The sequence below is a fragment of the Juglans regia genome, chromosome 16, assembly GCF_001411555.2.
Source record: "Juglans regia cultivar Chandler chromosome 16, Walnut 2.0, whole genome shotgun sequence".
NCBI lineage: Eukaryota > Viridiplantae > Streptophyta > Magnoliopsida > Fagales > Juglandaceae > Juglans > Juglans regia.
The window spans coordinates 10,808,702-10,880,790 of NC_049916.1; the positions used below are offsets into that span (position 1 = coordinate 10,808,702).

Sequence of the window (72,089 nt, forward strand, 5' to 3'; positions counted from 1 at the left end):
AGTTCCAAACCTGGTTTGTAGTGCTTGAACAAATCCTTCCCAGCTAGTTAATCCTCCAGAAGCTTCAAGATCTTGGAACTAGATGAGAGCCTTCCCTTCCATGTGGAAGGAAGCTAATAAAACTCTGTGATGAGGATTTGTTTGGTGATATGTGAAGAACTGATTGGCACGATAAACCCAGCCTTGCGGGTCTTCTCCATCAAACCTTGGAAAGTCAAGGCGTATGGCCCTAGTTTGAATACCTTCATGCTCTTCAAATAAGGGATTTTTCACCTGTGAGCCTGATTCATTCCCAGAATCCTCTTGCTTCTTCCCGTTACTTCTCATCAAGGCATCTACATTAGCTGCAATAGCTTGCAATTGTTGAACTAAGCCTTCAACAACATGTTGTAATGAATCTTGTTTCTTTTGATAAACCTCCTGAGACTCTTTGACTGAAGCCAATGACTCAGATAATTGAGAATAACGAGTGCCAGTGCCCTCTGCCATGGGCCCTTAAACTGGCTCGTGTACTAATGTCAAGTGTAAAACTTAGGCACAGGAAATATATAACCACTTCGAAGGGGTTTAGCCTCCAATACTAAGCAAATTGACTGTAGAAAAATGAATGCATTTTCATTACTGGAAGTTCTTTAAATACAACAGAAATAAAAACAACGGAAATACAATGTGACCAACAATTAACGGGCTAAACGACCCACAAACAATGTGGGAAATAACTACCCAAGGCCCTTTCCACCATGAATCTCGGCACATCCCTTTAAGAGCCAGACTTGACTCAATAGAATTATAAATGACTCAATAAACATAAACTTAGACTCACAACCCAATACAAATACTAACCCACAACAACAGCTAAGCCACTAAGCAAATGGCACGTGACACACACCCTCTCTCTCTCTCTGTGTGTGAAAGCTACAAATCTTTGAAGATTGATTTCTAGAGCTACTAGACTTAAAGGAAAAAGACCTCCCCTGTCTCTAATTTTCCTGGTAATATTATTGAATTACTTTCATGGTATGCTTTGTTATTTTTTTTCCCCCTTATTTCACACTAATTTGCGAAATTTGGAAGTTATTTCGATCCATTCTTAATCTATTTTATTGTTGTTCTCTTCTTGTATCTTTTGGGTATGCTTCTTTTAGACTGTTTGGGATAGCATGCATTTATTAAGGAAAAAAAAGGTTTTGAGTAACATGGGTTTTTCTTAGATCTCTATTGCTAGAGGCTAGTCCTTTCTTTTAAAAAATATTATTTTCTCTTTTTTGTTTTGATTCATTTCTCTCTAGAAAATTTAAACTTTTATCACCAATTGCCTGAAAAAATGTTGGGATTCTTTTTTCTCAGTAACCTAGTTTGTCTGTGTAGCACTTTACTGCAGTCATATGTTGAAATCTGACTTTCCACTGGACGGTGGGCCTGAATATAAATTGTTGGGATTTATTTTGGTGTTTTCTTTAGGGAGAGGATGATGATGTTCGAGGATATGGGGCTTTGTTCTAATATGGATTTCATATCTACCACGGTTTAGGTTGCCCTGCCACCTAAACCGGAAGCAATGATGGAGGATGATTATACTGATGAAAAGGAAGATGTAGATGAGCTTGAGAGGAGGATGTGGAGGGACAAAATGCGCCTCAAACGGCTCAAAGAACAAGATAAATGTAAGGAATGAATTGATATGGCAAAGGAGCGGCAGTCCCTAAAATAGGGAAGGAGGAAGAAGATGTCGATGGCACAAAGATAGAATCTTGAAATACATGATGAAGATGATGGAAGTTTGTAAAGTTCAAGGCTTTGTAAAACGACTGTGTTTCATTCTCCTTTTTTTTCTTACATAAGCAATGCCACGTCTGCCGGTTACACCCCGTTTACGCAGTGGCGGTTGTCCGTAGCACAACTCAAATAATATTATAAAAGACATGGGTTTAAGAATTTTAAAGAGAATGAGAAACAAGAGTTGTAATTCTAATCCATTTGAAATTGATAACAAACATTTTAAAAGCAAAAACACGGGTCGGATCCTCGTAAATAAATTGGGCTCGTAGTCGAAATCCAAATTTACTCAACAAAACCCAATTGAACTTTTCATCCATATACAAAAAATATATATATATATTCAAATGCGAGTTTCGTTTTGGGCCCAAGTGTTACAGGTGCTAACTTTCCGGACCTCCTGGATCGGGGTGTTACATTTTACATGATGAATATTGGATCCCTTATTTTTGTTTCACATGCATTTAGTTAAAAAGGTAATTAATTGTAACTTTAGTTATTTTTGACATAAAATTTAGTTTTCCATTTTGATATATTTTTATTATTATGGACAATGTTAAATGCATTAGTATTATGCTTTTCAACATCGATTTTTTTCTTGAAAAATCTTTAATAAAATATAGGATTTTGTATAAAAAAGTTATGCTTTTCAACATTATTTTTTAAAAAAACTTTAATAAAATATAGGATTTTATATATTAAAAGAACTTGGATAGAACCCGGTACCCAAATGTTCGGGTTTAAAAAATTCGGTTTCATCCGGGTACCAATCCAAGATCATAACCCTTAGCCAGAATCTAGTCTGGATTTAAAATCCGATTTTGGATCCAGATATACCTGAATACTCGGACCGGAACCCTAAGTGACCACTCTTGGCAGACAGGTTAAAAACGTATGTCGAGGTCTCATCTTTACCACATGATCGATCGACTCGCTTAAGAAAATGCATATGAAGATGCTCGCACAAGAAAGTGCTCGTTTTAGAATGTCGATCCTCGCTTGAGAAGATGCTCGCCCCAGAGAATGTTCACTTAAGAAAGTCCTCGCCCTAGCCTTATGAACGGGGATCTCAAATCATCAACGGCCCAAGAAGAGCAGCATGTTACCCCCATGATCATCCTTGTAATAGGACTTTTTAAACATAGTTTTAGAAAAATAAACAAAAATTACTCATTTCTTAGAATTTTTCTTTTCCTTACCTGGTTAAAAGATTCCGTAATTGCACATCAAGCATTCTTTGAAAATTAAAAAAAACTTTATTGTATTAATCATTAAAATGATATCACGAAGTCCGTTTAGAGAACATAAGTTCATAAATTTCATAAAACAAGGATCCGTTCGGCAGCACAACTATTTTAAAGTATTATTAGATATTTTCAAATATTTCATTCCTAAATATCATTCAAAAAAATACTTTTAATTTTAAATTTTTAAATTTTTCATCTAATCACTACTTAATCATTACGATTTTTCCAAACTCTAAAATAAAATACAAAAGACTATTACTTTTTCAAATTTCTTAAAAAAATATATTCAAATAGTTTTTTAATTTTATACTATTTTTATTCAATTTTTTCTCTCTTATCTCTCAAAACACAATAAAATATCTTAACTCAAATAATTTAACTATTATTCACAGATATATTAAGATATTCTAAATATCCAAACAATCCTTAGTCTTTTATAACCTTTCCTTGAGTCACGTCCATTCTAACGCTTCGTTCTTCTTTGTTCTTAGGATGGGCATACACTAAAAACAAAACGAGCCGAGTACTCTGTAAGCATTCTTTTGTTTATCCAGCTTCATATCAAGGTCACGGTCAATATCATCACTATCCCCAATATCGTCACTATCATTAATAAAAAAAACCCTTAAGCTTGTTATCCAAAAACTTATTCAGAAATATTGTAATGAAAGGAACATAGGAGTTTTCACTAAAATAGGTTTTAGTCAAGGAAAATGATACTATGCTGTTTAAGTTTGGCCACTCAATTTTACCATTCAAGTATTTTATTTTATTTTATTTTATTTTTAATTTTTTTTACTTAATTGTTAAATAAATGATTATTGTATATTGATATTTTTTTAATTTTTTTTAAAGATGTTTGAAAGAAAAAGAAATAAAAGAAAAAGAAGAAATAAAATTTGCCCTAGGGGCACGCCCAATAGTCAAAGCTAAGCGACATAGTAGAAACATCCTTTAGTCAAACATTCTTCATTCCTCTATATATCTTAAATAAAACATTTTCGTTTTTAGAAAAACATTACAAGGTGACTTTTCTTTCTAACAAACATTTCTTTTGCTTTTAAAAAACTCTCTCCTTGTAGTTTCTTTGAAAACAACTAAACGATTCTATAACGTACAATTAATTGTTATCACATTTTTTTTTACTGTTACACATTGTTATGCCCCGCATATTAGAGTTAGAAGTTCTTGTAATTTAGACTCCGCCTATAGTCACAAGTTGAAAATCCCTTTTAGTCTGTAGGTGGCAAGTTTGTAACCCCAAGTTTGTAACCCTTTTAGTCTGTAGACTCCGCCTAGAATTTCTTAATACTAAGTCAAATTTCCAGTCAATCAACCATACCTTTATCACCCTTATCCCCAAGAAGAAAATCCCTTTGTTTGTTTCAGACTATAGACCCATAAGCCTTTGCAATGTATTCTACAAAATCATTGCAAAGGTTATGGCAAATAGACTCAAATCCATTCTGCCTCTTCTAATTTCAGACACCCAAAGTGCCTTTGTTCCAGGAAGGATGATCTCTGATAACACAATTGTGGCTTATGAACTAATGCATTCAATGCAGAACAGAAGAAAGAAACACAAAGAAGCTTTCATGGCACTCAAGCTAGACATGAGCAAGGCATATGATAGGCTAGAGTGGTCATTTATACAGCAGGTTCTTCAAAGGATGGGGTTTGCCAAGGAGTGGATTGAGCTGGTCATGCAATGCATCAGTACTGTCTCTTATTCTATTCTTCTCAATGGCTCACCTCAGGCATCATTCAATCCTTCGAGGGGTATTCGATAAGGAGATCCACTCTCACCATACCTGTTCATTCTATGCTCAGAAGTTCTCACTTATGCACTGAATCAATCTGAACAAAAGGGACTAATATCTAGCTTCCCAATTACTAGAGGCTCTTTGTCTGTTAACCACCTCTTTTTTGCAGATGACAGTCTGGTTTTTTGTAAAGCTCAGATGCAGGAATGGATTAGACTTCATAACATCATCTCCTTGTATGAATCAGCCTCAGGGCAAAGGCTAAACCTTGAGAAGTCTTCAATCTTTTTCAGTAAAAACACAAGGCATGAGATCCAAAGCTCTATACTATCTATTGCTGGTATTAAAGCCTCGGGGCCTTTTGAAAGATACTTGGGATTGCCTTCTTACATAGGAAGGAGTAAATCAAGGGCCTTCTTTCCAATTCTTGACAGAATCAAAGCTCAAATGAGCCGCTGGAAAACTAACCTGCTTTCCCCAGCAGGTAAAGAAGTCTTGCTGAAGTCTGTTATTCAAGCCATACCTACTTACTGCATGGGCATCTTTCTAATTCCAAAAGGCATCCTGAAGAATATTAACAAACTAATGCAATCCTTTTGGTGGGGTATCAAAAATCAAAACTCAAAGATGCATTGGCTAAATTGGAAAGGTCTTGGAAAAGGAAAATAGGTTGGGGGTTTGGGCTTTCGAGATTTTGAAGATTTCAATAAGGCTCTTCTAGCTAAGCAAGGGTGGAGGATCATTACTAAGGATCAATCATTGGCCTCTTAAGTTCTAAAAGCAAAATACTTTCCAGCAACGGATTTCTCCACAGCTAGAGTCAAAAGGGGCGACTCCTTTGTGTGGAAGAGTATCACAGCAGGCAGACAGTTACTCTATGAAGGCCTGATCTGGAAAATTGGTAATGGGAACATAGTGAAAATATGGTCAAATAAATGGCTGCCTACCCCAACATCTTACAAGTCTCAGTCCCAACCCAAAGTTCTATGCCTCGAAGCTACTGTTAACTCTCTCATTGATCAAGAAACCCACTCATGGAACATACCTCTGGTTCAAAATATTTTCACTCCTGAAGAGGCTGCCATTATTTCCAGAATTCATGTTAGTGCTTGTAACAGCAATGATAAGCAGGTTTGGAGGTGTACTAAGAACGGGCTCTTCACAGTCAAATCAGCTTACCATCTTCAAGTGTCATTGAATGATAACAAAATGGGACAAGCTTCAGACACTTCAAATCATGAGGCCCTTTGGAATCGACTATGGAAGCTTAAAGTGCCAAACAAAATTAAAATATTTATCTGGAGATCAGCTAGAGAAATCCTTCCCACCAGAGTTAACTTGCACAAAAGGAAGATCATTGACTCACCAATGTGCCCCATATGCTTAATTCACCCAGAAACCGTATCTCATGTTCTATGGACGTGTAAAGCTGCTCAAGATGTTTGGAGTATTAGCTCAAGGAGAATACAGAAAAGTAAAACTGAGGTAGCATCCTTTAATGATTTACTCTCAAACCTCCTTTCCACACTCCCACCAGAGGATCATACCAGGTTAGCTTTCACAGCTAAGGAAATCTGGTTCAGAAGGAACAAGTTCGTCTTTGAATCCAAATTCACCCCCCCACAACAGATTTTAAAACTGGTCTCCTCTAGCATGACTGACTTGGAACAAATTGAAAGGAACCAGCATAGGACCTCTACTCAAATCCAAGGGACAGCTAGGTGGTGCAAGCCTCCAATCAATGTCTACAAATTGAATTGGGACACAGCCATTGACAAAATTAATTGCAGGGTGGGTATAGGGGTGTCAATTAGAGATTGGTTGGGTCTTGTGACAGCAACTCTAAGAAGCCCTTGTAACTCCTTTCCTGATCCACTCTTGGGAGAAGCCTTAGCAGCCTTGCGATCAGTACAATTTGGTATTAATCTTGGTCTGAAAAATGTCATCTTTGAAGGGGACTCAAAGCTAGTGGTGCATGGTATAACTAGTGGAGCTGAAGACTAGAGCACAGTGGACCTCATTTATCAAGATATTAAGAAACTCTTAGGCAACTACAATTCGTGGTCAATTAGACATGTTCCTAGACAAGCCAACTCAGTGGCACATTGTTTGGCAAAAAGTTCTCTAGATTTATATGAGGACTCAATTCATGTAGAGGATTATCCTCATTGTATTCATGGTTATCTCTCTTGAGATTTTAATATGAAGTATCTTTTCTCTCAAAAAAAAAAAAAAATATTTATTTATTATATTGTATTATTAATTATTGTAGTTGTTGTACGTTGATGCCATTATTTTATGCTAGCTAATTTATTAGCTAGGTAATTTTGATTATTTTATTTCAAGTATTTTTATTTTTAGAACCTAGTTAGGATTTGGACATTTTTATTAGGCTTTAATTATTTTATTGAAATTAATTAGAAAAGGGTTAAAGTAGACCCTTGGGGGATTTTAGGGTACAACTCTTGGGCTTAAAGTTGGTTTGGAGATGATATTCGGTTAAGATGTAGCTTAGGACACAAGACCAAGACCCAAGGCCATTAGAATAGGGTGATAAGGAACCATAAACCATGACCCAAAAGCCCGTGACTCGCATCAAGCAACTTGACCCAGTTGCTATATATAGACGTACATAACGGACGCCTGGTCGCATGCATCCTGCTGTAGCCCTAGGTTTCTTTCCCTTGGTCAGTTCCAGCAGCCTCCAGCCCTCACCACCACGCCATCAATTCACCACTCTATCTTCCCCGTTCGCCGCCCAAGGCACCAGGTAAGCCCCTGTCGTCTTACGTTGCACCCCATAGACGAATCTAAGGGGGTGAGACATGAGACATGCGGCTAATGGCGAGTCCAGACTTCATATTTTAAAAATCTCAACTTTTTTTTTTAATAATAAAATTTTAAACTAATTTTCTCCAAAACAATTTGCAGATTCTTAACCTATCCAAAGAAGAATGAAGAGATTTTTGTAAAAAAAATGTTATTTTGTCCACTCCATTTGTCCCTTATTTTTTTTTTCTTTTCTTTACTTAATAGTTAAGGAAATGATTATTAGTGTATTAATTTTTTTTATATTTTTTAAAATGTTTAAAATGATAAAAAAAAATGAATAAAAAAATTAAAGAAAAAAAAATGAAAATCTTGAACTAGTGATAAGGTTGAGAGATGCACTCTGAGCAGCAGCTTAGCACCGCTCTTTTTGTAATTAAAGAGTATTAGACGTTAATTTTTTTAATCTCAAATCTTTTTATCCTCCATAAATCATATACATGTTCATTAACAATGAATGTAATGATTAATGACTTTTATTTGTTGAAAGAATATTGAGATCAAGTTGCATATTAAATATTTTTATTATTTACTTTACATTCAAACTTGAAACTTACTACATACTTATGCACGCTTTTATGTAATTTTTGAATGTGCATTACATACAAATATTTATGAGAAGTTTTTTAGACACAGAATGATTATACAAAATTAAATATACAAAGTGACATAGTTTGATGTATTATGTTAGATTGTAAAGTTATATTTATTGTAAAATAGATCTAATGAATTACATGAAATCATCACTTTGTGAGTTTACTTTTGTATCTTTTTGTGTATACTCACTCTCAATATTTATATATCCTTCGGTCCCCTCTCCATGATTCTCGGCTTCGTCCTTCTTTCACCCACGGTTCACGTTGCACATGTCGCACATTTGCATTTCGGTCTGTTTCGCATTAATGGATTGCACCACCATGCAATCCAGACCTAGCTTTTGTTCAATAGCCAACTTGGAGCATCCACATGCCACCCAATGCGAGATATGCATGGAAAAATCGAGAAGCCTTCAAGTCGCGGCACAGTGCACTCACAAGATATGCACGAAAAACACGAGAAGCCTTTGGTTTTGTTGGTAACCACCATGAAGGTGGGACTAACCACCATTTAACCTACTCAGCGTTGCCGAGCAGTCCCTTAAACCACCACCCACTGAGCCAGGCCACGAAGCAAGTGTTGGAAGCCACCCAACGCATGCATGACCAATTGCCAATGCTCAAGGGTTTTTGCACGATAGCTAGCACCACCAACCACCGCGTGAACACCACAGTCGCCAGGTGAGCCTAGTACCCTCCTATTAAAGCAAGTAAACTAGAGGTGCAGAGAAAGTGTTTGGCAGAAGGCCTTTAAGAGTATTTGTTATTCACGTGATTCTGAGTACATGACTATTGTGCCTTTACAACTTTATATAGACAGATAAAATAACTAACTCATCCAACAAATGAAGGACAGTTATACATGGAATATTATAACAGAATTGTCTAACTTATTCTAGACTATTCTTGAATGGAACGGATCCTCTGTTGGTGTTGTTGGTGCTCTCTTCTATTTCAGCCACTAAAATTGATCCTGATGATGATGCAGAATTCTTTTGCTTGACAGGCCCCCCGATCCAAGCGGCACTTAACATATAGTGAGGCTTAATCGAAGTTGTTCAAACCGAGAAATAGATAGTGGTTGAGTCAAGATATCAACAATTTGATCTTTATTGGAAATAAATGATACTTGAAGTGTCTTTGCAGCCACCCTTTCTCGAACAAAATGATAATTTAACTCAACGTGCTTTGTTCTAGCATGTAGAACAGGATTAACGGAGAGATAAGTGGCCCCCAAATTATCACACCATAAAGTCGGGGCTTTAGTAAAAAAAATGCCAAGTTCTTTTAAAAGTGATTGAATACATAAGAGTTCACATGCAATGTTTGTCATAGCTTTGTATTCAGCTGCAGTGGATGAGCGGGCAATGGTGGGTTGCTTTTTGGAACCTCAGGACAAAAGGTGAGAACCAAGATAGATACAAAAACCTCCAGTGAACTTTCTATCATCAGGGCATCTAGCTCAGTCAGCATCAGAAAAAGCAGAGAGTGTGAATGATGCAGATGGTGAAAAATGAAATCCAAAAGTGGAAGTATTAGATAACGATGGATTCTTTTAATAGCTTGCCAATGTGAAATTTTTGGACAATGCATGAACTGGCAAACTTTATTCACATCAAATGAGATGTTGGGACGAGTGAATCCAAGGTCTTGTAAACTACCTACAACACTGCGATATAAATGAGGATCCTCAAAAGTGACTCCTTCTAGAGATGAAAGTTTTATGGATGTGGACATGGGAGTGGACACTGGTTTTGCATTAGATATGTTAGTCCGGATAAGTAAATCTGATATATACTTGGATTGACACATAAAAAGACCCTTTGAATTTTGGAAACTTCAATACCCAAGAAGTAGTAAAGTGTGACTAAATCCTTGACAGGAAAAGTTTGACCAAGACCTAAAATAAAATTTGATATGAGAATGGAATTTGAACTAGTGACAATGATATCATCAAGATAAACCAAAACAAACACCACATGAGAAGAATTTTGAAAAATGAACAAAGATGAATCTAAGGTAGACTCTTGAAAACCAGGTGAGAACAATTTAGCACTCAGTTTTGAGAACAGGCCCGAGGGGCCTGTTTGAGGTCATAAATGACCTTTTTCAATTTGCCAACATAAGAAGGAAAATCATAATTTATAAAACCTGGAGGTTGGCTCATGTAGACATCTTCTTCCAGTTCTCCATGTAGAAATGTATTTTGTATGTCAAGTTGATGTGATGACCAATTTGATGAAACAACTAAGGAAACCAAAACTCAGATGGTGACAGGTTTAACTATAGGACAGAAAGTTTAAGTGTAATCAATCCCTTCCTGTTGATGATATCCCTTTGCTACAAGACACGCCTTGCGTCTTTCAAGATAGCCATCAGCTCTCCTTTTAGATTTAAGGATCCATTTTGATCCTAAAACATTGAAGGAGGTAGAAGGGGGAACAAGTTCCCACATGTGATTGTTCAGTAAAGCATGAGATTCTTGAGCCATGGCATCAAGCCATTCTTGGTATTTGGAGGCCTCTGTGTAGGAGTGAGGCTCTTCGGGAATTGTGTGAAAGTGAGTTTGGGTTTGACATAGTAAGAGAGCAAGACAGATTGCACGAAGGCCATGGAATAGTACCATCAGTTTGGAGAAAGGGACAGTGGGTGTTTACTTTGGAGCGGGTCACCATGGGATGAGTATTGCACAGAGAAGAGGACGTCTCCTGGGTAGCATGAGAGTATGTCGAAGGAATGGCCAAGTCAATGGAATTTTCTGAAAGGGGAGAGGAAGATTCGCTTCTGGAAGGTAAAAGAATAGATGACACAGAGGAAGGGCCAGACATGGGACTCAAATGTAGTCTTGAAGGACTTGGGCCAGTGTAACGTGGGCTTGAATCTGAAGGAGAGGACATGTGGGACTGAGATGGATACACAATATCGGGCCAAGACACATGCGGCCCAGGTTGATGTGCATTAAGGCTTGAATAGTCTAAAGGGTTACAAGACAGATTAGGATTGGGCTGTTGGGCAAAGGGAAAGTGGGCCTCCTCGAAAGAGACATCCCAAGACACATACACACGGCCCGTGGGTAAATGAAGACAGTTATAGCCCTTATGATCAAGACTATAACCGGTAGACACACAAAGTTTAGACCGAAAATCCATTTTATGACGATTAAAGGGGTGAAGATTGGGCCAAAAAGCGAACCCAAAAATTTGAAAAAATTTGTAGTCCGGGATTTTACCAAAAAGTTTGTGGAATGGGGAATTATTATTCAAAAGTGGAGTTGGCATTCGATTTATGAAAAAAAAAAAAAATCTTTTTGAAAAGCTTCAGCCCAAAATCTTCTAGGTATAGAAGCTTGGGCCAAAAGTGCTAGGTCCGTCTCGAGAATGTGTCAATGACATTGCTCAACATTCCCATTTTGTGCATGAAAATGAGAGCAAATAACGCGATGAACAATACCACTAGAGTGTAGTATTTTTTGAAGGGATCGAAATTCTCCACTCCAATCGGTTTGGACAGCCCATACATTAAGAGAAAAGCAATTGTTCACATATTTTGGAAATGCAAGAAAAAACATGGAAACATCAGACTTGGATTGGAGAGTAAAGAGCCATATATATTTTGTTAAATCATCCACAATTGATAAGTAAAACTGAGACCCATTGGTAGATAATTCAGGAGATGGGTCCCAAACATCTACAAACAACAATTCAAAATGTGAGGTAGACCTAGAAGATGATGGTGGATGTGGTAGAGCATGACTTTTAACTTCATAACAAGTTGTACAATGGTGGACAGGTTTACTAGAACTTATTGGAAGCTGAAAATTGTTGATAGTAGGCGAAGTAAACCTAGGAGAGGGATGACCAAGACGTTTGTGCCATGTTTGTGTATCTATTCTTTCACCGACAAGAGCTTGAGGAGGAGCTGAAATAGATGAACTGGTTGATACATCAAGAGGCATCACATACAACCCATTTCTAACAGTTCCCTGTAGAAGAGCCTCTGAGTGCATAAATCCTTCACAAAGAAACAATCAGAATGAAACTCAAAATACACAAAGTTGTCCAAACATAATTGATGTACTGAAAGTAAATTTTTAGAAATTGAAGAAACATGTAAGAGGCAGGTTAGAAGAAATTTGCCAGTTGGAGAATGAAGATGTGTCGATCCAGTGTTGTGAATGGGTAGAGTTGAAGCATCTCCAATGCTGACTTGATCAGGCCCTTGATATGATAGAGAGTCCAAAGTGAGGCTGTTGAAATCAGATGTAAAGTGATTGGTCGTTGTAGAGTCAAGAAACCAGGCTGTGTTGAGTGGAGAAGGCGAGGTGGCTGTGAGGTTGGTTGAGGAGGATGGGGGTGAAGATTGATAGTTGTGGTTGAACCTATAATAACAAGACAGGGTAGTATGGTGATGTTTGTTACATACTTGGCATTGAGGTCGATTATCAACTCTGTTGGAGAAATATTTGTTGGGTCCAAGTCTTGGTCCAGGTCCTCGTCCATGTCTATTGCTACAGCCTCCTAGACCACGTGGGAAGGATTGGAAAGAAGGGCAGGTTTAGTGGTAGTGAGGTTAGCTTGCATAGAGGTATTGTTTAGCAAGGTGTTGGTTTGGTGGGACAGTTGGGATTTATGTGTTAACAGGTAGCTATAAAATTGAGGAAGGGTGAGAAGATCTAGGCGAGTGGTAAGGGTCGTGACCAAGGAATCATAGTTCCAAGTCCAGCCAAGAGATATACTGAAAATTCAAAAGGGGTGAGGATCATCCCAGCCGCACCAAGTGATGCTGCAAAAGCTTTGGCTCTGTTGTAATACTCGGTGATGGACTCAGGTCCTTTCTTCAACGTCACCAACTGGTACTGGGTGTCCATGACATGTGCACATGATTGAGCAACAAAAATTTCCTGCAACGTCAACCAAATATCTTGTGTCGTTTGACAATCAAGGACCTGCGCCAAAACAGAATCTGAAAGAGAAAAGTTAAGTGCGGAAATTACTAGTTGATCAAGAAGAACCCAGTTAGTAAATTAAGGGTTGGGTTGATCATTAAGAATGACTGAGTTTTGTGGAGGAGCCATCGACATGACTGTAAAGTTGATTCCCTTTGAGGAAAGAGACCATTTGGGCCTTCCACAATAGATAGTTTTCTATTGTTAATTTGACTGTAATGAAATGACTAGCTGAATTGAGAACATTTGTGTTGATTGGGAGGGTGGTGGGAGATGTTTTTGGAGTATTAGATGATGCCATCTTAGTGTGAGATGAGGACGATGGCCACTTTTGGCTTGTGATACCATATTAAAGCAAGTAAACCAAAGGTGCAAAGAAAGTGTTTGGCAGAATGCCTCTAAGAGTATTTGTTATTCACATGATTTTGAGTACATGGCTATTATGCCTTTACAACTTTATATAGACAGATAAAATAACTAACTCATCCAACAAATGAAGGACAACTGTACATGGAATATTATAACAAAATTGCCTAACTTATTATAGACTATTCTTGAATGGAATGGATCCACTGAAATTGATCCTGATGATGATGCATAATTCTTTTCCGTGACACCTCCACACCTATGGCCCAATCGCTAACTCCTACTGTGTGTCAATCCTCTTTACGTAAGGTATATATATACTCTGTTCTTGTAGGCCCAAAACAGAGGAACAAGTTTTCGACTATATCGTATGAGCGTCTGCACCATGTGCCATATTGAGCCTTTCCTCTAGGTATAACCTATCTTCCCCCTTCTTTATACATGTAAACATGGCTAAGTAGGTCTAAGAGTGCAAAATGTGTCTTAAGGGTGATATGCGAGTCATGAACGTGATCATCTTGGAAGTGACCGTGTATGGGTGTTGGTCCGACCGAGTGGGTGACCTAGCTAGGCTGAGTGATAAAAGATGGCTAGAGGTGGTGCATGTGACTAGGTGTTATGTGAGCATGAACGTGGAATGTGGGTATCGTATTTGAAGCCGGGTAATTGTTTTGCGTGGGTAATTTTAATTTTATTGGGCCAAAATTAGGTTTAATGTGCTATTTGAATATGCCCACAAGATATAATTTATAATGTATTGAGGATGGCTAGGAATTTTAATTATGCCCATAGGCTCAAGTTTATTTTAAGGTCTGTTAAGGTTTAATGGATGATTTTTTATGGGGGACAAATATTTTTAAAAGCCCATTTGAGTTTTATTGGACAATTTTGAATTGGCCATGAACCTAGTATTTATTGAGCTTAATAATTGGGATAAAACTCAATTAATACTTATGGACTAAGTGGGCCCCTATTTAGTTGGTAATGTGCTCAATAATTTATTTAAAAATCTAAAACGATTTATTGGACAACTTGGGCTTACTTTGGACTCAAACCTTGCCCATTAGAATTTATTAAACATGTAGCCCATGAGATTATAAGCAAACCCTAGAATTCGGTTAGACCCGTCAAATGGTCCAACCCATTTTCTGAGCCCAAAGGGGACCATAAAGGTCCACAAAATAGTCCCAAAGAGATAAACTTAAGACCTATAGGCCAAGCCCACAAAAATCGACTCAACCCACGTGTAAGGCCCAACTTGTGTGCTATATGTGAGGACAACAGTGAAATGAGGGAAGAGATCCCTTCCCGTGGGCAAAATATTGGCTAGAAGGAGACAACCTAGCAGACAATGTGCAGCTAATCAAGGAATCAGGCGAGTAGCACATTGTAGAGAGCCTGGCAGATGCAGGATAAGGCGACAAAGGATGGTTCGCCCGACACCAGGTGAGCAGACGATCTGCTAACTATACAAGGGTGAGCTGTGAGGATTGCGCCAAAACAAGGGAAGAGGAGAATGAAGTGTGATGGAATGGAGTGTAAATCAAGCCATGGAATGGAGGACTGCTGAATTCACAGCAGGAGTCAGGGAAGATTCAATGAATAAATCTGTTATGCAAGATTCCCGAGACTTAATTTCTAGGCAGAATATTTTGGATGGAAAGTTGACTACTAAGCAAGAGGAGAAGGGGATAACAGAAGAGCAAGTGATATCCAATAATCCTGTGAATGGTGCTAGCCACATTATTACAGTGATTGAAGAAAATGCGACGAGTATGGAAGGTGGAAATACGTTACATGCTGACATATTGAAGAAAGATCAGTTAGAGTGCATGCAGAAAATGGAAATGCATGTAAACTCTAAGGGTGAACATGTAGAGAGGTCTGAGATGGTTGTTGAGGAAGGCCCACTAGCCCAATTCATCAAGCACATGAGAAAACAAAAATGGGAGAAAAATGGCAACATTTGAAGTCAAATACACAAGACACAAATGTTGTGATTCCAGTGCATCAGAATTCGAAGGGGAAGAGAAAATTGTATTGCTCTGAGCCAACAGAGGGATAAAGAGGTAGGAAAATGCAAAAAGGTTGAATTAAAGGAATCAAAAAATTTTACAATCACAAACGGTGGAGGTTGTTGATCAACCCCGCCGTGAGCCATGAAAACCATAAGTTGGAACTCTCATGGACTTGGGAACCCATGGGGAGTTCGAGAACTTCATGACTTAGTTAGGAAGGAAGTTCCCATGGTGCTGTTTATTCAGCAAACAAAATTATCTGTGAAACAAACTGAATCCATAAGATTTAAAGTGGGTCTTGAATGTTGTTTTGCAGTGGCTAGTGAAGGGAAAAGTGGTGGTCTTGCTCTATTGTGGAAGAAAGAAGTTCAACTAAGTATTAAAAGCTTCTATACACACCATATAGATTATATGATTTGTGATATTGATAGTGGCATTTAACTGGTGTTTATGGGAATCCTGAAACTAAGAGAAGACGAAAAACTTGGAACCTTATTAGATCAAAGGGAGAAGGGGATCAAGCATGGTTGGTTTTTGAAGACTTTAATGAGATATTGTGTAGACAAGAGAAGTTGGCAGGAAGAGACAAGCCTGAGAGACAAATGAGGGAATTTAAACAGCTATTAGATGACTGCCTTCTTAGTGACCTTTACTATGTGGGCTCTAACTTCACCTGGTGCAAAAGGAGGGCAGGTAGAATAGTATTAGTGAAAGACTTGACAGATTCTTGACAAATGAGAGATGGTGTAATACATTTCCTTCTGCTCGAGTTTTACATGGAACTGCTGCTCATTTTGACCATTTACCAATTATTTTGTTTGAGAGAAATGAAATATTGAGAAGCAAGAAAAAGCCTTTCAGATTTGAAGCTATGTGGGTGGAAGATGAAGAGTGTGAATGTGTGATTGCTAGATCATGGCAAGGGGCATGAAGGTCTGTCTATGGAAAATGTTGTTACTAGAATTGCAAGTTGTAGCCAGAGATTGGAAGCATGTAATAACCAAAATTTTGGCTTGGTTCACAAAAAAAATGAGCAGGCTCGAGATCAACTTCAACAAATTCAAACTAGCGACCCACTTTGTACTAGAAGGGAGGCTCATCAGGATGTTCATGATAATCTCCAATGTTGGTTAGATCAGGCTGCTCATGATAATCTCCAATGTTGGTTAGAAAGAGAAGAAATCCTTTGGAAACAAAGGTCTAAAGCACTCTGGCTAAAAGAGGGTGATCATAATATTCATTTTTCCCATCATACAGCTTCCCAAAGGAGAAGTAAAAATTGAATTAAATGCTTAAAGGATGAGGATGGAGTTGGGTAGTTTGAAGAAGTAAGGGATCAAGTTATTTTAAATTACTTTCAATCTTTGTTTATTGTTGCTAATCAGACTAGTAACATGGATTTTCTAGAGGGTTTGTCTAGAAGAGTCACTGATGATGTAACAGCCCGCTAGAAATTCATTGGTGGAATTTCTATTGACTTTAGGAATCTCGTGAAAATCCCATAAGTTTTTACGAATCGACCAATCGCTCCGGTTTTAGTTTGTCATCATAATCAGTGTTATCACTCACTATGGTGCTAGATTTATAAATTTAATTATTTGAGGTAATTAGAAGTGTCAGAATGCGTTATGGTTTACACCATTAGACTCAGTGGATTATTTAGGATTTTATGGCGCAATAGGCTATTTTCATAATTCCGGACGAAACATCTGTTAGAAATTGTGAAATTATTTTTAGGGGTACCTCGGATTTGAATTCTGGTAAACGATTTTCACTATAGGTTAATATGAATATTTAGAATTTTTCAGTACTAATTTTATTATGTATTTTTTGGGAGTGAATAGTAACTTCGATAAGCGTACCCAGTTCAGTGTTTTCAAAATCACAGTGTGAAATGTCTAAATTAGGTTGGAGGAGTTTTATTTGGACACTTGGCAAGATCTTAGCCACACATAGTGAATAGTATTAGACATTTGGCACCATGAGGAACTATTAGATGGATTTGTGAAGGAAGATGTGAGATCATGCCACCTAAGCAAAACTTTGTTTCATCCGATCAACTAAATTGTGCCAGACCAAAGAGGGTTTCAACCCTAGCAAAATCCTAAATGATTGGAATCCAATTGAAATCCCAAAAACTTGATTGAAACTGAAATCCTAAACAGTTTCCCCAAACCCTAAAGTTGGCCTCCAAACCCTTTATAACCCGATTTCTAGCATTGTGTTTAATCACTTTATTAAATCACTTATGCATGCTATTAATTAATCAAATCCTTGTTATGACATCATTATCTAACCTTTTAAATCTTGGAAATTTGATTGGGCCACTAAAAAGTGGTTTTGGCCTTGATAGCATCTCAAACCCTAACCAAACCCCCTTTAAACCCCAAATTGAGGCCCATTTGGTTGGGGCCCACCAAGGCCCACGAACTTGGCCACCTTGGCAAAACTTCTTGAAGAAGTTTCCTCTCCCACATGGAAGACCATCTACTGCCATTGGCTGCACCCAATAGTGCTTTGATGTGAAGGAGACATTCACTCCATCAACCTCTATCTCTCACAACCTCTGCAGGCAGTCCATTCCTCTCACTATTCTCCACTTTATGTCACAAAGGCAACTCCAATCAAGGGTCATTAAAGCCCACAACTTCCCCCTCCAGGAGTATAAAGTCATGCAAGGCACATTTCATTCCATTTTATCACTTCTTCACCCCGTTCTTAGAGAGAAAACCCAAAAGAGCTCTCTCAGGTAGATTTCTAGGTCTTTTTCCTTGGCCATTTTCGACCATTTGTAAGTGTTTTCGCACGATAATTCCTTCAAATAAATTGTTCATCCTTGATTAGTTTCCGTTAATATCTTATTAGTCTCATTCCACGCTCATTTGATTGGTAAAAAGTATTTTTAACCATAGAAAGGTCATTCGAGGCGTGAAACTGGAGAGTATGCTATGTTTTCGAATTTTTGACCAACCAAATGGACTTATCTTAGTCCGAAAATTTTATGGAGTGTTGTTAGCATGTATTTATGAATGTTCATTAAGGTTTTGTAGCATGGATAAATCTTTTGATGATAGATTTCCATAGATTTAGAAACTTGAAAACTGGAAGTTGAAAAACCATTTTTGTTTTGTGAAAGTTGGAATATTTCGTGATTTGATCTTATTCCAAAGGTTTTGATATTTTTATATGATAATCCTAAACCTATTATATACATGTTAGGATGTTTTTTTGAAGATACTTAGTATTAGTTTTAAAGGTATGATTTTTTCTATGCAAGAGGATTTCGGTTAGGCCTAAGATTTGATGTTTTTTGGGTTAGATCTATATTTTTATTGAGTTTTAGCAATGTGATTTTAAGTTTGATGGTTGGATCTTCTTTAGGACACATTTGTAAACCATGATATGTTTTAGTTTGAAGATCACATGTGTTTAAGCCATGGATCAAGAGATTGATCAAAGTTAGTAGAGAGAAAAGTTTTTGTTTTGGACTAAGTTCAAAACCAAAAACTCCAAGTGTTGTTTTATGATTTTTGGTGGCTTTTGTTTGATGATTTAAAGCATGGTTGATCTTAGGATGATATTATGAATATGTTATAAGTAAGATTTGATTTTTTTGAAATTCTTGGAGATGTTTTTATTAAGGTCAAAACTTGTGATTTAAGGGTTTACTTTTTGTTAAAAAGTTTGGGTCTTTTTACAAAAATTTTGGTGTTGATGATTAGCTTTTCTTATTGGATATTTTTAGTTTATTTTTAAGCTTAGGATAGGACGATCCTTGCTACAAAATTTTGGTTTAATCATGGGTTTTGAAGATGGAAGAAATTGCAACTAAAATCAAGAGAAATGGTCTATGAATGTTTCGGCCATTGTGAGTTTTTCATAGTTTTTTATTGGTTTTAAATTTTTCTGAGTTATTATGTGAGTCTAGGACAAAATTTACATGAGAAATGTAAATTTTGATAATTTTTGGAGTTAGAATGTGAAATCCTTAAATTTGGGGTAAAATAGTCATTTTTCCACATATAGAGGGCAAAATGGTAATTTTACTCTAAATTGTCTCTTTTCACATTTCTAATTGTTAGTAATTAAAGTTCTAACTTTTAGAATATCCTCTTACAGTTCTTCGTGTTTCACACTTATTCTAGTAGAATGCGACGATCGATGTAAGTTAGCTCTTAACTTACTATCAATTTACTGTGTATGTGTGATGAGTAAGAGAACTACAGTATATGTGTATGCTATTATAGATGCCATGTCATGCCATCACATGTTTATTTATTACACGAATTATTCTGTCACAAAAATCTTATTTGTTACAAAATTTATTCTATCACATGTTACTATCTGTTGCAAGTATGTCACATTACGTATGCCATCTATTACATGTATATCACGTCACAAAATATTCACTGTCACATGTTATGCCATGTTACGAAATATTATTTGTTACATGTTATGCCGTGTCATGAAATATTGTCTGTTACATGTACACCTTGTTATAAAATATTTTCTATTACATTTATGTCTCAAAGTATGTCATGTTTGTCATCTTACGTTCATTTCATGTTATGCTACTTCAGGACTTCTGTTTTTATGTCACGTTCATGTCACGCCATGTCACGTTCATGTCATGTATGCCAGTTAAGTTATACATGTCAATCACGACCCTAAGCGCTAGGATGGGGTAATATCTTAGTAGAATTCTTTTGTTCACGCTGGAGTGTCTAAATTGGTGTGAAATTCCTTGGGTTGATGAAATACAGTCAACAAGTTGTGAATGGGGCCTAACTAGCTGGTCACCGGAGCACGCCAGGCACTAACGCCGATGGAGCCACACATTATGTTACGTGTGTCCACAACAAGTGTGGCACAAACAATTCATGGGGCCACAACAACTGTGGAGCATACACTACGTGAGACACAGCAATCATGACACGTAGAATACGTGGGGCCACAACAATTGTGGAGTACGTATTAACGCACTCGCAGCTGGTATAGACACATGTGTTGTGATGTGGTAATCGGCAATGACACATGGCTCAAAGGGACCCGTGTAGCACCCTTATGGTCGCTTTATGATTAAGTCTATTGAAAAAGATTTCAAGTTTATGTATTTCACGTTCAAGTCATGTTTCACATCATGTTATGTTCAAATTTACGTTCACATCAAGTTTCAAGTTCATGCCAATCATGGTAACTCCATGAGATAAGATTACTCAAGCATGGTGACCCCATGAGCCAAGAATATGTTTCAAGTTCATATTTATATCATGTTATGTTCAAGTTCACGTTCATGTTATGTCATGTTCACGTTCACATTATGTTTCAAGTTCACATTTATGTTATGTCATGCTCAGGTTCATGTTATGTTCAAGTTCATGTTCAAATTATGTATGTTCACGTTCATGATATGTTTCAAGTCTATGTTATGTTTCAAGTTCACGTTCATGCTATGTTGCTATTCCATGCTATGTTTTAAGTTCACGTACATGCCATGTCACGTCAAGCTAAGTTTCAGTTTTAGTTCAAGTTATGTCATTTATGCCATGCTATATGTCAAGTTATGCTATGCTTACTTATGACTTTGATTATGCATTCATGCTTTTACTAACATGCATGCATCAATAATCTGTGTGGAAGTTTTTTATTAACATGCTGAGATTTGTAATCAAATCTTACTGTGGTAGTCCCAACTACCATTCCCCCCGAATGGTATATCTTGTTACAGGATCTGAAGAAGAACCGGGAAACGACCAACTGGAAATGGTCGACTAAGCGACAGTGCGACTTAGATGTAGTTGCCTTAGGTTACTACTTGTATTTTGTGGAGTTCAATCTCCAGCACTCTTTTGTTCACAACCATTTAGGACTAGTGTTGTGATCTCAGTTGTTTAGTATGTCTTTATGTATGAAGTATGTTGTAAGTATTTGGGATATCATAAGTTTGGTGCATAGTATTGCTTAAAAAAAAATTATCCACTGCAAATATTGCATAATACTAGATGCATGTTAGGAACATTGCATCTTATATGTCATGAATGGGGGCAGGTAACCTTGTGTTGCATGTCCCGACGCTTCAGATGTCTGTCCGATCCCAAGCAAAATCTGTGGGTCTCACAGATGATATGAACAAGGAGCTATTGAAGGAGTTCAAGAAAGAAGAAGTGAAAGCTACACTTGACTAGATTCATCCTACTAAGGCCCTAGGTCTTGATAAAATGGCACCTATTTTTTTCTAACAATACTGGCACATTGTTGGTGATGTAGTCACTAATGTTGTTTTTCAGGCCTTACAAAGTGGTATTCATTCCTCTACTCTTAACCACACTTTTATTACTTTGATTCCATAAAGAAGGAAGCCTGAGAAAATTACTAAGTTTAGGCCTATAAGCTTATGTAATGTTATGTATAAATTGATTTCTAAGGTGTTAGCTAATAGGCTCCAGCTTGTCCTTAATGATATTATATCTAGCTCCCAAAGTGCCTTTGTACCAAGGCACCTCATTACTAATAATGTACTAGTAGCATATGAAATGATCCACTTCTTGAGGAATTGGAGATGAGGCAACGATGGATACATGTCCATTAAGTTGGAGATGAGTGATTAAGTGGAAATAATATGAAAATTAAGCATGAAAATTAAGGGTTTTGGTCTGAAAAATAGCACATATGCTTATTTACTCAATAAGTTTACAACAAAGGCACCAAAAGGTCAAAATGAGAAATATATGTGTAAAAATCAATGTCTGACGACTTACCTCACACACTCACCCGACACTTCGAGAAAAAAAAAAGAGAAGAAAGAATCCTCTCTCAGGCTTCACACCTTAGAACCGCATGGAATTGGAGAGAGCAACAACCTGGAGAGAGAAACCAACAAAAGCACTGGAGAGGATGAGGAAGGAGAGCTTAAAAGGGACCAGGGGACGTACGAGAAGGGGATGTTGGGATTTTTGGTAGAGTCCGAAAATCACTTTACAATTTTAGCTTCTAATTCTAGGGTTTTTGTTTTTCCTTTCTCTGGATTATGGATCAACCTTTTTATTTGGTTAATAGCTTGTTTTCATACTTGATGGAAGAGTAATTTCGTGACCTAGGTCAAGGGGAACCTTTGGGCAGTAGGGTTTTAAGTGGGAGTTTCGATTTCTTCCCAGTTTTAATTTGTATTCTTCATGAATGTCTGTCATTCTTATAGACACTAGGATTAGGGTTTCTCTGTGTTTTCTTTGATCCATTGTGATTTATAAGGTTCTTCGGGAAAGACTTAGAACCTTATAATTCTCAAATGGGTCTAGGGCTTATGGTACCTATTCTTAGCCCATCTCATTCTTAGTAAATTAGGGCCCTAAATAAAACATGCTTGGGCTACTTCTAAATCCATCCACACCAAATCTTTTAGCCTAGCCCATCAATATGCCATGTGTCATACCACTATTGGCCTCTTGGTAATTACCCAAAAATATTAAAAAAGCACTAAATTCTTCCAATAATTCTAACTAAACCTAATGCGTGAATCTCACGCCAACTTAAATTCTAAAACAATAATAAAATAATCACATCTTAAACTAGTTAGGATCTTAGGTACTAAACTCAAGTCCTAAAATGATTTTTAAGCGGGGTCTTACAAAAATCAAAGAGAAATGGCCTAAGGGTGTTTCAGTCATAGTATGTTTCTCATAGTTATGATTTGTTTTAAATTTTTCTGATTAGATATTTGGATTTAGGACAAAAGGTACATGAGAAATATAAATTTTGGTATTTTTGGAGTTAGGATGTTAAATCCTTAATTTAGGGGTAAAAATATCATTTTCCTACATGTAGAGGGTAAAATGGTAATTTTACTCTAAGATAGTATTTTCATTTTTCTAAGTTATTAGTAATTAAGTTTTAACGTTTAGAAATTCTTACAGTTTCTTGTGTTTTGTGCTTTCTCCGTAACGCGACAATCATTATAAGTTAGCTTCTAACTTACTATAAGATTACTGTGTATGTATGTTGGTAAGGCAACTAATGTTTATATACTTGTGTTATCCTATATGTGATGCTACATCAAGTATTTCTATTACGCGTGTTATATTCTATCACGACATATTTATCTGTCATACAATATTTATCTGTTACACAATATACTTTGCCACGTAATGTTATTTGTGACACATTATGTCATGTCACGTAATGTTGTCTATTACACGTTATGTCATGTCATGTAATGTTTATCTATTACTTGTTATGCCAGGTTACATACTGTTTGTCTGTTTCATGTTACATCAGGTCATTTATCCTTTCATTTCATGTTAGATTATGTCTCGAGTACGATGTGTTTCTTGAAAATATTATTTTCTTAGTCAGTTATACCTGAGATACTCATGACATAATCACTATGATTTTTTAAGTATCTTCATTGATAATTCACACGAGGTAATTTCAGTGTAATCATTTTGATTGTTAAAATACCTCTACTCAAATGTTCCTAGTAAAATAATTTTGATTGTCAATGTTACTAGGTATTCCTGGCGTAATCATTCTAGTTGTTAGGGAATCTCATTTAAAATACTCATGGTGTAATCATTTTAATTGTCTGACATAATATGTTGAGCGAAATCATTCTGATTGTTCACTTATCCTAACGAAACAACTAGCAAAATTATTTTGATTGTTAATGTTCATGTTCAGTTTCACGTTAAGTTATGTTAAGTTTCAATTCAAGTTAAGTTCATGTTCACATTCATGTTTACGTTCATGCTCAAGTCCAGTTTATTGAACAAGATTTCAAGTCCATTTATTTTACATTCAAGCTCATGTTATTCAAGTTCAAGTTCATGTTATTCAAAGCTTAAGTACACGTTCAGTTCATGTTCAAGTCAATTCACGTTCAAGTTCATGTGATGTCAAGTTTAGTTTCTATTCAGTCTATGTTCAAGTTCAAGTCATATCAGTTCATGCAATATTAAATGTCAAGTCATAGAGTTCAGAATACAGTAACAAATCATTTGAGTTTCAATATGTAGATCTCAAAATGTGTTATCAGAATATCACAACAACATTTCAAACTGTTCATATTAAAAAACTCTTTGGCATAACATTATTAAACATCATCATTTTATCATATCATATCATATCATATCATATCACCATATAATTTTATATACCATATTTAATCCTCATGGTAGGATTGTGCTATCTCTGGTGGCCAAACTAAGCAGTATCAGAATGTGAAAGTTTCCATTATTCACCCTTGGAGCCCCGAGTGTGCACACAGGAAATAACACACAAGAAAATCACTTTGTTTCCAAAGTGGGTGCACTCCTATCAGAGATGTTGGTACCAACCATATAACAAAATCAGAGCTATCATGTCATAACCAGAATCAGAATCAGAACAGAATTAGAAAGTCATGCCAAAGGTTTTTCAAATGCTTCTCATATCAAATCAAGTGCTAAACATATTCATATCATTTTCATATAATTAAAATGGATTCAGAACATCTTCATATAATATGTACAAAATTCCCAGATTTCATATTTGCTCTTTTGCACATTTCAGAAATAACATATCAAAATATTGCTCATGTTTACACTAGTCATGCTAAAAAATATTTTTGCTTTTATATAGATTTTATGAGTAATGCAGAACACATATTTGACATTATTTTCACATTTCTTTTCGAAACACATCATGCACATTTTCATAAATCAATATCAGTTCATTTCTTTTTATACGAAATCTAGCATAAGAACTCCGGTTATCTAGACTTTTTAACTTTTATGAATCTTTCCACAACCATGCCAAATGAATATCAATCGTCATCTATATGAAATACTAAACGTTACTAGATTTCTAAAGGACTTGCTAAAACTCTCAATTTACTTAAATTCATACTACGGAATAGCATTAATAATTATTTAGTTATCATAAATCTTATAAATACTATCATCATTAAATATATTCTTAACTTATTATTATATAATTTTATCAAATATGGCAAAACAACTTAAATTCATTTCAAAAATTAACTTTAAAACTCATATATTTATAAACTATTGCTGAAATCATAATTTAATACTACTAACATATAGTATAGTAGGAAATCGTAAATTTCTTAAACAATAGTAGTTCATAAAATTTCCTTAATAATATTTATACTAAAAAACATTGTAAACTGCTAATCATATCTAATTTAAAACCATCAAAGATTTATTTCATATAATAGGTTTAAAGTGTTTAAAATAAAAGATTAATAAAAGATTAAACACTTACAATTTACTACCAAAATCTAATTGTAAAATTAATACTAAATAATATAATTAAAGCATTTAAATATTTTATGTGAAGTCAAGTTTATGGACTAATATATTTATCTGAGTAAAATTATGCCTAATTTAAAAATACTAAACACAACCCAAATTAAAATAATAGATTAGTTTCTTAATATAATAAAATAAAGACCATTTAAAATCGCTAACACAATTTTTGTAAAGTACAACAAACCCAATTTAAATATCAAGCTCACATGAAGTAAGGCCATTTAAAATGTTCTAACAGTTTTTGAATTATAATAAAGTCAAACCCAACCCGATTTAAAAATAAGCCCATTTTAAAACTAACCCCAGCCCACAAAACTCAGCATATTGTATGTGTGTTTTGGGAAACATCATAAATGGGTATGGGCATCTTGATAATTAGATTTACCCTTGCAGATGTCAGGATTCCGAGAGGAATAAATCTCTTCCCATTTGAGAAAAATAGATGTGAGAGAGAGAGTTTTACCATGGGAACAGTCGAGGGGCAATGGCAATGGTAGTCACTATGGGAGGAGCACTGACCATGTTCTTCCAGTGAGGAAGCTCCGTGAGTGGTGGTTCATAGAGTTGGGTCGTGTGCCTAGGTTTTTAATGGTGGTTCCGGCGTGAGGCAGCATCTTGCGTGGTGGCTTCCATGGTTTGCTCATCCGTGGATGAGGTATGGTGCCTTGCTGGGTAGTGCACGGCTTCATCGTTGGGTTGGCCAATGTGGGAGGAGCATGCAGTTTGCGGCAGCAGTGGAACGAGTTGGCTATGGGCAATGACGAAAGGGAAGAAGCCATGATGGGGTGCTTCATGGTGGAGACTGCAATGTGCTATGGTGCTTTCGACGTGTGCTGCCTAGTAGCTTTAGGTGTTGTGGCCTGAAGGTGCATGGGGTCAGGTAGGGCTTGGGCGTGGAGCAAAAGCCACAGAGAGGAGAGAGAGAGAGAAAGAGAGAGAGAGAGAGAGAGAGAGAGAGAGAGAGAGAGAGAGCGAAAGATATAGAAAGGGAGTATCAGTGGGGGTAAGGGATTGATTAATTGAAAAGACGTGGGGGAGGTGATAACAGGGAGGAGAGAAAATGGAGGGGGTTGTGGAAACCGTCATGGTGGGAAGGAAAGAGAGTGAAGAAGATTTACCAAACGACGTCCGTTTTGCTTCTTAGCTATTGGGTTCTTCCTGGGCTTGGGTCTAAAATAGGTCGGTTGTTATATTTACTGCCATGCATGCATGTTTGACCTGTCTGTTAAGTTATCTGTTAACTTGAGAGATTGACCAACTGGAGACGGTCAATTAGACGACAACAGCACAATGCAGAGCTCATAGCCTCAATGTTTCGATTTATCATTTGTATTATGACATCCTTGACTGAGTTGTGCGAGCTACTCAATGAATTAGTCTATAGTTACTTTAGTTCCTTCTTGTACTTAAGGAGCTCGGTCTCCAGTACTCTTATGATTACAGACCTTTTGGACTTATGCTATAATCAAGAAGGTCTATCACTTTAATGTTTATGTATTACGTTTCAAAGTTTTTAGGATATATCTCATTTGGTGCATAGTATTGCTTAAAGAAAAAACAAAATTATTCGCTATAAATATTGCATATTGCTATATGCATGCTATGTGCATTGCATCTTTATTTATCATGAACAGAGACAAGTAACCTTGTGTTGCATGTCTTAACGTTTCAGAGTCTGTCCAGTCCCATGCGAAAATTTGGGGGCGTCACACCTTCAGCACTGCCATGGGACATAATAGTGGTCTTTGCCCTGGCACGAGACATAATAGTGGTCTTCGGCCCTGCTACAAGACATAATCGTGGCCTCCGGCCCAACCACATAATACAATAGTGGCTCCCGGCCCCACCACGAGATATATAGTAATCTCTGTTTTGAGTGCAACAACTTAGTAATGAAATAGTGATATGTTCTGCTTCGTTAACTGCAGACATGCGCAACCTTGCCACGAGGTAAAACATGGCCTCTACTTCTGTTCTGATAATGTTTCAGTTATGTTTGTGCCTATGGTCATTTGTATATTGTTATTGAAATGAAAATTCTTTGAAAATACCATAGCCATATTTTGAAAACAATTTGTTTATGCATATTGTGACTGGCTCGTGTTTACACACTAGCATAGGCTCTCTACTGATTATCTCCATTATTTTTTAGATGATTTGGATATTTCAGCTTAGAATAAAAAATAGAAAGCATGGACGAGATTAGTTTAGCATAGTGGAATTGCCAAAAGTTATAAGAGTCTATAAGGATATTTTATTCAAGAAACTAGTCATTTGCTTTGAGTGTTATTTCGGGATATTGATATTGTTACTGAGACTTTGTGTGTTCTTAGTTAATTACGTTGGAGTAGTTGATTAATGTTCTTGTAGATGATCATATATGTTGGATTGACTCAATTTAATATGTGTTATTGAGACTTTGGAGTTTATACATGTATTGTGGAATGTGATTTTAAGTGATAGGAAGTAACTCTAAAACCCTCCGAACACATGGCATTATACTTCATCATTCCGAAAACACTTCCTTTCCTTGTAATTTTGTACCTTGATGTCTTCCTCTCCTACCTTTGTGAATTAATCTCTTTTGTAAGTATGATTTCAATCAAATCAAGTATGTTTATTAATTACTTTAAATATTATATTTTATGGTTGGTTCCACATCCTATTATCCTTTGAAAAAATACTTTAACTATAAAATGATTACACAAAAATAAGCTTATAAATTGATGTGACTTGATGTGATACGCCAGATTATAAAGTTACTTTTATTATAAAATAGATCTAACGAATTTTATAAAATCACATCAGTTTATAAATTTACTTTGTATAATTTTTTTTGTATTTATAACAGTTTTCTTACCTTTATAATTCCCTTTTTTTTAATATAAGAGGCATTTATTAGCTATTATACATTTCTTTTATTGCTTTATATGTATATATAAACTTTAACGTACAAATGATGGATGATTAAAAAAAAAAAAAAAACGTACAAATGATGGAACTAGCTAGCGAAGGACGTTTTTCCCATCAACATGATTAAGAACGTTTTTCCCATCAACATGATTAAGATAGTACTGTACGGACGTATTTCCGTATGATCGATCCTAAAGTAGAAATCTTTGGAGGCCCACTTTGTAGCCGGATTTTTTGACATCCTCTTGAACTCTTTTCCTGTATTCTCCAAAAGTGAACTTTCTATAGATTGAAGGTTCTTTAAAACTGGCAATCAATGAATCATAGGAAGGGCAAAGGAAGTACGCTATAGAGTATCTTTCCGTCTTCCTATTAACCATCACCTTGTGCTCCACGCTTTTATACACATCGTTGCTCCATGCCTGCAATTAATAGCTCCAAGGAGCGCAAACAGTACATCTTATTAGCCCATTTTATTCATTGTAACACAATGAAAAGATTTGTTTTTGTTCTAATGTACAGTATATATAGTGTTAATTAGTTAGTTTGGATGTCTGGGTTTGAATTTTTTTGTTAGTTTTGAATGTGTAATCTCAGATGTCAAGATGTAATCACGGTTTTCTTAAGTCATAAGTAAGGGTTATCAATTAAATTGAAATATCGATTTTTAAAAAAAAAATAAAGAATGAGAAATTAAAAGATAAAAATGCCAAAATATATACAGTAGAGTAGCACAAGGGTTAACGATTAATTAGCTAAAGTACAATGTTTCTTGTAATGATTTGTTTTGTAGTGATAGCAGCCGCACCGGCCGCAATCTTGGGTGTCACACTTACGAGGCGACTTTGACTAGTGTTGTTTAATTCATCACCAACAGTAAGCACATCAATTGGACATTCTTTTCAACAAAATTAGTCGTAGCATACGCATAAAACAAAGGGAAATTATTTTACCTGAAAAAGATCTCCAATATTGACGAGTAGAGCATCTTGGATAGGTTTTACAGCCACCCATTTGGAACCTTTCTTGAGCTGAAGTCCACCGACTTGATCTTGGCAAAGTATTGTAAGGAAATCACTGTCAGTGTGGGGCACTAAGCCGAAAACTTCTGGAGATATCTGACAGGCCGGATAACGATTCAAGCGAAGAAAGCATGCGCTTTCATCACAGACATCTTCAATCCCTCCCTTTTGGCTACCCAAATTCTCTGATAGAATCTCTGCTAGTAATCGTGCTAGTTTCGACATGGCTGCTGCGAATTCCTTCATCACCTCCCTGTTGCCAGACGTTGAAAATTACGAAAGTATATATCAGCCTGTACATGTGATTTAACCATCCATTCTGTCTCAAACGACACGATGATCATTTCCATATTATTGCATTGGCAAGATAAGATGGCCTCGCTAGCTAGTTCTGGGATGTATTTCAACAAGTTGGCTGCTTTGTTCTGCCATTAGAAGGGGGACCGTTTCTGGGTTAAGTGGCCGGTCCCGGCACAAGATTCTGAGAATTGGCAATTGCTACGTACAACATAGCTATTTTACTTTTATCTTACTATGTAAATCTAAAACTTTTCAGGACCCTTTAAATTATCTTTTAAAAAAATAAAAGTTGTTGGATAATGCTAGAGATAAAAGTACGATATATCAAACAGTTGACCAGAAGAAAATGACGAGCATTATGGTGAAAAAGTCTGTACCTTAGAGAGCTGAAGTACTCTCCATGGTAAGTAATTTCTTCCCGAATATCTGTGAGAGGAATATGGAATGCTTCCGACCATGAGAACTGATTTGGAGAAGTAGCGGTTGTCGTTCCCCATGTGTATGAATTATTTAGAAGCCCACTAGAAACCTTAATCTCGAAGGGAGCTTGAAACAGCTTCACCTGCTCTCTTTTCATCTTCAGGAGTAATTCAGAGCTAATCCCATGATTTATTACTTGAAAGAATCCCCACTCTGATGACGCTCTACATATTCTTGCAGAGCAAGCTAGTCTCTCCTTATTCGCATCATGATATTTTAGACCGTTCAAGTCTATCAATGGCAGCTGGCCGCATTCCTCCATGAATGCTCCACTAATTTGCCGTTCATCGCATTCGAGTACAGGAACTTCTGCTGGGTGGCGCAAAAGCGCTTCATAATGCCGTAGGAGAGGGGGATTTGATTCTAGCATTGATTTTCTTTTTGTGGTCTACGTAGCTGTTAACTAGATACTATTTACCAAACACTAGAGCAGGGTACCGTGATGGTTAATCGTGTTGATCGTATTTATATGGCTGGGGAGAGAGAGAGCGAGAGAGAGAGTGAGTGAGAGGGAGAGTGTGAGGTTCAATGAACAATGCTAGAGGACAGAGCACGATGTGGAAGTGGTACAAAATGAGAAGAGATCAAAAGTGGAGCTTCCAAATGGCGACAAAAGCAAAGAGAGGATGTTTCTTTGAAATTGTCTTGATAGATCAGACCAAATCTACACAAATATTCTAAACCATTCATGAATCAACAGTACAGAGGACATATCAATACTTAAAGAAGTGTGAAAATGCTAAAAAAAAAGGATGGATCCAAACCTAATTTCATCTTTTGACTTTGACGACATGGAAACGTCGACGCTAACGCGGAGATGGACCCTTTACAGTCACACGGCCGAACTTTTATTCCATGAAAGCAATAGATCAAATTGTTTTGGAATTATTCTTCTTCTTTACCCTTTTTAATCTAAATCGGTTTGAAAGTTGGGACTGTTGGGGAGCTGTTTCACACAAAATTCCGAGAATCTCCAAAGTGGGTCAATCGAAATTTGAGGAACTGACGCTCGATTGCCAAAAAATTGATAAAAGTATAAATTGGTTCTTTATAATATTAATTAACAGTAACGATGGAATATGGTTTTCATTATAAAATATTTTCTCATCAATTATTATTTTTCATCTCCCACTCATATTTTATGAAAATACATCTTCATATCTTATGAAAAGTACTGCACATGCATCCTATAAAATAATTATAAATATAAAATATAAAAATAAATAGTGATTGATACATAAAATTTCTCTACTTTTTTATTGGCTAAGCTGCAAAGAGAATTGTTTGGTTGATTGTTTTTTTCTTCTTTTTACCTGATTGTCCCAAAAGTTCGTGCATCTGAGATTTATTGGCGAATTGCGTATTCATCTTAGCTACCGCCCAGCCTACCGGATACAATTATTGTCATCGCTTGTTTGGTGTGACATGATTGCCCAGCTTTTCTTTTTGCACGTTCTTATGGTTTGGTCTGGCTATGAATCCCGGGGCTCCTTCAAAGTTTCAATCCATAAAATAGCCGTGTGAAATTGGCCGACCTCCGACAAACACGTGATTGACAGAAGATACAGTGATAGAAATGATGAACCCAATGATTTTGTAACCATACCTGTAATTACATGGGTAATAATAGGGTTATACCTCTTACTACTTATAGTATATTTGATATTTTTTATTTTTTTATTATTATTTTTAAGTATTTTCTAGTCATTAAAAAAATATAATTTTATTAATAATTACTTCCATAATTATTAAATAAAATAAAAAAATAACAATAAATCAAATACAAAAAGAATAATAAATAGATAGTAACTCTATCATTTTCTTAATTACATGCATTTAATCTAATCACTAAATTTTTTGGGCGAATATTTTTGTCTCAAAAGATACTATTTTCATCCCAGAAGAATTTTAGAGATGAAAAATATTTTCTCTTATTTGTCTCAAAGAGAACTTCTTAAAAAGTTTTTGGGGACAATTTTTTTTTTTTTTTGTCCCAAAAAAATACTTTTAGGGACGAAATTTTGCCAACCCTTTCGAACGAAAAATTTTTTGGGGACAAAATGGTTTAGTCCCAAAATTCTATTTGAATTGAAAAAATCCTATTTGAACTATCGGGTATCTGTTCGAACGTTACAGAAATTTAATTCGAACGATACGATTTTTTTTTATCCTATTCAAATGAAGAAAGTGTTCCAATGCTTTCGTTTGTTTGAACAAATTGGTTAGTGTTCGAACATAAATAATTCAATTGAACATCCTTGAAAAATGTTTGAATTAAAAAAAAAAATCTAATGTTTAGTGCGACAATCTTTGTTCAAACGGTTCATTCGAATTATGTGATGCCCCCAAACCCCGCTTGAGATTGGATGGAGACTGAAGCGTCAAGACCTGTAACACAAGGTTACACACCCCCGATCATGACAGATAATATACAATGCACCTAGCATGTGACTAGCAGTACGTAATAATAGCAGCGGAACAGTTCGATTCTATGTGAAGTTTAGAGTAATTAAAACATGGTACCATTTAAAACTAAAATCCCAAAAACATTAGTGTTCAAAATTCCCAAAATACAAGAGGGCTTTAAATCATAACCCTCATAATCCCAAGTTCACCACAATCTGTGACACATAAAAAGACAGTTTCCTTGAGGGCCATGGAGTCCTATTTGCTGGATCTCCAAACTTCGAGTGACCTTTTGGGCTTCAACCACATATTCTCATGCTTGTCTTATATAGCCAGCTATGTAGTCCATCCAATTTTCTAAAGTGAGGGCTCCCTCAAGCTCGGGCAGCCCTTGTGGCATATGATCAAGTATTCATGAAAGTGGCGTAGATGGAGATAAGGGATGAAGAGTGTTATTTATAGTGCTCATGTGAAGAAGAAAATCATGTAAGAGATCAAGTATCACACGGTTTAGCCGAAGTTGTGAGGAGAAGTTCCTCTTGATGCAATTGGCTATAGTGCTATGATGGTGCTACATTTTGTCTTCTCATGTGCAACTAGGTGAACCTCTTTTTCTCCCTATGGATGAAGACTAACTGAGTGTATGGGGGTGTAGGGGCTTTAGAGTTTCAGAGATGATCAAGTTCCCAAAGGAACTAGCTAGCTTTACAAGATTTCCTCTCAAATCAAAACCATCGCCTATACCACTTGGTCCAAAGGTGCAAAGGTACCCTTTTCTTGTGAATGAGAGAGATTGAGATGAGTGACACTTGTCATAGGTTTGTAAAAGAAATAGAAGAACGTGAGAGAGGTGTGCATTGGCCAAGAAGAGCATTTGACTTTTTTCCATCTTCCTTCATCACTTCTTTCAATCTTTCGGGCTATGTGAAAGGTGTGTGGCTCAACTAAGGATCTGTGCACCTTGGAACTCTAATCCATGCTTGAGTACAAAGCTTGTGGCATGTGAATATGGCTAGTTTTGTCTGTTGAAGGGGGTAAGCTTGTGATGGTCCCCAGCTAGTCCTTGTTTGATTCTCTAGGTGCACTATTCAACCTTTCAATGTGTAAGAAAGTGTTGCTCTTTCAACCAATATTAGGTCTAATTTTCCAGTTTTGATTCTTGAAAAAGGGTTGTGTTATTTGCAGAAAATAAATCAAGTTTGACTAGGAAACCAATGACACACAATGAAGGGAATCCAGTTTGCACTAGTTGGCTTGTTTGTGAAGTTGCACAACTATGACATGTCGCATACGTTCATGACATGTGCTGGCTTTGCTACCTAGCCTAGGTCTACAGATGTTGGTTCTAATTAAAGGAAATAGAGGCTTGGTTTCAGATAAATTTCAAAAGGAGTGAGATTAGAAGTCATTCGGCCGAGACATAGCATTTATACTATCATGCTTGGTTTTGTCTCATAGCATCATATTATCTTCTGAAACTTGACATTTGAACAATGATGGAAGGTAAAAACTTGGCATCCAAGGAGTTCTAGGGCACTACATGGTTCGGTCAAGGACAAAAACTCAGATGTTAGGTGTTGCATTCCTAAGGCAAGAATGATGACCAAGGTGTTAGGCATGGTCTCCAAGTTGGGAAAGTCTTGGCCCTAAGTTTCTCTCTAGTTAGGCCTTGCCATGGACCTTGGTTTGGGCCTTTCTGTTATGCCTTGGGTCTAGCTTGTCGGGCCTTGCCTTGGGCCCATCCTTGTCCTTTTTCACCAAAAGTTTGATCCACAATTTGAGTCTTCTTCATATCTATCTATGATCCATAAAATGCTATGGGTCCATCTCAAAACCCATTGAGGTGACAAATCCTCTCCATGCCACATAACTTCTCATTCCAAAGTTTTCTAAGGGGATACTTGGTGAATGAGATGAGATGAAAATTTTATGAATAGTAGTAAGATGATTTGTGAATAGTAGTGAGATAGTTTAAGTTAAGTATTTATTAGGTTACTAGAAAAGAGAGAAAAAAAATTGAATAAACAATATTATAAAATTAAAATATTGTTAGAATATAATTTTTTTTTAAATTATTTTGTTTTGAGATTTGAAAAAGTTGAATTATTTTTTTTTATTATTTGAAAGTTTGGAAAAGTTGTAATGATTAGTTTGAAAAAGTTGTAATAATTAGCATGAAAGTATTTGTTTTTAAATAATGTTTGGGAAATAAATGAGGTGGGATGAGATGAAAAACTTTTCCAAACATGCCCTAGAGTAATGAAGTCATTTGGCTAAATCATAGTCCTAAATATCATAAAGTTCCATTTTTCTAGAAATCCATAATTTCACCTAGCCTAAACCTCAAATCATCATTGCCAAGATCATATCTTTTTCTTGGTTCCTTTGCATGTTTTGGTGGGGTGTTACAAGTGAAGCACTGTAATAATGGAAACTCAGGTCGCCATTATATTGAGACGAATATGGGGAGAGTGAAGTCAAGGTTTTGCATAAACAGTCCGAACATATCCTTTTGATTAAGGTCAGGATAAAGGCAACTTATGATGGATAAAAGAGCTATGTCGACCGCATGAGATAGAGCCTAAAGTTCAAATTAGTGACTGAACGCCCATCAAGGTACTACCTACAAAGAGGAGTGATTCATTTTGGTTAAGAAGACTAGTCCAAGATAGATAGAATTCTTTGAGGCAGTAGATAAAGTGGATTCAATTATGCCTAGACAAGATTTTTCAACTAAATTCCAAGGACAAATGAGACACACGCGGGGCGATATAGTAGCAACCATGTACACTATTCTAGTCTGCAAGACCACGACAAGGTGAAGGGAGCTAGGCGTGATGAGGACCACGGCTAGCGGACACAACGGCACTGTACGTACCACAGGGCGAAAGGTCACCGAACCGAGGACTGTCACACGCTCAAACAAAAAATTGAGAAGATGAAGGGTAACGGGGAGCTAGAACACATTGTCGCCTAAAAGGCCTCTCCACCGCAGCATTTAGACGACAGGATGCAGGAGCATAAGACTAGACAGAGCGAGAGCCCAAGGAGGAGAAAGTCACCTAAGAGGGCGAGGAGATCGTAGGAATCGAGAAATTGCTGACCCAGACAAGATAAGGATCGAAGAAACCCACCTTTGGGGGAGATCCGTACCATAGCTAGGGGTTATGCAAGAGGTAGACCAACCTCATCAGGAAGGAAGGCCTATGCAAGATGGGCAAGATATGAGAAAATATACAGCGTGGAGAGGCCTGTCAAGCAGGCACGGGTACAAACCTCGCCCCCAATCTCTTTTGGCGATGATGACTCTCAAGGGATAGTATACCCACACGATGATGCGTTGGTGATAACAATGCTAGTAGCAAATTACACGATGTGGAGGATATTGATAGATAATGGAAGTTCAGCATAAATCCTATTCTGGGATGCTTTCATGAAAATGGGTTTAAGTATGGGTCAGCTTCGCCCAGCACCAACCACACTGAAAGGGTTCACGGGAGATGCAGTTCAACCCATGGGGTCCATTACTCCACCTGTGTCGGTGGGAATTGACCCCTACCTCACCACCACCCTGACTGAGTTCTTAGTGGTAAGGACACAGTCGATGTATAATGCCATTATAGGCCGACCAACATTGAAAGCCTTGAGAGCGATCACATACACCTACTATCTAAAAATGAAGTTTCCCATGAAAGAGGGAATTGGCGAGGTGCGTGGCGAGTAGGTACTTGCCCGAGAGTGTTACATGCAGGAACTGAGGAAATGAGAGCAAGATGTAAAAACAGTAGAGTCGTGAGAATGCGGTGATGGGACCTTCCCTCCGCCTCCACCTGAAGTCTTCATGACAGAGGCAGAAACGAGGGACAAGGGATTGCTGAGACAAGGAGAAGTCAACGAGCCATTGGAACTCGTTCTCTTTGATCCAACCCAATCGGATAACCACGTGAGGATCGGAACTACAATGGCGAAGGAGGAAAGGGCCAGGCTAATCCAACTCCTTTTGGAGCACAAAGACATCTTTGCATGGAATCATCAAGATATGCCAGGAATAAGCAAAGAGGTTATAGAGCACCGACTGAACATCAACCCAGACACAAGGCCTATTAAGCAGAAGAAGAGGAATTTCAGCACTGAGAAGTACAAGGCGATAGCAGAAGAAGTGGATGCTAGCGGCTGGATTTATCAGGAAAACTCAGTACCCTGACTAGTTGTCAAACATTGTGTTGGTGAAGAAGTCCAACGGCAAGTGACGAATGTGTGTAGACTTTACGGACCTCAACAAAGCCTGCCCAAAAGATAACTTTCGTCTCCCCCGAATAGACCTAATAGTCAATGCCACGGTGGGTCACAAGGTGGTGAGATTCATGGACGCCTACTTCGGGTATAACCAAATAAAAAGTGGTCATGCGGACCAGGATAAGACAGCCTTCATAACCGATTGAGGCCTATACTATTACACGATCATGCCCTTCGGACTGAAGAATGCAAGAGCAACCTACCAAAGGCTGGACAACAAAATGTTCAAGAATCAAATAGGCCGAAACATGGAAGTGTATGTGGACAACCTTTTGGTAAAGAGCATGGAGTTTGGGCAACACATGGAAGACCTGAATGAAGCTTTCGGTGTGCTGCGATAGTATAGGATGAAGCTCAACCCAACCAAGTGCACGTTCGGGGTGCAGTCAGGCAAGTTTTTGGGTTTCATGGTGTCCGAGAGGGGCATGGAGGTGAATCTCAAGAAGCTCAAGGCGATCATCAAGATGAAGCCACCCACGACTCTTAATGAAGTCCAAAAACTAGCAGGGAGAATAGCCGCCCTCAGCAGGTTCATGTCCCGCTCAACATATAAGTGCATGCCCTTTTTCCAGGTATTGAAGAATGCCCAAGAATGGGATGCATGGTGTGAGGAAACATTTGCACAGCTGAAAGAATACATGACCCACCCACCGCTGCTTAGTCAAACCAAGCAGGGGGAACCCTTATCGCTGTATCTGGCCACCACCCCAGATGCGATTTACTCCACTCTAGTTAGAGATAAGGGCAAGGAGTAAAGGCCGGTGTATTATGTCATCAAACCCATAAGAGGGGCCGAGAAGAGATACCCGAAGATAGAATTGATCGCCTTCGCGCTTGTGATGTTGGCACAACGATTACGCCCTTATTTCCAAGCACACTCCATAAGGGTCATCACCTCCACACCCTTGCAAAAAATGCTCCAAAGCCCCACACTTCGGGGTGACTGGTGAAATGGTCCTTCGAGTTGAGCGAGTATGACATTAGTTATGTCCCCAGAACCACTGTCAAGGGACAAGTCCTGGCCGATTTTTTCACAGAACTAACAAACTTCCCCAAGGAGACACTGAAGGCACCTGAAAAGGAACCGTGGCTAGTGCAAGTCGATGGTTCATCCTGTTGAGCGGGAGGGGGCATGGGTGTCCACATGATAATAGACGGCAGTGAGGAGTCATTTCATGTTGTCCAATCAAACTTCAAGGTGACAAACAATGAAGCAGAGTACGAGGCAGTGCTCATGGGGTTGGCTATAGCTGAAATGTCAGGTGGAACAGCAGAAGTAATGATAGCAGACTCCCAAGTGGTGGTTGGCCAAATCCCAGGAAAATATTCAGCTAAGGGACCAAAGCTAATAAGGTACCTCTGGCATGTCCAAGAGAGATACTGTCAGTTCTAGTATTTTCAAATCGAACGGGTTCCCATTGGAGACAACTGGAAGGTGGATTGATTAGCATGAGTGGCATCAACAGGGTAGGAGCAGATGTTGTCATGGAAAATAACCCTCAAGACAGGAGACATGGCAGCCATAGGGGAGGAAATTTTTGAGATCGAAGGAAACTCACAAGGATGGGCAAATAACATCATTAGGTACTTAAAAGATGGGGAGCTACCCACTGCCTGGGAGGAAGCAAGGAAAGTCAGAAACAGGGCAGTTTGATTCACCTTGATAGACGGATCATTGTACAAGCGGGATTTTTCGAGCCAATTACTAAGATGCATATCAAAGGAGGAGGTCGAGTATGTGATGAGGGAGATAAATGAAGGCGTTTGTGGAAATCATTCAGTCGGAAGGTCATTGGCAGCGAAATTCATGAGAGCAGTCTACTATTGGCCCAACGCCTTGCAAAACTCAAAGGAGTTAATAAAAAAGTGTGTCCAGTGCCAGCTACACGCACTAGTCCTGAGCATGCCCCCTGAAGAACTGAAGTCGATAACAGCCCTATGCCCCCGAGCAAAGGAGGAACCAAATTCGTCGTTGACTATTTCACCAAGAGGGCAAAAGCCGAGGCAATGACAATAGTACCTGCTAAAAGTGTGACAAGATTTATATGGAAGGCAATCGTATGTAGATTTGGGATACTGCAAAGCATCATCTCCAACAACGGCAAGCAGTTTGATTCAAAGCATTATTGTAGGTGGTGTTCAAAACTCGGGATCAAAGTCAAGTATTCATCTCCCAGACACCCACAGGCAAACGGACAAGTCGAAGCAACCAACAAGACCATAATGGGGATATTGAAAAAGAAGGTAGGCGGAAAGAAAGGGGCATGGGCAGATGAACTCCCCGAGATCTTATGGGAGTACAAGACAACACTCATGACGTCAACAGGAGAAACGCCTTTCGCCCTGGCATATGGAACCAAAGCTATGATACCTGTAGAAGTGGGGATTCCAAGCCACAGGAAGCTCAACTTCGACGCCAATGAAAATGGAAAGAAGCTAGAAGAGCATCTAGACCTACTAGAAGAAAGAAGAGCGAATGCTGAGACAAGGGTGGTTGCCTACAAGAGGAAGACGAATCAATATTTCAACAAGATAGTAAGGCCGAGGTCCTTCAAGGTTAGCGACCTGGTGTTAAAAGAAACCGGGGGTGACCACCGCAGAAGAATGAAAGTTGGGCCCAAGATGGGAGGGGACATATGTAATCACGGGCAGTACTCGCCAGGGAGCCTATCTCCTAAATGACGTAGTAGGGCATGAACTGCCTCACCCTTGGAACGTTGAGCATTTGAGAAAATTTTATGTTTAACATATTCTTATGCTTAAGACATTTTTTATGAAATATTATTCTTACCGAAAGATTTTCAGTAAGCTCAGTTATTCATATCATATTCTTTCTTTATTATCTAGACACTTTAGGACCCTCGAAACTCCACTCACTAAGATTACGCGATCGAGCAACTCTCCTACCATACACCTTCTCGCCAAAGCTACACAGTCAAGGAACCCTCCTGTTACGCCACTCGCCAGAGCTAAGCGGTCATGCGACTATCCCGCTACACTCCACTCACCAAGGTTATGCGGTCGAGCAACTCTCCCGCTACACTCCACTCGTCAAGGTTACGCGGTTGAGCAACTCTTCCGCTATACTTTCTCGCCAAGGCTACATGGTCGAGGAACCCTCTCGTTAAGCAACTTGCCAGAATTAAGCAGCCGAGCAACTCTCCCGCTACACTCCACTCGCCAAGGTTACGTGGTCGAGCAACTCTCCTACTACACCTTCTCGCCAAGGCTACACGGTCAAGGAACTCTCCCGTTACATGCCACTCGCCAAACCACACGACTGAATTTCGGATAAGTTAATCTCGTCTTTAGTTTTTGTTTCTTTTTTCTTTTTTGTTCTTCTTGAACTTGACTCCACATGACTAAGACCAAAACTAGCTACATTCATACTCCGTAAATCAATAAAAATCATTCTTGGAACAAAACAAAGGTAATAATTCCTCAGTGGAAAACATTCATCTTATTTAATATAAAAACCACAGTTCGAAATACACAACTACTAAAGGTCAGTTGCCCAAAATTCAACAAAACAAAAAGTACAAAAATAAAACATCAAGGGAGACGAGGAGGAGGGAAGGCATCCGGCATAACGTCTCACTTGATAGAGTCAAAGTAGTGGTAGGCGGCAGGACTAGCCCTTATCTCTCCACTTCAATTTACAGAGATCTGTCTCAGGATGTGCAAGTAAAAGCTCCCGCGGCTGCTTAATCCCGAGCTTGAAGCCAAGACCAAAACCATAATCTCGGATTATGCGGGTAGAGTTAATTTGAGCAATAAGGTGACTAATTTGCTCTTGCAAGTGGCCCAGCTCCCGATTGAACTCGGATACTTTCGTTTCAGAAGTAGCCAAGTTTTTCTTGCTGGTCTCCTAGCTTTTCCAAAAGATGGTGATCGTGCTCTTTAAGAGAACTCTTAGCTGCGGCCAAATCTTGCTCTACCTTAGCTTTCTTGCCCTAAGCTATGCTTAACCGGGTGTTGGTTTCCCGACATTCTTCCTTGGAGGCAGTCAGGTAGGTAATGTAGTTAGTTTTTGCGTCCCCCAATTCCTCTACCTCTTTTTCCGTTCACTCAGACAGGTGGCCATATTGTTTGGTTCAGTCTCCCTATCAGCGGCGTTAGCCTTGTGCAGCGCAGCTTCTCCCAACGCGCTCGCCAACTCAGATTGGAGAGAGGCAATTTGATCCCGAAAGCTGAAAGGTGGCTTCAACTCGGGAAAGCTCCCCAACCAGATTTTCTTTCTCCGTTCGGGCAGAGACAACAGCCCCTGGCTTTACCAATGAACGAGCGTATGGAGTCTTTTTCCTCCTCAAGTTCCATAAGGCCTTCCACCAACCCAACAACCAACTTGTCAACTCCTTGCAAAAGCACAATCAGGACAAAAAGGTAACAACCCAATAAAAAGTTAAACTAAAAGAAGAGTAAAGCTCACTAGTGAAAGGATGATACGTAGGTTGAGGACGGTGGAGCAGAAAGCCTCATCACGGTGCGATCTGAAGGCCTGAGAGGAGTCATCAGGTGAGAAGAGGAAGCACCATGGCGAGCACTTGGAATCTGAAAGAAGACTCCAGCAGCATCCTCCGGGATGAACAACTCTTGAATAGTGTGAGGCAACGGGTCACCAGTTGCTGGAGCTACGTCCCGACTGTTTGGTCGACTTGGGGAATGGCGACTCCCTCCCGTAATGGAGACCTGCTGGGAAAGCTAGTTTGAAGATCATTGACAAGAAAGGTTGGAGAAGGTTCCCCACCCCCCTTGGGGAAGTGCTAAAGGGCGAGAAAGGGATCAATACCCTGCCCCCGCTGGCGAAAGAAAGGTTTGGGAAGACAAAGGCCAACTTAAGAGTATCCCCACCCGAAGCCGTCAAGGCAGCAAGAGACGACTCACCAGCATCTTCAAAATGAAACGAGTTGCCAAACTCATCTAGTAAGGAAGGAAGGCCGCCCGCGAGAGGTGCATTAAGGAAGTTCAGGTTCAGAATAGAGACAAGATCATCCCCCTCCAAAGGAGGGGCACCTTTGGGATCGACTACTCACACAAAAGTCTCGGCCTCTTTTCCAGAGGGAGCCTCTAACCTCGAGGCCTCCTCAACCTCCAGTATGAAGTCCAGTTCAACATCTACCTAGTCCATGATGTCATCTAACGAACTAGACCGGGGTACTGGAGGGTTCCTCAAAGGGACACCCCTGAAAAAGGTGGACACGTTTGACAACTTGGCCCCAAGGCAAGCTTTCTTCATTTTACCCCTGCCTCCAAGGGTGGCCCCCTTTTTAGGTTTCCCGCCGGCGAGGGGGAACCCAAAATCTCATGACTAAGCACATGGACCCGGCTAGATACCATCAGTAATCTATCAATGTTGGTGGGCGTCAAGAGGGGGTCAAACCAAGTGGACCTGGTGTCAGCCATCGCCCAAGATTGAACCAAGAGGATGCAAGCTTCCTCTCAGGGAGACAACAAAACCTCAAGGTCACGGTCATCGAGAACGGGCGACCTAGACGCTCGAACGGAGAATTCTCGAAGTGAGGCGTCATCCGCCAGAAATTCCCATCCCCTACCCAAAACAAAGAAAAATTTCTTCGATCAATCTTTGGCATGGGAATAGCTGCACCAGTTTGTTGCGGGATCTAAAACTACAAAGGTTCCCATCTGAACACCTAAACCCATGGAGAGAAAGGAACTCTCAAGCGGTAAGATCAGGATAATCATCATAGGTAGACTCCAAGACCCGTCACCACAAAATGTAGCAGGCCATTACAATACGCCAACTGTTAGGCACCAATTGGGTTAGCACAAGGCCCAAGACGTCTAAGACGTTACAAACAAGCCTCACGAAGGGAGACGAAGCCCCATTGAAAACATAGCCAAATAGAGGACAATAGAGACTGTCATACCTCTAACGTTAACGGCTCCATGTCGTTGGCAGGTCAGCGACAGCCCCACTGAATCGGGGATATTGGAGTGGTCCCTTGCAGCATCCAGTTCTCGACGTGAAAGGGTGGAAACCCAACAATGGCCCTCGAAGATGGAACGGGAAGCATCCCCTTCGACGCTAGGGTTAGCCGTAGCGCCTTCGCGATGGATAGAAGACTTGCAGCGACATGAAGGACCACTGCCACGAGAGGGGCGTGCACCTTTTGTCTTTTCCGGTAGCCATGGATACACCAAAAACAGAGGAAAACAATGCAGGAAGAAGGAGGAGAGGGCTTGAAGGCACAAAGGGTTTCGGATGCAAGAGAAGGAAGGGAACACGAAGCTTGTGCAAGAAGATAGGAAGTGAAAGGGAAAAAAAAAAAAAACAAGTGGCAGGGAACAATAAATACTGGTGATAGTTGACAAAGGGGAATGCGTATCGACTCTGACAAACGTCCTAGGGGAATAACGAATCAGAACCCCAAACATTGCCCCAAGAACGAATCTCATAGCATCGCGCGTGGCAAGGACTCGTGGGGTAACTGGGGGGCCTTTGGCCCAATTCAAAAGGCCCAACACCTTGTAGTTAAAAAGCCCCATCTCCTAGCATACGATGAGGTTTCGCAGGGTAATTGGAGGGGTGTCAATTAATTCTACAGGAATGGTTCAATGACATCTAGTTTAAAAGTCTCATCACACTATGTGTAATGAGAATTCACGGGATAACTATAAGGGGTTTAATACCACCATAAGGGCTCGCGAGGTGCCACCCTGGGCCTGGGTCATGGGGGCCCAACAAATCACACAACTCAAGGCTTAAACCCCTTTGGCCCGATAAAACTCAAGCCAGTTTGTTAAAGACGGAAATGCCCGCCCGCTTATCTTAGGACAATTAGGATATTCACTCATTCAAAATAAGTGGTTAGCCCGAAGATTTCGGAGTTCAAATTTCAAATAGTGGGCAAAGCAGTTAGTCCGAGTGATCATAAGAAGGCAAGTTCTCTATTTAAAGAATCCAGATACACTAATGGAGGCTCTCTAATATTTTGCTCTAAGAAGATTCTTATTGTTACTGACTTAGGCATCAGAGACGCTTCATTCAACCCCCCAAGCCATCTTACTTTTTGATTGCATGAGATTGAGAGTGTGTGGCAGTGAAATTTATTTAACAAGTTTCATTTCAGACTCGTCAATATTTAAATCTGTCAAACCCACTCTTTAAACTGGGAAATTTCGGCAATAACCCACACATCGTTATAGCCTTGTGAATAATACTTTATAGGATAAATATTGTCGACACAACAATAATTCACGTTAAGAGGAGAGTCTATTCCCGAACTTGAACGACTATCAGTTCTCAATATCTTCCGCATCTCCAAAATATGGAAGCTAAATTCGGTTGTGCCTGTAACTGTTCTCTGTAAATTGTGGATTAAGAGGTTTTATGGATATAATTTTCATCACATCTCCTTCACAAATATTATTTAAATATAAACACTTTCAAACTAATTATTATAATTTTTCCAAAATAATCATTACAACTTTTCCAAACTTTCAAATAAAATACACAAAAATAATTCAACTTTTTTAAATCTCAAAACGAAATTATATTCTAACAATATTTTAACTTTATAACAATCTCTCAATTTTTAAGGGAGGTATTGATAGTGAGTTCTTTTGAGATGAGAGTTGAAAGTTGAATAAAATATTATTAGAATATAATTTTTTAATATTATTTTTATTTTGAGATTTGATAAAATTTTATTATTTATTATATTTTATTTAAAAGTTTAGAAAAGTTGTAATGATTAGATTAAACAAAATGAGATGAATTGAAATCAACTCACAAGATCTTATTCAACTTTTTCTCTTTTATTTCTCAAAATCTAATAAATACTTAACTCAAATTATTTCACTACTATTCACAAACTATCTTACTACTATTTATAAAATTCTCATCTCCTCTTATTTTCTAAACATTTCCTAATTTTCTGTTATGGCTCACGACGGTGAGAACTTCAGGAAAAAAACGAAAGAGAAATTAGAAATAGGAATTTTCTTTTTAACTTTCGGGACAACTTTGCAGAACAGTCTAACGGAATTGTCCCCTGGGCCGAATAACGAAGTAAATAAAAGGTTGCACTTAAAACCTAACACTACGGGCTCAAGCCCATTAACTAATACTATCCGGTCCAACTAAATACATGACTAACAGTATAAAGAAATAACAAAAGGCCCATGAGCCAACGAGCCCTAAGGTCAGAACACAACTTCACTTCTTCCATGTACTTTCTACACTTCAGTTCCAGATCCTTCCTCAACTTCACACCATCGTGCTGTTACAGTGCCCTGCTACTACTACATTTTTATTATAAAAAGAAATTAAAAGAAAAAAGTAAAAATTAAGGTGGGCATACTAAAATATAAATATGGGTAGTCCGCAAAATAAATGACAGGTGAATTATTTTTTTTTTTTAAGTTAGGAACCTCTCCAAGACAAGGCCGAAGTCCTTCGGACTCACCCTGTAGAATAAATCCGTCACGTGCACCGCACTCTAAAAAATTTTCCTACCTAGAACTACTTAAATTGCTAACTTTTCACCAGAGAGTAGTCCCAAAGGATTGTTTACACTAGGCCTACAACTCGTGCAGAAAATACTGGGTTTGTGCCCGACCCGACCCGACCAACACTATTTAAGGCGCCAACCTGATCCGAACCGACCCATCAAAACAATATCAGGTCGAACTCGTATGACCCCGACCTCGTCTTAAAAATAAAAAATATTGCTCTTTCTTCTTCGTTGCAGAGACCTTGTTTGTACCCATTTTCTACAGATGAAAATTCTCAACCCAACCAAGAAAAGCAAGTTGCCTGATAAATTAAGCTTATACATTTTTAGATCATTCAGCTAATAAGTTCTATTATTTTTTAAAACTCTCGTAGACCAAATGCGAGATTTTTGGACAAGAAAAAATATATCGAAGACAACAAATGCCCCCAACAAATCCTCCAACAAAAACATATCTATAACAATTGAAACCAGAAACCCAGTAAACAAACAAAATCACTGGACTTGAAGAGAGAGAGAGAAAAAAAAATAAAGATGAGGAGAAAGTGATTTTGATTGTTTTGGAGTTGTCCAGAGCTACAGCCTACCGGGTAATTAATTGAAGATTGATTAGGTACCAGGCCAACACCATCAGACTTGAAGGTCTGCTCTCTCCCTTGAAGGCTTTTGGGTTGCAGCTCTAAAAAATGAGTTGGTTTTTTCAGATGATTTTTTTTACGTAGTTTTATTTTCTCTACCGAAGAAGAACATATTTTGTGCCAACTGTCCCTCTCGGTGATTCTTTGTATCTTTCTATATCCGTCAATCTCCATCTCTTCCTCACAATTATTGTGGTCATTTTTCTTTAATTCTTCAATTAATTTTCTAAAAAGTGGACCCATGCCCAATAGACCCTACTCAGTAATTAGGTAGTAGTTTAAGTTATTTTTATTGGTCGGTTTACGCCAAAACTCAAATCCGTTGTTTTTATCGGATCAGTGAACCGATTATTAGTAGCCTGTCAAATGTCGGGTCGGGTCGGTCATATGCAAAGGCCTATTTTGCACCCATGAGATGTTGAATCTTGAACCTTGAAATGAGTGATACTCCAAGACCAAGGCATTCACTACTTGAAATTTAAATGAGAGGTGAAAATTAACATCAGAAAATGACGAAAAGTGCCTTCCATCTAAATCGGTACTTGTATTATCACTTTGTCCACATATATTTTATACAGAGAGAACGGTACAAGTTTTTCCTGCAGAGGAACAAAATAAACAAGGAAGACATCTAGAAGCCCAAAAATTGAAAATAAGGCTAGGCTCCTCATGTGCATGTTACCCCAAGATGTAAGCAACTCGGCCCCGGTATAGAAGAATTTTGTATTCTGGTGAGCTCATATATTTAAACTTTTACGGCAGTCCATCAGGGTTGATTTTGTCTGCTTGAATTGGTAAATCTCTGTTCAAATTTTGTGCATAATCCATTCAGTCACCACAATTCTGAACCATAATACAATATAAAAATATTTGTCAAACTCCTAATATAAGAGTAAAAAATAGACATCATAGTGATGAAATCAATTCAGGATAACACTTCGTATGTAGAGCCTCCAACAAAAAAAGTATGCAAATTGAGGTTACTCAAGCAAGAACTTACCTAGGTTGTATTATACAAGATAATACCATTTGCAAGATCCTCGTTTATGCATTCAGGCAGTGGTGGCATTTCGCTCATTATGCCGGGTATCTCTCTCATGCTACAAAAATTGAAACAGGATTCATGCAACACAAATCCTTAACCAAAACCAAAAGAACAGGAATGTATAGTATTTTGATTAAAATTAAAATATTATAAATATTCACATACTCGTTTAAGATAGCAGCAATGTTCTTTCTCGCCTGACCGAAGATATTGATGTTATCCTGCCACTGTTTACAGAAGTAGGAAACCACAATTATTCTTATGAAGCTAAGACAACTAGTGTCATGTTGCTGAAGATAAGGGTGAGAAGATCTACACACTCAGTAAGAGGGCACCACAGGTTCTATGTTTAAAGCTTATAACCCAGTATGATTTTCACTTGTCAGGGGAAAAATGTAAAACAACAAACAAATAGAATAGATTTTGATTTCCTCTTTTGTTTTATTTGTTCATGCCAAAGAGAAAAATTATTTCAGTTCTCGGATAAAAGATTGAGGAGCTTAAAAAGATCAAATAAATAGGAATTGCGAAACAACTAATTCATATTACATCCTAATATGCACCAAACATATAAAAGATGGGAGAAAGGAAAACTACCTCAAAGCCTAATGCTACCATGCAAAACTTTACCAATATCTATTTGCAATTACCACATCTTATGTTGTATTCCACGAATTCATCTTCATACTTGCACTTGCAATAGCAAACACCTGTTTTGGATGTAAATGGATTGACCAGCTTTATGTCCTCTATTTTAAACTATTTAACATCTTCAAACTAAAATTCAATACATATAAAAAAAAAAAATGGGCTAATTACTCGAAGTGCCTGAATTTGCCAATCAATTATATCGCTACTAAATAAAAGACATTGGTTTATCAATTGGTGATGTATGATAATCATAAAGCCACTGATTAAATTCGTTAATTAGATATAGATAATAATATGCATAATCTAATGCCAGGGTTAATTTGGCATATGCATAGTTGGGAAATTTCCTAGTATTGTTATTCTACCACTTGCTTCTGAAAGAATTTTATCAAGCAAAAGTATCATTGTCTATAGAAGTATTGCTAGAAAACATGGTCACATCCAGGTTGGACCACTGAATTACATGCATCAAGAGATAAATGCTTCAGCGTTTGTGCACATTGTCTATGTTGTTCCATCACAAACATCTAAAATGTGCTAACAGCAATTTTGTTGCCCATGAGAATTTTTTTCCCTTTCCCAGGATGACTTATAAAAATAAATAAAAAAAACTTAAAACCGACAAATCAATAACATATTTTTTAGCAGTTTTGCTCTAATGATTAAGAAGAATAGTTTAGAATTTATGCAATTACCCTTGGGTGAATTCTATGGAATGGCAGGACCACACAAGTAGCATAATTATCCATGCTGTCATTTATTCTTCGCACTGATAGTATTACACATGTAATGTGCTCAAAGCATATTATATTGGTTTTACAAAGGGAGATATCTAGCATCCATGAATGAACAAGGTTTCTTTTGAAAAAAAATAATACTAATCATAGCTTGTTTTTATAATAATAATAAAAGTAAAGTGCACTTGTTTCACATATGATATCGTTGTACATGGTGGAGCTAATATTTGTTGTTTGCAAATTTATCGTAAAAGAATCATGATGGAACTTAGAGTGTAAGTATTTTATTTCACCTTATATATCGAAAGATTATCTGTAATTTGGTCAAAAGCTTGAGCATTCTGTTCCAAGAGATGCTTCATTGGACCACCTGTTCCAGAGACTACCAGAGAAAAGAAATTATCAGTAAAAACTGGATAAGTTTCAACCTATGAAACAAACATCTAAATAAATAAACGGGAACGTTTATACACCTTTGCAACTTTAACAGATAAATCTGAGTCAACATATATCAGTTGGGGGGTGGAAGAGAGAGACACAAAACAGAAGCATTATTGGTGATTTCACGGCACATTGACAGACTGTAATACAGTTAAGATTATCAAAACATTAAGTTATGGCTAAAATTTTTGTATTCAACCCAACAGTCCCCTTCCCCAATCAAAAGCCATATCATAAAATACGGATCAAAGTTTCAACGTTTTACCACCGAAGCATCAAAAGTTATTGGAAACACCCCACCCCTAGAGTTGAAAACATTGTTTGAGCACTAACTTACAGAGCATTTGTCACACTCAAGCCCAGGACAGCCCAAGACTTGGGGTGAATTTCGAGCTCAGGCCCACAGGTCTATGAATTTCTGCACACTTTGTGTCAATAATCATTTGTTTGTGTGTTGATTTGTCTCACTGTTTAGGTTAAATTAGTATCTTGATTATCTTGCAATTAGAATGAATTTAAAGGGATTCCTAGGTAAATTACAAAACCCCAATCTGTCACAATCTGCTATTGGGCCGACAACCCTAGATAACTTTCTATTGTTTGGCAGCCAACACACATAAAGGTTTTTTTATTTTTTATTTATTTGATGGTTAATAAGAGAAATTTTATTCCAAGTAAATAGGCATAGTCCAAGTACACAGGATATATACAAATGAGAACACCTACTTACAAGCTAAAGCAAAATACAACTAAAGCAAAACATTACAATCATTCCCGTTCCTTAAAACATTCTTCACCCAAAAGCTTAAAGTACCAAGGAAAAACTCCCCAAGTTCCCCTATAGAACGTTCACAATTATCAAAGCACCTCCCGTTCCTTTCTAACCATAAACACCAAAGTAAGCACAGGGGGATCATCTTCATCACATCAATGTCGTTACTTCTCCCCTCAATACCTGGCCAGCATGCAAAGAAATCCACCACATGCATAGGCATCACCCAGAAAATGCCAACCCTTGCAAAAATCTCATTCCACAACGATGTCGCCACCTCACAATGAAGGAAAAGATGATCAATAGATTCACCATCCTTCTTACACATAAAACACCATTCAGCCACCTGAAAACCTCTCTTCCTCAAGTTGTCAATGGTTAGTATTTTCCCAAGAAACACCAGCCAGCAGAAGAAAGCAACCTTACTAGGCACCTTGGCTCTCCAAATACATTTCCATGGATAATCTTCGATCCCATGACTGGTTAATGCCTTGTAAAAAAAACTCACAGAAAATCTGGAATTAACTGTATGCACCAACAGCAAACTGTCCTCCCTGCTCTGATCAAGCTTCATCTCATATAATCTTCCTAATAATTCTGAAACTTCACATACTTCCCAATCCTCCACATCTCTAATAAATTCCACAATCCATCAAATCATATTGTTAGAAAAGTGATAGGAATCAGCAACTGCAGCCCCTTTATCTCTAGCAATCCTGAAGAGATTAGGGAAAACAACCTTAAGAGGTGAATCCCCACACCAAGTGTCATGCCAAAAATAGATCTTTGCCCCATCCCCCACCTTGAATTTTGTATTCTTGGCAAAGTCCCCCCATCCCAGCCGAATAGATGTGACGCCCCCAGCTCCCACTTGGGATTGGACGGTAACTGAAGCGTCGGGACATGTAACTTAAGGCTACATACCCCTCGTACATGACAGATAAGATGCAATGCACCTGAAAATCTAGCAGTATGCAAGTAATTCGCAGCAGGAAAATCATGGTACCGAAGTGTAAGCATCCCAAAAGTTTGAACTTCATTAAGGTACTCCCAAAATAGATATTGCTTTCAAAAGTCTCCCAAAACACATGACCATTTTAAGACATATCTTTTGCCACAAAACATTCTTAGGTTCTCAATCTCCCCACTACTACAGCTCCATCTTGAGTTAATACAAAAAGATTCCAAGTGACTTCTGGGGCTCGGGTACCAGAAGTTCTACGTCCCTTGCAATCTCCTTTGCCTCAACAGTGGTCTCACTAGCTCGCTTAAGGAAACTTGATACTTGGTCCAAACTCTCTAGTCCATTAACGAAGAAGAATGCCAAGTATGTTTGGAGCAAGGAGTGTGAAACTTTGGACCCGAAGCATTTTCTTGCCTTGAGCAAGTGAACATGAAACTTTGGAGAGGAGGAGAGCCACAACCATCACATGTAGAAAAGCTAGGATTTTATCCTTAAGAGGTTTTTGGAGTTTTATTGCCATATAAGATGATTTTGCAAAACCTTAAACACAACACTCACACTCACCTTTGAGATTAGGGTTTTTCTCCTAATCTTGTCTAATGATTCTCAACATGCTTTTTCAGATTGTTACTATTGTATTCATTGGATTTTTGTAAGTAGACCTTCAACCTACTCTTGATAACACTTGTATATATATTGTGAACTCGTGTTTGATTATTCTTGTTTGAATCTAGTTTCGCTTGTGTTGTATGTACTCGGTTTTCGTTGGGAATATATGATGCCATGTTGTGGGGATTATTGGTTGAATCTTATCTTCTAATATGCTATGTTTTGGTTTTGGTTTCTACATGTAAAGGTGCTTTGTTTGCTAATAAGATCAACTGAATGTGTAGAAGAATGAGAGCATGCGTTGTGATGATGAAAAGTTATGTTTTGAGGACTTATATGAATCGACCAAGGCTAGAATTAGGGTTTTCAAACTTGTTTTATTCTTCATTGATCATGAATCGGCTATGTTTATGCGTATTCATCATGCATGTTCTAGCGATTTCAAGCCTTATCACGAGATGCATATTGCTACTTAGTGTTATATGTCTCGATTTCGCATGTTTCATGAGTATGAGAGAGTATAGCATCATAAATCCATGTCTCATGCCTTTGGGTATGTGTTTTCGAAAGAAGAATCAAGGCATATTTTGTCACGACCCCAAATGCTAGGACAGGGAAATGCCCTAGTGGAACTCCCTGTCCATACTAGAGTGCTTAAAGTCGAGTGGAGACCCCTAAGTCAACGAAGTACAGTCGGCGGGCCTCGAATGGTTCCTTATCGAAAGGATGTCGAAGCAAGATTGCACCTAAAACTAGTGGGTTTCATGCGTTGAAGGCAAAATAAGCGAACTGTCGTAATGAATATGTTTAAGAATATGACGTAATCACCTCGATCAAAGTGGATCATTAGATGATGCGGTAACTAGCGGGGAACGCACGGTGCTTAGGGGAGCCGTGAGGTGTCCAACCATGTGTTACAGGAAATGATTAAGGCGTTTGAGCTCTATGACATGATATGATATGATATGTTATGATATACCATGATATGTTATGATATAATATGAAATGATAAGATCATATCATGATACGTTATGATAAGAAATGGCATAATATGTTATGACAAGAACAAGAACCCGAGCTCAAACGATGTGAACATGTGTTAAGAGATTAAAAGATGTTTTAAGGTCTATGTTGCATATGTCAAGCTTTATGTCAAAGTACATTTCCAAGCATTCATTTGTGGTTTGCTCTTATATGCCTATGATATCTGTTGTTTGTTGCTTGTTTACTTACTGAGACTTCTTGCTTGGTGAGGGTTGGCATGTTCCCTAGGTAGCCGAATCCTCTCTGTCTCATCCACTCACTTCCTTCTAGAACCTCTTTACATGTTGGACAAGTGTCACACTTTGCTACTTTCCTAGGTTTCAAATGATGAGCTTCTAGAAAAACAAAAAGATCTTTTCATGCCATGTGGCGCCTCCTCTATCCTTAGTGATCAACATTAGGCTTCCAAACCCTAATCCTAACTTGGTTGGCCGAAATCCACGAGCCTTTGTTGGCTTTTTCCTCTTCTTTCTCTTGTGGACTCTTATGCTTAAGATTATAAAATCCAAATAAATAGAACATATCTCACGGCATTCCTCTAACATCTAGCACAATCCAATGAATAAAATAATATCCAAATAATAATATAAACGGGGACTTGGCAAAGTCCAGGATGTCACAATAGACTTCCACAAACCCACCCCAAACATCCATCTTACGTCATTCGTACACCAACTCCCCCACATCCTCCCATGTTTAACATCCACAATATTTCTCCAAAATGCATTACTCTCATTATGATACCTCCAAAGCCATTTGCCAAGGAGAGATTGATTGAAAAGTCTTAAATTTCGCACTCCCAACCCTACATAGGAAACCGGAAGACAAACCTTATTCCAACTCACCAAATGAAACTTTATTTCCTCCCCATTACCATCCCACAGGAAATTCCTATAAATCCTCTCAATTCTTTTAGCAACCCCAATTGGTAAAGGAAAGAGAGAGAGGAAATAAGTGGGGAGATTAGTCAATGTGCTCTTAATCAGGGTAACTCTTCCACCTTTAGACAAATTTTTTTTTTCCGGCCAGCTAACCTCCTCCTAATCATCTCAATCACCCCATCCCAAATATAAACTGATTTGTGAGAAGCACCCAAAGGTAGTCCAAGGTATCTCATAGGTAATGAAGCTACCTTACAACCCAAAATATTGGCTAGATCCAAAATATTTTTGACTGTACCCACTGGAACAATTTCAGACTTGGAAATATTAATTCTTAATCCAGAAACAGCTACAAAACATAACAGCTTCCAATATTTCTCCAAAATGCATTACTCTCATTAATGTTTATAGAATCTTCTTACAACATGCTCATGTGACGTTTACGTTAGCAGCATTCCTCACTCCATGAGGATGAGGGTGTTACAGCCTTCCACTAGTTTCAGAAAAAAACTACTCACCGAAGTATCAGATAATATTTATTTGATAGGTCACCCGAGTATCATGTTACAAGCAACCACTTAGATTGTGTATTATTAAACTGCTGAATTAGCAGTATAATAATTTTATACATACTAATAATAAGTAAACTCTAGTTAGGTACTTCTCATGTATACTCCCTTTGTACTTGGGCTTTGCCTAGTTTTATGAATAAAACTTCTTGATTACCAATCAAAAAATTTAGTAATAATAACAATATTTCACAGATCATATTAAAAAAACTAACCTTCATAAGCCATACTCTCATTCTGATCCATATGGTGCATCATGAGGGAATTTGGAACCATGTTTGGCGGCACAGCAGGTATATTGGTTTTTGAGGACAACTCTACCAGCTTATCCTGAAGAAGCAAGATCATTAGCATACCAGCTTCAATCAACATTCTAAAGAAATTAATTCATTCAATAAATTAAAAAAGGTTACCTCTATGGTCTTACAGCTCAGCAAATTAAGCAAAAGAGTAAGTTCTAAATATGGGAATCTGTCACTAATCCAGTGATGATCTATAAATCTTACATTAGCTACCTACGAATATATATTGCATGCAACCATAAGTGATATCTTCCTATGAAACCTGATGCTGAAGTTTCACAGGATGAAATTATACGTCGATAGAGTCAATGGTGCCGACAAAAGATAATAGATGAGGGAAAGAAAAAATGCAAGCATATAAATCCAAAAGAAAATACGAGCACCTCTTAATTTATTTATTTATTTTTTATAAGTAATTCTCTTAATCTAATAGAAGACACAAGTATTGGCAATACAAAACGGCACTGGGATATGGACAAGTGAAGAACATCAGGGCAAATAAATATTGATGTTAGGCTAAATGAGTTCATCAGAAGTAGCAAATTTTTCATCTTAAGAATTATTTTTAATTTTTAATTTTTTCTGAGGATCTTGAGTGAAAACAACCTACGGTTACATAACATAAGAGAGAATTTCGAATCACTAATATATATATATATATATATATACACACACACACACATATATATATATATATCACAAGCGTAACGTCAGTAGCATACCTTATGATTGTTCACCTTTCTTCCCATGCTATGTTCATCAGGTTTTCTTCGCTTGCTCTGCAAAAGGTGTTATATGTACTTTTAAGACAGATCAATGGACTAAAGTTATCATATGCTTAATTAGAACAAATGCAGAACACTCATATATATTCTACAACAACAAAAATAATCAATAAATGCAAAATATTAATCAATGGATCTATGCTGGAATTTGCACAAGAGTCAACACACACTTTCTGTCAGAAATGTACATCTGGCTTTTTTAAAAGAAGATAGATCTAGACATTTTATACATCACAGCTCAGGAAAAAAAAATTACACCACATAAACTTCAAAGCATAATTGATGTAAAATTTTGGTAAAACTCTCTACATAGAATTGAAAGGTTACATCAATATTTACATGGGACTAAACAAATCTTATAGAACTAGAACCATATGATCTTCAACAACTAAATCAAACTAAATAACTAGGAGAACCAACCAATAAAATCTGAAAACATTAAGTCAACTCAGCATGTAAGCTTTCTTTTCCAAGATTTGTGTGTAAAACTAACACTTATCTATAAAAAATTACAGAAATACCCAACTTTCAAAATTAAAAAAAATTAAATTAGAATAGAAATCCCCTGACACCCCAACCATGCCCAATTATAACCCAAATAATGCATCATAACAGTGAATTCTCTAGTCTCCCAATTGCCAGAAAAATCTCCCTAACATGCTTGATTAGAGATAAGTCAATTTTCAGATTCTCACTCCTCCATCTCACCACATTCCATTCTAATTGAGAATATTTGAATTCCTCACCACCCCATCCCACAATCTGCAACTTTGCCAATTCAATAGCCATAGAATTAGCAATAGGAAGCAAGAAAGAATATAGGCAGGCTAGACGGCATAGTCTTTATTTATAGACTTCCCCTCTTACTGATTTAAATAGCATCATTTATGTATTCGTTCAAATAAACCTCTTCAGTAGCCCAAAGGAAACCACTAAATCACATAATTATCAATATAAGCTAGCCAAATTAACAATCAATAACCTGGATAAAGTTCCAAAGTTGAAAAAAATATAGACGAAGCTGAAAATACATTACGAACAGCTTACCGTCAGCCACCTACACCTCAAAGCAACATCACGAACAGTTTTATCACGCAATGTTGCAGCAATCTTGATATACTTCATGACACTTGGTTCATCAGCAAATCTAAAGAGTCACAAACAATATCAACAAAATAAATTTTTTTATAGGTAATACCAATACCCACACATTAATTATTGAACAAAAAAATCATGAAAAAATTAACTCTAAAATAACAAAGTAAAAGAACTTGAAAAAAAAAAAAAAGGAAGAAATCTAAAACTTGAAGAGCTTGATGTTACAAGCATTCATAAAGTCGTATGGAAACAAGGGTTATTGCAGCAACGATAAAAGAACATTCCAAACAGAGATTAGGAGAAGCCAGAAAACACCCGTAACCTTGGAAAAGAAACTTTAGGAAACTTTTAAGAGAAAATTGAAGCGACGAAAATTTAATATGTTAAATTGCAAGAAGTTTATGGCACTAAATAAGATAACAGAGCCAGCAAATTGGTGCCACAAGAGCAGAGTGTATGAAATTTAATGAACAGGGAAATTATAACGTTTGAAGCTTTGCCAAATGTTAAATACATCATGTGTGTGACTTAACAAAAAAAACATGATGTGTGTACGTGCGTTTGAATTTCATTAGATGTCTTTGTCGTTTCAAGATTTATACCAATCATGTCAAGACTATAAACTTCAAGTCTTCAATAAGTCCATGAGATCATCCCCCTCACAACATTCAGGGGAGCAACTGTCGAAATAGTTAACAGACAACAATTCAGAAACGAATAGAAGACAAGATAGCACAAGTCAACTACCATGTAATAAACTAGAGACAAGTAATAATATGAATTACTTTAAACTTTTATCACGTACAAGACAAAACAAATTCTTTAAGAAAAAATAAATTCCTGAAGGAGGACCTACTTGTCTAGGCCTTCATCCAATTTGCGCTGTTCCTCGACAGACCACTCCACGGCCAACCCGGGGTCGTGCTTGAGCCCGGGTACCGAGTCAAGTACAAGAGAAGAACATGATGAGTTCCCAGCCTCACTTAACACGGGATTGTTGTTAATGATTCCGGAATAATTCCCTGAAAAGACCAAGTCTCCAGTGTTGTGCATCCCAAAGTAATTCCCCACCGGAAACATCTCGGACGTGCTTTTGATTGCGCCGGACTGAAACGACATCGCCTGCCGATTCATAGCAGAACCTAAAGTTTCCCCGCGATGAATCCCGCCGTTAGTCGCTGCCGTTTCGCTATGAATTCCCCAAACTCTCTACCACACCATAGGCCTCCAAATTTTACAACTCATAACCCTGGCCAATAAAACCGAAATTCGACACCCAGATTCCAGAACCGCGGCAAAATCACTTATTTCTGGGCTCAAGGCTAGTAGTACCTTAGCCCGTGAAAATCCCAAGAGTCGTCCATAATTTCACACAAATTAGAAGGAAATATCAGACCAAACAGTAAACATAATTGATAAGAGAACCACCAAAATCACGAGGATCGTCGTCTCAGGAAGCTCTAAAACCCAAATGGCAGGTAAACGAGGTAGAAAAAGGGGCTTGATGACTGAGGAAACCTACACTACAGCTTCCTTTTCGGGTGAAACTTTCCGACGGAGCCCTAATTGGCTCTTCTGCCTTTTTCTCTCACCACTACTACTTATACAAATTAGTAAATTACAAACTACTAGTTCTCTCCGCTCTCTCTCTGTAGAGAGAGAGAGATAGAAGCTTATATTATGGCTCCGCCAATGGGAGGCTCAGAGAGAGGCAAACCAAGATGGGTTTGATCAATGAGGGAAGGTTCTTATTTCGATTTTCTTTTTAATTATAATACCCAATTTCCAAATAAAATAATTAATGGCTGAAGATCCTGGAATTCAGTTTCAGTGCGAATCCCAATAGGGCATTCGATGCTCATTATTGTGGACTCTCCACCTACCCTTTTTACTGTTCTCCTTTTTCTTTTCCATTTTGCTTTTGTTTTCTCATCGTTTACCTTTTGTTCTCAATATATTCTATTAAATATTTACACAGCACCGCCAACTCAAAGTTTATTCCGTTTTTGTGTTATTTTATCTTTTCTTATACATAGGTGCGTGGTGTCTGAGAATTGAGGGAAAGATGAGCAGAACTACTCTTGATAAAAAGAACAAAAAGCAAGACTGAAGCTATGCATGTGGCGATGATGTGGGGTTCGAGCGAGAGATAGGAGAGATGTTGATGTTCCAATATCGGTTAATTTTGTAGAAGCTATGCATGTGGCGCTTAATGCCTAAACCAAATTGTAAACTGATCATCCTTATATAACTGAAACAAACGCTGAATATGAAAGCTATGTATTATCCCTCCACCATCACCCACTAGGGAAAAGTCAATTACTTAGGTCATTTTAGACTGCGTTGGAATATTGAGCTGAAGTCAGTTGAGTTGAGTTCTTTTTGAATAGTAGTAAATTGAATAGTGAAGGAAGTTATGTGGTGTCCATCTAAACTGAATTTAAAGAGTATTTGAATATTAAGATGAGTTTAATACTTTTTATGAAAAATTAAAAAATATTGTAGATCACACGTATAAAGATGTTTTAAGTTGAAAAAGATTGTGAATCCTACGTGTAAGAAAGTTTTAAGTTGGGATGAGTTTAATAATTTGAAAATTAAATATTTAAATGTTAGACTTAAATTAAAATTAAACTGAACTCAACTGAATTCAACTAAATTTGAAAATCAAATACAACCTTAATTTACCTGGATTTCTATATGTAGGAGTACTCGTTTGCATTTTTGAGGGAAAGGGATCGGCAATGATGAAGTTGGGTGTGAAACCGGTGATCAAACCGGATTCATCAGGTAGATGTGTGGTGTCGGAGTAAAAACTAGGGGTGTCAAATCGTGTTAACGGGTCAACACGAACACAACCCGTTAAGGATTTTGTGTCAAAATTCCAAACCCGAACATGACACGATAAGATAACGGGTTGACACGACACGACCCGTTATGACCCGTTAATGAATAAGAAATAAATTGACACGACATAACATGACACGACCCGTTCTGTTTCAACCCGTTTACGTTAATGGGTTGGACATACACGATACGACACGACACGACCCGTTTGACTTAATTGATTTTATATAAATATTTAAATATAAATAATATCTATAAAAAATAAAAAACTAACTATAAGTCTAAAATTACAATCCAAACAAATATGATCCACACAATTTGTAATAATATTCATTATTAAAATTACATCCCAAATGTAATAGACAAAACATACAATGTATATATATTAATATTACAATCTCAAATATAATAAAAAATTAAAAATACAGATCTAAACAAATTTAGAACTTGAAGAAAGAAGTGGAGCGTCCTCCCTACCCTTTAGGTCTAAGGGTATAAAGGTAAATTTAATTTTCTTAACGGGTCATAACGGGTTGACCCGTTAGTGACCCGTTAAGCAATCGTGTCTTAACGGGTCAATCCGTTTTGACCCGAACCCGTTAAGGCTAAACCCTAACCCGCTTTTATCGTGTCGTGTTCGTGTTGGGTTAACGGGTCGTGTCACATATTGCCACCCCTAGTAAAAACTGGCCTAGGATTAGATTTTGTCTTTTGCCAAATATTGATTTTTTTTTTTCTAAACAGTTGAACAAAACTTACCAGCGCTGTCAATATATCTTAGGTCCCAATCAGAATATAGTCATAAAGAAGACTATAGTACATTCAAGAATTATTTTTGGTAGGTACGGAGTTTGATCGTGAAAGTTCATTGTACATTACCAACACGTTAGGTGCATAAAAATAATTAATAAATCAAGCATGTAAGAAGAAAAGCACGCAGATTGAATACGAGAGAAGATAGACACAATTGTTCCCCTTACATTTTCAGATAAAAACTGGTCCAAAGGCAGAGTCGTTTCCCCAACATTTTTCATACACCACTAGTGAAGGGAATAAGTTCATCTTCATTTGAAATTGTCCTTCGATTGATGCTCTGGTCTGAGAAATTATCTCAATTTATTTTATCTAATCTCATCTTATTTCATTATTATAATTTTTTTAAATTCTTACATAAAATATAAAAATATTTTAATTTTTTTACATCTTAAATATAATAATAATACTAAAATATATTATTTTATTTAATTTTTAACTTTTATCTAAAATTATTTAATTTCATCTCACTATTTAAACGGTTTTTATATCTCCATATCGAACTATGAAATCTTGTAAAACCGGAGGGAAACGAAAGGGTACTCGGATAAAATGAATAAAAGACGTAATAGAAATCTAATAGAATAAAAACTTTCATAAATTTTTAAATAGATTTAGTTTTAATCAAAACAAATAGAATTTATTAAAATATGTGACTTGGCAGCGACGTGACATGCCACATTGCATCCACTAGCTGCCAGTGAACAACCAAATGAATGGCCTAGATTGCTGCGGAAAAAATCAGTTGGGACGTTTAGGATCTTGTGAGTGTCCAAGTGGATAAAGGTCAATGACCAACTTTTTCTTCTTCTGCCTAATACACTCTTTCCATTTCTCTTGTGTATATTTTTTGAAAAAAATTAATCGCAATTGTAAATATATAAATATCGTATAATTATTTAAAAAAAATAAATAAATAAAAATCTACATAAAAAAAATTAATTATTTAATAATTGATCACATTCTTTTTCAAAATAACTGTATGACATTTATACATTTCACGACTATATATAATATTACTCTTCCTCTTGTAAAAACACACAAACTTAAAGTCTCATATAATCATACCTCAACATAGTTGCAAAAAAGAAAATCCATAGCATGAGTTTTGCCATTTATGCAAGTTTTCATACACTTTTTGTTTATATTAAATTTTAAGATGAAAATTAAAGAAAAAGAAATATAAGAACTATTGGTTTTCGCATGGAAAATTTTGGATTAATGTTTAACTTGATAAAGCATGCATTTTGGTTAAGATTTGTGATGTTTTGAAGTCTATCGAGTTAAATTAATTATGGTTCGATGATGAAATCTTAAAGAAAACCTTTTAGAATTTTTGCTTTCCCTAATTCCAAAACACAACAATAGACTTGCAACTATAGTATAGGAAAAAGCTTCTCTTTGATAGCGGGCATAGGGGGTTCGGAAAGGATCTGATCGTAGATAGAGACTTAAACCAGTGTGGGGGTAGGGAGGATGTAGCCAAGTGGATCAAGGTAGTGGATTGTGAATCCACCACGTGCGGGTTCAATCCCCATCATTCACCCAAAATAAATGGACCATTTGTTATGGAGACAAAACAAACCTAGAAATCATTTTTTCTGCAAGTTATCTATCAATTTGGACACATGAGTTAGGATTTATTTTCATAGTAGCTATATCACGTGTTTTGATGAATGTATTACATGATTTGAAGTCCTATATTTGTAGCTTAACATGATTTGAAGATGAAGCTTTGTTTGTGAGTTTATTGAGGAATGGAATGGAATGGAACATAAACTAATAGAAAGGAAAGGAACGATGTGAGAACTGCGCCCTTCAAGGGTAGGAACCCCACACACAAGACAATGAGATTCGCCATCTCGGGCTCAAGGGAAAGCCTTGTCTAGTGGGGAAGGTGAGCAAAAAGCCTAGGCAAACAAAGACCCAAGTAAGCACTGCCCTAGGTAGGGGAAAGATTCAAGAAAAGTGTAACGAACAAATGGAGTAAGCATCATTTCTCGCAGGCACATGCAAGGTGACCAAGGAGCAAGCAAGATTAATGAGCAAAGTTAAGACAGGAAAATTTGGGAGTAAGTAAAGACATCAAGGTGAGCAAATGGGAAATGAGCGAGAAGTTCACATCAAACACCACAAATAGGAAGTAGGCATTAGGATACGTTCCTCGCCCTAAAATCTGGGCTAAGATGCAAAGTATGAAAATAAATAAGGTGTGATTGAAAGAAGTTTTAGGAGCACTTAGAGAGTAGCAGGTGCCCTCATAAGAGATGAGACTAAATGGCGATGTTTCTACAAGGAGTATGGAGCACGCATGGGAAAGGAGGATTACGGACTCGAGTATGCTCGAGCCCGTAATCCTCATGTCATCCCTTCCCCAAAATTTAAGACACACAGAAACACTTCATTTCATCCCTGTCACCCCTTCCATCTAGTGTATACCTGGACAGTGGAGGATCTTCGATTTACCAACCAACCTATGTCGAGAATTGTGACGCCCATGAGAGTTAGATCGCTTGTATAAAAGCTCTGCTTAGGATGGAACGGAGACTTAGAGCATCGGAACATACAATACAAGCTTACATATTAATGTTCATGACAGTTAATATACAATGCATTCTAGAATGCAACTAGCAGTATGCAATAATCGCAGCGGAATAAGGGCGACTAAATATAACTCATGTCAAAATGAACTAAAACATCCCAATAGCATTAATAACCATCATAAGTTCGAACTTAAAGGTAGCAAATCCTTAATACAATATACTTAAAATAACAAGTCTTCATAGTTAGATCAACTCTTTCATACACTAAAGTATGTAGAGTTAAAGATGTGAACATCAAAATAAGGTCTAATCTTTGATTGAGGTCCAACTCCTCTTCAATTAGTCAGATACATTGGTCCATCCTATTTGTCCTCGTCTAATCTTGATACAACTTCTACTATTCCAGTTGGAATGGTAGTGAGACTACCACAGTGAGATTTCTTGAAATCTTAGTAAGTTAACAACCAACGTGCATAAAGATAATTATGCATGATAAATGAAATATGAAATGCATGCTATGCAAAAAATAAATATTTGTCTCCCATCCAGATTCCTTAACATTTTCAAAAAAAACTTTGATGCACATTTTCTTACAGCGAATATTTCTCAATTCAACTTTCAAAAACATAACACTTCATCATCATTAAGCCACCATTAACATTAACATTAATATAAGAACGTATGGTATCATCACAGTTTCTCATATGCACTGTGCAACAACCCACCTAAAAAGCTCCTTAGGCCTTGACCTTAGTAGCCTTAATACTAGTTAATTAGGAGTTGGGCTATTTGAGAATAAGAACAATTTTGGATACTTGAGTTGACAACAAGGTCGTATACTTTGTGTTTAGTAGAATTATTAGAAGATTTTAGTACAATATTAATTTTGAGGAAAAAGAAATTTTTAGAACTTGATTGGTTTAGTAATATTTTGGAGAATTTTTAGTGTTTTATTAACTTTAAGGATAAGAAGCTAAGAGGAGCATAAGGGAATGACACATGACATATTGAATGGTTTTAATGAGCTATGTAATTTGGATTAAATATTTGATGGAATTGGAAAAGACCCAAAGAGGGGTTTACAAAGGGCCCAAGCTTTTTGGGTATAAAAGCTTAGGATAGGCAATAAGACTTTAGACTCTACTTGATAGACATAAGACTTTAAGGCCCTAATGCACTAAGAATGTGATGGACTAAGGATAAGATGTTAAAAAGCCTTAGGCCTAACTTGGGAGATATAAAGTTTAAAGCCTTTCTTAGGGGACACTAGAAAATAGGCCTAATGTAAAGGACATAAAGCCATTGGACCTAATTTAGTAAGAATGAAGGCTTTACGCCCAACTTGAAAGACATAAGATTTTAGGCCCCACTTATTGGACACAAGACTATGGGCTAACTTATTAGACCCAAGATATTAGACCCAACTTAGTAAGCATAATGCCATTGGGCCTAACTTAATAAGATTCAAGACTTTGGCCCAATTGAGGAAAGACCCAAAGATTAGGTCTCAACCTAGTAGGCCTTTGAGTCCATGGATAGGCCCCACAAATCTGGACATAAGGTCCATATAATAACTCACTCTAAAGCCACATCGGCTTGCACTTTTGACTCAACTAAAGCCCAACTCTTAAAGGCCAACACCTTGTCTTTTATTTCATTCTTTCAATTGGAGCTCACATACACCATACCATTGTTTTCCCTCAAGCCTAAGATGTGCCACATGCCCCTAAGGTTCCCACTTGACCATAATTAAGCTTCCAACTTGAATTAAGGGCATTAATCAATTTACAAATGATTAGTGACCTTTAAACCATGTTTTAAGTTTAATTTTTCTTCAAATTATATTTCACACTTTTTGATCTGAAATTTATTGATTTATTATTGATTTGAATTGTCCTTAGACTAATTTAGAAGTTTAGACTTGACCCAACACATGTTAATAGAAGCAAATGCATGTCAATGCCCAAGTTACCATCAATCAGCACCTAGGTGCACCTTCATGTACATTGCACCAAATCAGCCCTTAGCCCACGCCTTTTACACCATTTTTTTTCCAAGAAACCAAGCCAAGAAATCCATCTAATTCCATTGCAAGCATAGTTAAACCAAACCGAGCGGCCTTGGGTTTCAATTGAATTTTTTGCTCTTGGTTGAGCCACTCCCCACGCCACCACCCACGTCCCTTAACCACCTGAAAAAGCCACTCAATGGTGGTAATAATGCCCCCAATTCAAACCAAGGAGAATATACAAGAAGGGAATCAAAATCTAGACAATTTTTATTCAAAACAGCTGGCCTCCTTTGTGTTTTTCTCTTTTGATTTTTTTTTTTTTGGTTTTATTTTCTGCACCAATGCAGCCCACTATACCTATAGACTCACTCTTACACCTGACCATAAAGAAATCATAAAAATATAGGGCACTACTCACTGACCAAGCATGACACGAAGCTAAAAACTTTACTCATCACTCCACCTCCCACCTCCACCAATCCAAAGCCTCATCTTCATCGAAGGCCAACATCCCCCTCCCCTCTTGAAGCTTATAAATACCTCCCTCACTTCCTCACCACACCTCTCCTCCAAGTCTTCTCTTGAGTCTTGAGAGAATTTATCCTTCTTACTGAGCAATAATGTGAAACCGAGTGAAGTTCTTTAGAGCTCTTGAGTGTTCTTGAGTAAAGTTGTTTTGGGAGCTTTAAGGGCCACAATTTCTGTAAGTAATCTTGTCCTATCTTTTGTTAAGTGTTAGAATGACATGTTAGGCTTTAATTTATGACATGAGAATGAGGTTTTGATTGATTTTAATTAAGGTTTAGCATGCTAATGTCAAACCGGGTCAGATTTGATGTTTTGAAGAAATAAATTATTACTTTGGGTCAAATGTTTAGTCATGGCATGACTTGATATGATTTTATATGATTCACTAATGTCTTGGAATGAATTTTGAAGGTTTAATTTCGAGGTTGGAAGCATGTCGTAATAGGCTTTAATTATATCTTGTGTTGATCATCTAGCATGCATGATTTTGATTAGTTTATGCTTAACTTATGGAAGTTTTGATTATTTTACCTAAGCTTGAATAATGTGTGATACTCAGACTTAGCCAAGTCTTTGTCTGCCTTATGTCCCCATGTTGGGCCTTGCATAAGGTTTAGAGTCCTTATAGAACCTTGGGCTTTTATTAGTTAATTATTTATCTTGGTGTTTTTGGCATCTAAGCCCATAAGACAGACCCAACAAGGCCCTTAGAACTCGGCCAACACTTCAAATTAGGGTTTGGAACCCTAGTTGAACTTGGGGTGCACACCTAATCCACCAACCTCTAGCCTTTTGACACGCATGCACTTTCCACCCTAGAGACACCATGAAACTAGACGTAATTTGGAGGAAAGGGGGTGGGAGACTCTAGGGTTTTGATAACCCAAAAGCCCTACACACCTCCCATGAGATTTGGCAATTCCCTAAGTTTTAGGCAATGATTTGGAATGGGAGAAGACACTTAGAGCCACTACCAAATAGAGGCACAATATCCCAAGAAGGCCTGTAGGGTTTCGGCCATGAGGGTTACACGCCACCTATGACAAGCTCACCCACCATTCGACACTTGTCACACATGTAGAAGGATAAGAGGATTTCAAGAACATGGCATAGGGAAGTGGCATATGGGGGATGCCAAAGGGCTTAGGCACATGTTGCCAAGAGGATCCTAGGGTTTGGTCAAGGGGTGCTTCATGCCCATCTAAGAAAGGCCAACCAACCTTTTTGCCAGGTGTCATGCATGCACTTTGGATAGGGTATTTCTAAAAGGAAGTAATAATTGGAAAGAGGAAAGGGCGCCTAGATTGAAGCAAAAACCCTAGTTCCTAAGAATCTCAGCCACTACACTCCCTTTCTCTCTCTCACCACTTGTCACACACTTAGAGTTTCAATGAGAGACACATGGGGAAAAGGAAGAGACGCCTAGGGAAAACGCACGCACACAATCACCGAGGCTCTAAAAGGATCTTTGTGGGGAGAAGGGAAAGGAGTGGACAGCTAGGGTTAGAACCCTTCACACGCCAATGCCACTTGGCAAGCATGCACACACCCCACTATCCTAGGAAGATCTAGGGTTAAGGAAAGGACACACACACACCCAAGAGGTTCATTAAACCTAGTCCATACGTGAGACATGTCCAAGGGCTTCTAGGGAATTTTAGTGGGAGCCATGACACTTGTCCTTTTTCACAAAAACCTTTGAAGTTCCCAATGTGTAGGAAATGATGGGGAAGAGGAAGAGACTTTTCGGCCAAAGATAGAAGGGGTGACACATGGAAATTGCAAAAGACCACCCTTTGAGCATCTCTATGACAGAGGGAGATGGAACTTGGAGAGCTATAAAAAGAGGAAGAGGCCAACATCCAAGGGTCCTTTCCTTTGAGTGCCATATCGATTTTTTTCTACACGTGCTTTCTCTCCACTCTCTCTTACATGACCAACCAAGGAAAGCTTTGCCTCTTCACTTGCTCACATATTCTCTCAAAACAAGCACTAGTTCTCACTCTCTTCTTAGTCACGAGCAAGGAAGAAGGTGACAACCATGTTCTCAAGGAACACATCGCACGGTACCATTTTAACTCTCACTACTCACAAGTCACTCACACACACACACATGGGTGAAGGGGGTCACTAGGATTTCGGATCCAAGAAAGACCACCACCATCCCGCTCGAATGTTCAACCTTTCTTTTGAGAGAGTTCCTTGAAGGAAAAACTAGGGTTTTCCCCATAAGGTAGTCTGAACTTTACCAATAATGAGAGAGTTCCTTGGAGACTTTGCAAAAGCATCAGCTTTATGCCAAACTTAGTAAGTGTGAGTTTTGGCTTCAAGATGTGAAGTTTTTGGGACATGTCATTTCTGATAAAATAGTGGTTGTAGATTAGGACTGTGCAAAATTTTGAAAATTCCGACTCTGCCAGAATTCCGCTCCGATTCTGACTCTAACAGATTCGGAGTGATCGAAAATTGGAGTCGGAGTTCAGACCTTCTTGGAGCTCCGAACTCCGACTCCAATTGTTTTTTTTTTTAAAATCCATATGTAAAATGACATCATTTTACATCTGGATTTTTTTTAAAATATTAAACGATGTTGTTCCACTTAATGTGGAATGGTGTCGTTTCATCATAGGGGGGGTTCAAAACGCAGGTCCCTTCTTCATTCTTCTTTTCTCTGAACCAGTGAACCTCTCGCCTCCTCGTCGCCTCGCCGCCTTGTTCCCTCTTTGGTGCCGCAGTTCCTCTTTGCGCCTTTGTAGTGCGCAACACTCCCTTCCCTTTCACTTCTCAAGCTAGCCTCCGTAGCCTCTGTAAGTTTCCGATTTGGAGCCCTAGAATTGATTTAATTTTATGTTTTTTTTTCATGTTGTTGGGTTGCCTATAATTAGTTGTTTTGGGATTAATTATTGTGATTCTTGTGAAGTTGTGTTGTTGTAAGGAAATGAAGCAAAAATTGAATATGGTTGATGGTAACGGACTATGCAAACCAGTATGCATGCAATGTGTTTGATCAAATGTGTATGAGATTTTATAGATGATTTGTGCTTTATTGCTTTGTTTCTAGAAGAGTTTGATGAAAATAAATTACTCAGAAAATGAAAAATCGAGTACTGCTAGCTACTTGCATGCCTTTGTGTTTCCTGTATTGCTTCTTGAATCTTTACGGTCTCATCATCAGCCAATTTGACTATTGGAGTCTGAATGCATGGAACAATTCACTAACTTTGCATTAAACAATACGAGTAAGATTATAAAGTTTGAGCCCATAAAGGATAGTGGGGATTATATTGATGAATCAGATACAAAGAATCTCAAACTCATATATATATATATATATATATCTATAGATATATATATCCTCCAATGAAATAGATCGATGCGCGTGTGAAACTAAGTAATGATCCTCTAGCTAGATCACTTTTAAAATGAAAACATGTACAAAGGCTGCTGTTAATTGAAGCTGATCAAAACAATGATGCCTGCTTTATATTAATTTGATGCAACTCATTAGACCCATGACGGCTTTAATCATTATGCATAAACCATTTCCACGTTAAGATCAAGTTTCCGCATATATTGTTGAGTGTGAATGAAGAACATGAAGGACCCGAGTGGTACTAAGAAATTAAAGTAGGGTTTTGGAACATCATGAAGATCATAACAATATCTTTGTATTTTGAGCGCCATGATTAGTTTAGATACTGAACATGAAAAAATTAGCATTAGTATTAGCATTAAAGTACTCCAATTAAGTTGCCCACAAAATTGGCCCATATTTTTATAACATAATTTTATTCTAGTCAGTACTGAGTCTTAGTTTGTATAAGCAGGTTGGGAGCTGGAAGCCAATTAATTAATTTAGAAGATTAATTGTGAGATGGAAAAATCATCGATCAAGAAATTCAACAAAAAGTGGAAACTACTTGCATGCCTTTGTGTTTCCTGTATTGCTTCTTTGGGTGGTTAATGGTTATCTATGACTTACGCCAATGACACACCAGTGATTATCTATCTCTCCCTCTATTTTTTTTTTTGGTAATTGAGATATTGTAAATAATTCCATAATTGAGAAAATTAGAGTAAGTTCCATAATCCATATGCAGCAATTAGTAAATAGTTCTTACAAATTGACATGTTAAATTGATATTTCATAATTGAAAGAGTCTAGATAAAGATCTACTTAAATAATGATATGGTTTAATGTGATATATTGGATCTCTATGTAGATGAAACTTACATAATTGAATAAATTTCTTATAGCATGCATGGCCAAACATTTCTCTTCGTTTTAGATTTTTCTCCATCTTAAATGAGTTGATGTCTTCTAATATAGCCTAGTTATTTTTTAAATTAATTTCTGCTTCTAATTTATTTTTTCAGCCTCTTTGATTGTGATATGGATCTTAGACTTAGTGGAGACGATCATCCACAAGGGGATGTGGCGGATGCCAATGCTACAACTCCTATACTGGTGGGTTCTTCCACCCCTAAAGCCATATCTAGGGCATTTACATCTTGAACAACTACATTTTATGCAAGCAGTCGACTCCCACTCCCACTCCCACTCCCACTCCCACTAGATATAGAGGATGATGATATGTTCAACGAAGAGGAGGAGATGCACATTAAGCATGATCAACCACCACGATCTTCTTAAAAAAGGTCGTGGACATGAGAGCATTTCACTAAAATTCCTGGTGATATTGCGAACCTGGTAGCAAGATGCAATCACTGTGGGCAACTTTGTGGATGTCATTCGAAGAAGCAAGGCACCAGTGTGTTAATTGCACATCTAAATGGTTGCCAACGATATAAGATCACAAAGGGATTGGCGGCCACTGATCAGATCAACCTCAGTTATCAAACTTATACGGCCACTGATGGTACACAAACTAATAAATTGCTCATCCCTCAATACAGTGAGAAGATGTTAAGGGACATACTTGCAGAGATGATAATTACTGATGAGATGCCCTTTACCACAGTCGAGAAAAGAGGCTTTAGAAAGTTTCTAAACTTTGTTGAGCCATGATTTCCCATTCCATCACGGTATATGGTGATGCAAGATTGTATGAAGAGGCATGCAAAGGACAAGGCGGAGATGAGGAAGATGTTTATTACCACTGGCCAGAGAGTGTCGTTTACGACTGGCACATGGACGTCCATATAAAACATCTGCTACATGTATATCACAGCACACTACATTGATAGTGAGTGGATTTTGCATAAAAGAATTATTGGCTTCAAAGAAATTGTGGATCATAAAGGTCCATCCATTGAGACGAAGATGGATGATTGTATAAAGGACTGGTGAATTCGAAAAGTGTTGTGTATTACAGTTGACAATGTCAGTGCCAATGAAACATCAATTGATTGGTTTATGCAGAATACGATGGTGAAAGATGATGTCATTCAGGCCTACAAGTTTATTCATGTTCGATGTTGTGCTCATATCATCAACCTCATAGTTGTTGAAAGAGGTTGATGATTCCATTACCTGAGTCCGCAACTTTGTGCTATATGTGAGGGGTTCCCCCCAAAGACTTGCCAAATTTAAGGCAATAGCAGAAGATCTTCAGATTGGATGTTCTAGTATGTTGTGCTTGGATGCTCCGACTCGATGAAACTCTACATACATGATGTTGGATGTGGCACAGAAGTACCAAAGATAGTTCGAGCGGATGGAGGTCGAGGATGAGAGCCTGAAGTATGATTTGTTGGAGCCAGCAGGACAGGGGCTCGATGCGTCGAATGTACATGATTGGACTTGTGTGAGGTACTTTGTTGAATTTTTAAAATTTTTTTATGACATAACAATGCGGATATCTGGATTCAAATATACGACTGCGAACTTGTACTTCAGCGAGCTCTCGGAGCTTCACTCCCACTTAGAAAATAGTTGTGTTGACTCTAGGGGATTGTTATCTACTATGGCTACGAGGATGAATACCAAATATGATAAATATTGGCAGAATATTGAGAAGATAAATAGATTACTATTTGTGACTGTGATCCTTGACCACCGATATAAGTTGGTCATTCTAGAATTTTAGGTAAATTCCATCCTCGGGGCAGTGAAAGCTGCAGAGTTTATTAGAGTGCTAAAAAGTGATATTGATGACCTATATAGTCACTACATCAATAGTTGTCAGCCTTCATCCGTAGCTGGTATTGGTAGCTCCTCACATTCGAGGCCGACGGGGTCGACACCTTCCTTAGATGATACTGACCCATCCGTTGGGGTTACAGGCCATCGTATTATGCATCAGTATCATCAACTCATTGCAACAAGGAATATTATGCAGTGTACATATGAGGTTGAACGATATTTTATGGAAGCTGTCAAGGCACCTAGTGTTGTATTTCAGTTATTAACATGGTGGAAGGCTAATTCCACCAAGTATCCAGTCCTTTCCCTTATAGCTTGAAATGTGCTAGCTATTTTTGTCACTATGATTGCCTCAAAATCAGCGTTTAGCATTGAGGTTGTGTGTTGGATGCTTATCAGAGTTCATTGTCACATCAACCATGGAGGCCCTCGTTTGCACATAGAATTGGATAAGTGAAACGCCCATTTGACTAGATACTGTTAGCGTTGATGTCGAGAGCTATAAGTTTGAATCGGGTAACTTTATATGCTTTTAAATGATTATTTAATTATCTTTAATGTTTCTAACCTTTACTTTTTATGATTTTATAGACCTAATTGTGAACCCTAACATAATTGCCGATGACTAAGAGTTTGAGTCAGACGGCTTGAGAGTTGGGATGGAGTTGAGAGAATATGGATTATGGAGAACCCCATTTCTTAGTAATAATCAAATTCTACTACTTTACCGTGTTCAATTTTTTATTATCAATTTTTTTTCATTTATTGATTGCAACTTTTTATCTTCATTTCAAGCATGACCAATGGACCATTGAGATTTGAGTGAAATTCGTGTTTAATATTTATGTAGTTATCTTTCAAGGCTAAGTCAATGTTGTTATTACGTTATAAATGAGACTGTTATAACTTATGGCTACATCACACATGTTATTTAGTTTTTCAACTATTGTATTTAAGCTTTTTTTTA

The 72,089-nt window shown here is 37.6% G+C and overlaps 4 protein-coding genes across 7 annotated transcripts; 2 read left to right on the forward strand and 2 right to left on the reverse strand.

Moving 5' to 3' along the window:
- The first annotated feature begins 1,561 nt into the window (after positions 1-1,561).
- On the forward strand, positions 1,562-6,790 carry LOC108993460. The gene is made up of 4 exons (XM_018968385.2): positions 1,562-1,664; positions 4,509-4,802; positions 4,956-5,270; positions 5,583-6,790. The coding sequence occupies exons 1-4, from the start codon at positions 1,562-1,564 to the stop codon at positions 6,788-6,790; spliced, it is 1,920 nt and encodes a 639-aa protein (XP_018823930.2).
- A 21,953-nt stretch (positions 6,791-28,743) lies between these two features.
- On the reverse strand, positions 28,744-31,223 carry LOC108993447 (gibberellin 2-beta-dioxygenase 6-like). Its single transcript, XM_018968372.2, has 3 exons — positions 30,457-31,223; positions 29,711-30,032; positions 28,744-29,179 (listed from the first exon to the last, which is right to left on the reverse strand). The coding sequence occupies exons 1-3, from the start codon at positions 30,927-30,929 to the stop codon at positions 28,949-28,951; spliced, it is 1,026 nt and encodes a 341-aa protein (XP_018823917.1). The 5' UTR covers positions 30,930-31,223; the 3' UTR covers positions 28,744-28,948.
- Positions 31,224-39,199: 7,976 nt separating this feature from the next.
- On the forward strand, positions 39,200-39,943 carry LOC108993461 (uncharacterized protein K02A2.6-like). The gene has a single exon (XM_018968386.1). It carries the CDS (start codon positions 39,200-39,202, stop codon positions 39,941-39,943), a length of 744 nt encoding a protein of 247 aa, XP_018823931.1.
- Positions 39,944-46,886: 6,943 nt separating this feature from the next.
- On the reverse strand, positions 46,887-58,028 carry LOC108993472. Of its 4 annotated transcripts, none has more exons than XM_018968404.2 (8): positions 57,131-58,024; positions 56,224-56,323; positions 55,114-55,170; positions 54,305-54,419; positions 49,103-49,191; positions 47,587-47,648; positions 47,377-47,476; positions 46,887-47,178 (listed from the first exon to the last, which is right to left on the reverse strand). In XM_018968404.2, the coding sequence occupies exons 1-7, from the start codon at positions 57,406-57,408 to the stop codon at positions 47,377-47,379; spliced, it is 801 nt and encodes a 266-aa protein (XP_018823949.1). In that variant the 5' UTR covers positions 57,409-58,024; the 3' UTR covers positions 46,887-47,178. The 4 variants fall into 4 exon arrangements, 3 of the variants coding, with proteins under 3 accessions (XP_018823949.1, XP_018823948.1, XP_035542484.1); XM_018968403.2 differs by having other exon boundaries at positions 46,887-47,219; positions 57,131-58,023; XR_004798567.1 differs by lacking the exons at positions 46,887-47,178; positions 47,377-47,476 and adding an exon at positions 48,019-48,131 and having other exon boundaries at positions 57,131-58,028.
- Positions 58,029-72,089: the final 14,061 nt, after the last annotated feature.

Bases quoted from the DNA above. Each gene is read 5' to 3' on its own strand.
- LOC108993460 (XM_018968385.2), top strand. From the start codon at position 1,562: ATGGAGGATGATTATACTGATGAAAAGGAAGATGTAGATGAGCTTGAG. The intron at 1,665-4,508 runs GTAAGGAATGAA...TTCTAATTTCAG, and splicing joins GCTCAAAGAACAAGATAAAT to ACACCCAAAGTGCCTTTGTT. The intron at 5,271-5,582 runs GTAAAGAAGTCT...AATACTTTCCAG, and splicing joins TAACCTGCTTTCCCCAGCAG to CAACGGATTTCTCCACAGCT.
- LOC108993447 (XM_018968372.2), bottom strand. From the start codon at position 30,929: ATGCTAGAATCAAATCCCCCTCTCCTACGGCATTATGAAGCGCTTTTG. The intron at 30,033-30,456 runs GTACAGACTTTT...GTCTGGCAACAG, and splicing joins GAGTACTTCAGCTCTCTAAG to GGAGGTGATGAAGGAATTCG. The intron at 29,180-29,710 runs GTAAAATAATTT...TATTAATTGCAG, and splicing joins ATATTGGAGATCTTTTTCAG to GCATGGAGCAACGATGTGTA.
- LOC108993461 (XM_018968386.1), top strand. From the start codon at position 39,200: ATGCCCCCGAGCAAAGGAGGAACCAAATTCGTCGTTGACTATTTCACC.
- LOC108993472 (XM_018968404.2), bottom strand. From the start codon at position 57,408: ATGAATCGGCAGGCGATGTCGTTTCAGTCCGGCGCAATCAAAAGCACG. The intron at 54,420-55,113 runs GTATGCTACTGA...TTGCTTCTTCAG, and splicing joins GAAAGGTGAACAATCATAAG to GATAAGCTGGTAGAGTTGTC. The intron at 47,649-49,102 runs GTGAAATAAAAT...TTCTGTAAACAG, and splicing joins ATAATCTTTCGATATATAAG to TGGCAGGATAACATCAATAT.